The sequence below is a fragment of the Acomys minous genome (assembly GCF_964271855.1).
Source record: "Acomys minous genome assembly, chromosome: 9".
NCBI lineage: Eukaryota > Metazoa > Chordata > Mammalia > Rodentia > Muridae > Acomys > Acomys minous.
This window is the reverse complement of record NC_140490.1, coordinates 84332625-84391599: the sequence shown is the minus strand read 5'-3', so window position 1 is coordinate 84391599 and position 58975 is coordinate 84332625. Positions and strand designations below refer to the sequence as shown.

Sequence of the window (58975 nt, the reverse complement as noted above, 5' to 3'; positions counted from 1 at the left end):
TTGTAAGTCATCCATTAACCCACACTCCTGAAACTGACTGTGTGTCTGGAGGTGTGACAGCCTCAGGTCAGCCTTGCCTCCTGTTCCACCAGTGCCACCCACCTTAGCTTGAGATAGGGTATTTCAAGGGCTGAATGAAGTAGGCTAGGCGGGCTGGGTGGCCAGGCCTAAGGATCTGCCCCCTGCACTTTCCCGGGGCTGGGATTATAAGCACACTCAGCTCTTTATGGAGGTTTTGGAAGCTGTGCTCAGGTCCTGATCCAAGCACACCAAGCACACATCTTCAGAGGACGTGTGTTCGTTCATCTTCATCATTCTGTTTATCTTCCAGACTTCTGTGGCTGCTCTTCCCCTTGTGTGACCCTCATCCTGGGTCTGGTGACTTGACGGACACTTAAGGGACAGAGGGAGGACTTGGTCATGCGGTCCCCAGCAGCACAGGGCCCAGTGCAGCGTCAGCTCAGCTGATGTCTTCCCCTCACTGCGAATTCTGTTTTCTCTTTATTTTTATTGGTTTACTGATCAAGGTTTCAGGAGGCCCAGGCTCTCCAGAGAAATAGGATGACAGAAAAATGTGCCACCACCTGAGGATTCAGGATTTGAGATCACAAATGCAGCTTGCTTTAGGCACTCAAAACCCTTAAAGTCGGGAAATATAAGAAATAAAAAGAGAGCCTGGTCCTTATTGTACTGCAAGAGGCTGAAGTGTCCCCTGGTAAGGAGGGGTCTGCGATGCTGGGCAAAGGGCATCATTTCTGAAAGGTTCCTTGGGCACCCGAATCCTGGGTGCCTCATCAGCATGGTCCCCTCAGGCTCCCTGCACAGTTGGGGACAAGTGTAGGGGGGCGGGATGCAGAAGGACTGAGGGCGGCTGGCTGGGCACAGGGAAGTCACAACAGCTCCCGGCCACTGGCTGTCTTGTTGACTTTGGACAGGCCTTCCCGAAACCCAGAGTCTGTCATCCTGGGAGAGGGTACACAGCAGAAGCAGGGTCTAGGGGCTGAATGGCAGCAGGCCCCACCCATGAACTGCTCCAGCCCCGCCCACTCCCATTCCACCTTTCCCATCTAGCTCAGTGGTCAGTACACCAGTCTCAACCCTGCTGTCAAATCAACATGGCTCCCGCCACTCCAGAGCTGCACAGTCCTGGCCCAGCTTGCCTCTGAGGGCCTGCAGGATGGGTGCCACAGCCCATCCTCTCCTACAGTGACTCCAGACCTGCGCACCCTCCAAACTGCCCACACATCTCTGTGGATCGCCCAGATCCTATCCCTCCTCCTCCTCAGCCCGCTTCAGAGCCACGTACACCCCACTTAGGCCATCTCCAGCCACCACATGGACCAGTGATGGAGCCACCACCCCCCCCCACCCACCTTTAGTCCCCTTTGGCCCCACCCACCCACAATCCTGCCTAGCCTCACCCCCCAGAAGCAGGCAGCCTAGGCCTTCGCCCCATTCTTCCCTGTTGCCCCGGTGCTGTGTACTCCTTAACTTCTTCAGTCTGGCCCAACTCCAAAGACACCTTGGTCCTGGCCCTTCCGGCCCCTTCCTGCCCACCACACACCCCACAGCTCTGCTCACACTTGTTCCATCTGTACGTCCTCCTCATCCTCCTGTGGCAGCTGCAGGTATGGGTTGTCCCCAGCCGGCTGGAACTTGTAGCCGGTGAGCACGAAGAAGGCCAGCGTGGAACTTTCCACCAAGAGCTGGGGGCCAGGGCACGGGGTCAGGTGGGACTCCCTGGCCACCAACACTCCTGCCCCACAGGCTACTGGGAACCCTGCCCGCTCACCTGACACAGCCACTGCCATTGGAAGGGCACCGCCACTCGAAGCAGGATGGCGATGACGCGCGTGAAATATATATAGCAGATGACCTGGGGGCACGGGGTGGGGGGGGGGTATAGGCACAGGGACAGAGGACGGGTCAAGGCTGGGGGTCAGGGGCAGAGGGCAGCGGGCAGGGACTCAGGCGTGAGGGAAGCTGCACTCCTACCATGATGTAGTAATGTCGAAACAGCTTCAGCTTGGCCAGGTTCACAGCCACTGTGGGTGGGCACAGAGTGGGGTCAGGGGGTTCCTTAAATGTGGCAGGAGGGGAGGGCAATGGTGACGAGGACAGGGCCTGGGAGGGCGGTTCCAGGGCAATAGGGGGAAAAGTAGCAAGAGCAATTGAAGTGTGTGTGTGTGTGTGTGTGTGTGTGTGTGTGTGTGTGTGTGTGCGCGCGCGCGCGCGCAGGGGCGGAGTGGGGATGACTGAGGGGACAGAGGAGGAAGACAAGAACACAGTCATGTAGACACTGGGCCCTGGCCCCTGAGGTCAGAGAGAAAGCGGGGCGGGGACAGAGTTGAGGAGGGGGTCCTCACCCTTCCCATCAGTGCCAGATGCATCCTGCAGATGTCGGATGGACCTGGAACAGGTGGAGGGATGTGGGAAAACATCATCACTGGCCCCGCCCCAGGGCACAGGAGTCTCCGGTAATTAGATGAAAACACAATTAAGAAGATTTTGGATTCAGTCATCAGAGAACCAATTTAAGTTATTTTTGCAAAAATTTTGAGGAAAGCCATAGGACACTCATCACGTTGTTCTAATGACTAGTGGCAGGGCTCCTGATGAGGCCAAAACAGGTCACTTCAACCCAATAAGGCACTGTGGGGATAAAGCCAATAGGACTAAGTCCAAAGCAGAGCTCAGGAAGGACCTCGCGGACAACACAAGCCAGCTTAGTAGATAAAGGGGACATAGGTGCCTGCACTCGGGGAGAAATTTAGTTCCTGGTGGCCTGTTCATAGCCTTCTCCGAGACTCCACTGCCACTTCCAGTCACACAAGTCTAAGGGAGCGGCCATGAAGTTTGTAGCCATCCTGCCAAACTAATGCCACGGTTGGCTGGCATGTGCCAGATGAGTTCATGCTCCTGAGGGTCCTATTTGTCACCAATGGCTGCCATTTTTTCTAGGCCATGCTTGGCAAACATGCTTTTTAGCTTTGCTTCTAAAGGGGACAAGGCCTTGGAAGACTCTTTCCAGAGTAAGCTTGTGGTCCTCAGCGTCATCTCCTTCTGAGAAGCACTCAGCAGTCTTCTCCAACATGTCTGCTACGTCCATCAAGTCCTTACAGAAGCTCTGGCATCTTCCACACACGTCTCTGGGTTCATCTCCTTATGTTTTCACAAACAGGGACAGCTCTCTGTCACGGTCCCCAAGGTCAGGAGTCTCTGCAACCACTGCACCACCCACAGTGACAGAGTCACCATGCTCCAGACAGAGCTCCCTCCCCCTCCCCCCCCACCCGGGTTTCTCTGTGTAGCCCTGCCTGTCCTGGACTCACTTTGTAGACCAGGCTGGCCTCGAACTCACATCCATCTGCCTGCCTCTGCCTCCCGAGTGCTGGGATTACAGGCGTGCTAAGCTCAAATCCAGTCAGTGTGTGTCACAGGCTCTCCCTGCTGCCTGTGGATCAAGATGCAGAGCTCTCAGCTCCGTCTCCAGCACCATGGCTGCCTGCACGCTGCCATGCCTCCCACCATGACAAGAACGGACTAACCCTCTGAGCTCTAAGCCAGCCCCAATCAAATGTTGCCCTTTTTAAGAGTTGCCATGGTCATGGTGTCTCTTCGCAGCAAAAGAAGCCCCAGCTAAGACAGTCGGGGAAGGGCAAGCGTTGACCTTGGTTGTGTCCTAGGACAGTGAAGCCACCAGGTGTGAATGGACGGCTGCCAACCGCTCACACAGACGGTCCTGGTTAAACTCATGGGCCACAAAGCAGAACCAAACAGCAGGAATGTGGAAAAGGGGAGATTTGTAGGGAGGAAGGAGGAATGCGGGCCAGAGTGGGATGTGCTAGAGGAGGAGTCCATGCACCTGTGTGCAATTGTGAAAGAACAAACTTAACTAACAAAAAAAAAAAAAAAAAAAGGAAGGGGGTAGTGTGTGTGTGTGTGTGTGTGTGTGTGTGTGTGTGTGTGTGCACGCGCGCGCGCAAGGGAGTGGGGTGTGGAGTTGGGGGGGGATGGGATGAGGGCGGGGGGGGGGGGGGGGGATGAGGTGCATCGCGGGTGACCTCACTGTACTGAGGGTGTGTCTCTGAAGGGTAGTGCAGGAAATTGCCTTCATGGCTGCTATGCAGTGAGTATCTTGACTTCATCTCCTGTTCCTGCCTTCCACAGATCACCAGAACAACGTCCTTTAAGGAGGGAAGGTTCTGGAGCCAGGATGGGGATGAGAATTTCCTTCCTTTTGCATTGCACACCAGTAGAGGGCGTTAGAACACATTATGGATGGTTGTGAACCACCATGTGGTTGCTGGGAATTGAACTCAGGACCTTTGGAAGAACAGGCGGTGCTCTTAACCAATGAGCCATCTCTCCAGCCCAATGGATATGTACTTTTTTAAATCTGTAATCCCAGAGTCCCTGCCAGGAGATGGGAGATGGAGACAGACGAAGCCCTGGAAATTCACAGCCTGGGTGGGTCAGCCTGAGTACACACACACACACACACACACACACACACACACACACACACACACATACACACACACACACACACCACAAGCCGACTACCTCTTACACGTAAAATATGTGTTTAAGAAAGTATTTAACCAAGGACAATGCATGCACTAAACCTAGACACCTTGTTCAGATCTAGCCAATGGACAGCTCATTCTCTATGCCTGTGGGGAGAGACAGGACTGCCTCTGACATGAACTCTGATGCCCCCAATTTGTTCACTTCCCCTTGGTGGGGAGGCCCAGCCACACACAGAGGAAGGGGAAGCAGGCTATTCACATGAGACCTGATAGGCTGTAGTCATATGGTGGAGGAGGTCCTGTTCTGTCAGAGGTCTATGGGAGAGGAATAGGGCAAAAAAGGGAGGGAGGGTGGGAATGGGAAGATACAAATGAGGGGATAAAAATTGAGAAGTAATTAGAATTAATAATAATAATAATAATAATAATAATAATAATAATAATAATAACAGCAACAACAATAATAAAAGAAATCATTTAACACTGGGCAATGGTGACTCACACTTTTAATCCCAGCACTCTTAAGGCAGAGGTAGGCAGATCTCCATGAGTTTGAAGCCAGCCTGTTCTACAGAGTGAGTCCAGGACAGCCAGGGCTACACAGAGAAACCCTGTCTCAAAAAAACCAAAGGAAGCCAGTTGGCATGCGGTGGCACATGCCTTTAGTCCCAGCACTTGGGAGGCAAAGACAGGCTGATCTCTGTGAGTTAAAGGCCATCCTGGTCTACAAAGAGAGTCCAGGGCAGCCAGGGTTCTGTGTAACAGAGAAACCCTGTCTCAAAAAAACAAAGCAAAACAAAAAACAGAGAAAAAAAAAACATATTAGCTGGGCATGATAAACCACACATTTTATTGTCACCTCAACTCTTAGAAAGCTGAGGCGGGACGATCATAAGTTTGAGTCCAGCCTGGTGTTAAAAAAAAAAAAAGATTGAGGTATAATATACATTTGATAAAATACACTAAACATTTAGGAAGTGTACTGTAGCTGAGAATTACCAAACTGCCGCACAGGTCCTGGTGAGTTCCCAGCAATGGGGCTGCGCATGGAAGTCAGACAGCAACTGCCTCTTCGATTGTGCTACTTAAGGTTTTCTTAAGTGTGGTGTCAGGAGGGCAAGTCAACTGACAAGCTTTAAGGAGTTGTGTTAGTCAGGTTCCCACGGCCTTGATGAAATACCGGAGGAGGTCAACTTAAAGAGAGGGAAGGTCCCTCTGCTAGGGCCAGGCCACAGGGGCAGATGCCTTCAGTCCTGATGTGACTTGATGTGCTGGTGTGGGTTGTGGGGGGGCTCCCCTTATCTGAGGATTAGGGGAGGAGGAAGAAAGAGAGAGGGAGAGACTGAGAGAGGGGGAGAAGGGAGGGGGCTTTAATTAGGATGTTAAAGTGAATGAATATTTAAATTGAAAAAAAATTAAAAAGAGGGAAGGTATCTTTTGACTTGGGATTTGAGAGGTCCAGCCCATGGTTTCTGGTTTGGTCCTGGTTCTTTTTAGTCTCATGGGAGGGTGAGACCTCAGGGTTGAAGCCTGTGGTGAGAATTGCTCAATTTAATGACTGTCAGGAAAGGGAGAGAGGTGGTGGTAGAGGGGAGGAGCTGTCAGGAAGGGGAGGGGGAGAGGGAGGGCACAGGGGAGAGGGACAGACAGACCAGAGAGGGGCAGGTGGGGAGGAGTGAGGACAGACAGACACTGGGGACAGACAGTTCACTACAAGGGCTCCCCTCCCTTAATAACCTTTTCTTCCAACTAGTCCCCGCTCCCCCTGCCACCCCCACAGTCCATTAAGCTGTGACTGACAATGGCTGGGTTGGAGAAGCTCTGAGTCTATGGGATCCAGTTGCCTCCCCAGGACCCCACAATGGAATGCAATCAGCACCAAACCTTGACAGGCCCAGGGTGGCCTGGAACAATGCCTCATCCTCCTGCCTCAGTGTCCTGAGATGAGAAATGTGTCACCACCTTCAGGTAGCCCAGCCATTAGAAGAAACATCTTATGTCTGTGTTTGTGTGTGTGGCATACTAGTGCACACATGCCACAGCATGTGCGTGGTCCTCTCCTCCCATCAAGCAGGTCCTGGGGATCGAACTCAGGCTGTCAAGCTTGGTGGCGGCTGTCTTTACCTGCTGAGCTCTCTCGCTGGCCAGGACATTTTCAACATATGAGCTTTTGAGGCCTGATTCTTAAGAAGGGCTGTGAGCCACGCCTGGTGGCACATGCTTTTAGTCCCAGCACTCGGGAGGCAGAGGCAGGTTATGAGTTCAAGGCCAGCCTGGTCTACAAAGCAAGCCCAGCACAGCCAAGGCTATACAGAGAAACCCTGTCTCAGAAAAAAAGGAGGGGGGTTGTGTAGAAGGTTTAGATCAGTCGTTCGCAACCTTCCTAAAACTAGGACCCTTTAACACAGTTCCTCATGTTGAGGTAACCTCAAACTATAAAATTTTTTGGTTACTACTTCATAAATGTAGTTCTACTACTATTAGGAATCATGATGTGAAAATATCTGATATGCAACCTTTGGGAAAGAGTCATTCCACACCCAAAGGGGTAAAGACGCCTAGGTTGAGAATCACTGTCTTAGTTAAAATTCTGGATGCTGTGGCAAAATCCCGGAGAAAGGCAGTGGAAGGCAATAAGGTTTCTGCAGGCTCACAGCTCCAGGGTCCGGGCTCTTTATGGTAGGGAAGGTGGGAAGGCGGGACCACAGCAGCAAGGGAACCAGGAAGGATGGAAGCCCTGAGGTGAATGCAGCTGTTGCCTTTCCACTGCCCACGGGAGGGTGGGGGTTTCTCCACCTCTCCCAACAAGGTGACAGGACCAGCCCAGTTTGTGGTTGGGGGGGGGGGGGCGCAAGAGGCTACAGTGCTTAGGTCTGTGACAAGGAGAGCTCCTTCCAGCAGCACCACCTGCCGGGCATGCCCACCACTTTCCCTTCCTGCCCTCCAGACTTTCTTCAATACAGATGTCTTAGTGTCAGGGTGGTGGTGCAAGCCTTTAATCCCAGCTCTTAAGAGGCAGAAGCAGGTGAATCTCCGAGTCCGAGGCCAGCCTTCTCTACAGAGTGAGTTCCAGGGAACCCAAGGTTACACAGAGAAACCCTTTCTCTAACCTGACTCCCCCAAGTCTTAGTGTATTTGTGTATGCATGTGTTTCCGTGTGTGTGTGTGTGTGTGTGTGTGTGTGTGTGTGTGTGTGTGTGCACATGTACGTGCTTACGTGTATGTGTTCTTGTGCGTGGGTACATAATGTAAGTCTCGTGTCGGGAGAGTCTTTTTCTGGAAGTCCCTATGAAAGACAGAGTCCGAGATCGATGTAAATATAAGAGGCTTTAATTGATCCATCATGATGGGGTCAATCTGCCTTTGGGAAGGAGGAGACCCTGAGCAGCAAAAGCTGTGGGTTGTTATGCCCTTTACAGAAGCAGACTTCAGCAACAGCGATTAGTACAAACGTGATTGGATAATAGGGTGACCTTTAAGTTGATTTGCTGCTAGACCAGAGCTAAGCCAGGGGACCAGGGCCAGATCACAGGAGGGAATTTTTTGTTTGTTCTGGTCACTGTGACCTGTAGCTCTGATTGGTTGGCCCCAGGTGCAAGCTCCTAGGAACAGTTGCTAGTTCTGTGTTTGTGGCTCTCCCTGGAAATTTGGGGGGGGGGGGGTGTCAGGTGCTCAGGCCCTGAACACAAAATTGTGTTGATTTGGTCCCTACAATCCCCCCCCTTCTGATGGGTTTATTGAAGACCCAATCAGGGTCTTTTTGAAAAAAAATTTTTTTTAGTATGGTGTTCAACCTTTTTTTTATATAGTCATTTGTTTTTCATGTCAGAGAATTGTCTTTGGCTTAGCATCTTAGCCTGTATAGTGGGAAAATGGGCAGAGTCACTCTTTTTTGTAACTTTTTCTGTTGACATTAGGGGTGCTGTTATCATTATCGGGGCCTAAAAAGGCTGAAAAGCTAGTCAAAAGTTAATGGGGAGCTTATCAAAAGTATCTGTATAGTGGATCCAGTTGAAGAGACAGGGAGTAGTCATCTCTGTAGGACTGGTTTACATCGGCTTCCAGCAGGTCCAGATTTTAGCAGTTCTGGATGGAGTCTGTGAGCCAGGCGAAAAACCTACTGAGACAAATATAAACTCGGGACTGAAGTAAAAATTCTGTCTATAAGACAGCTGGAGTAAGGTTGTGTCTTTGAAATCCAGTAAAAGCATGAACATTTATTTTATTTTATTTTATTTTATTTTATTTTATTTTGCTTGAACATTTTTTAATTAATGGTAGATCTAACTGCACTCTAGCTGTCAAGCTACCATTAGCTTAGCTACCAGATGTAATCAGAGACCCAAGAAGGATAAGTTGTAGCCTAGATGAATTTATGTATCAATTAAAATGACAGAGATGACTAGTTAAGTCATGTCCCAGTAAATAGACAGTGTCCCAGGTGTCTCTTGTGGCAGCATGGCATGATGGGCAGAGACAGTCTTGCATCAGGCACAGAGGATGAGAGGCTGTTTCTGTGGAAAAAGAACACAGAAGAGATTGACCTCACCTTGTGTTCTGCAACATGAGACAATGACTCTCTGGGTGTCTAGTTTGTCCATAGTTAGGCTGATCCATAGCAGACGTTGGGAGTAGTTTTGTTCTGTGGCCAGAAACCACAATTCAGTTTGTGTCCAAGTCTTCTGAGACCCTGGCAACTACCATTATGATCTGGGAATCTCTGTTTTCATAATAAATTTACACATGTTAAATGTCATATGCAGCAGCTCTCTGATAAGCTTGAGAGCCAGAGTAGCTAAGCTGAATCCTTATTTGTTTTTAGTTGCCTGTTGTAAATAATATGCTGTATACAGATTTGAGCAACCAAAAAGCATTTACTCCACCTACCGAGTGAGACATCATTTTCTTGGAATTGTTTTTTTAACTGTCAGGCAACTGATTCACTGATATAGCTGACCATAAATTGTATCAGTTATTAGTACAACTTTAAATATATTTCTGAACTAATATCCAAGCAAAACTTTTAATCATAGATATTGATAGACTGGCAATCTTGTTGATTCTGTCACATTTTATTATTAAGACTGAACAGCAAAGGCTGTCTTAAAGGACAGAGATTGTTCTTGGTGTTGAGCAGGGCAACTGAATGTGGTTGGCAGCCTTAAGCAGAGAGGCTCGAGTCTCCCATAATTAAACTGGCTCCCAGCCATGTGACTGCCCTTAGCCAAGATGGCGGAGAGGCTATGGCAAGGGGTCTCCCAGCCATTTTATCACTGAATCAACATGGCGGCCAGCCACGTGATATTAGAGGCTGTGGTGGGCAATTAAAAACACAGCCATATTCAGAAAATAAAGGCAAACATATTTTAAGACAGTGACTTTTATCTTTTTTAAAGTGAAAGTAGAACATAATAACCATTTTAGAAGACGAAACTAAATTTAGAAGACGAAACTCAAATTTTAACAGAGTAAATGATTGAATAGCTCTAAAATTAATATTTTTTAACTTAAAAGTATCTTTTAGAATTACCCATTTTTACAGTCTGCAATACAGCAGTCTGTTAACCGGAATTAACCTTTATAACAAGCAGAGAGCTCATTAGGCCCAAGTGGCTCTAAAATTGTTGCCGTATCCATGTGGCTATCTCAAAATGGTGGAATTACATGGCAGGCAACAGATCATTTGGTTTACATGGTTGTTATTTAAAAACATTTGTGTTACAAACATATATACACATATATATGTTCTAAGCAAGCATTTGAACTTAAATTTTAAACATTACATTTAATAAGCAAATTATAAATCTTTAGATAAGAGTTCACAGTATAAGCTTAAGCTATATATCCTGGAGATATAGTTTTAATACATTATTAAAAAATATTGTTTTAAATTTTATTTTTATAAGTCTAGTTTTAAGTACAAGACAATGATTACATAGAAACTTTAATTTAAAAGTACCTTTAGAGACCATTATGTTTATGTCATTTGTTGTTTAGAATGGCTTTAACTTTAACTTAAAAGTTTAAGTTAACCTTTTTGTTACAGATGTTAAAGAATTTTTTGTTAACCATTAGTAAGGTGTGCAGAATATAATAAATTTATACATTGAAAATCAAACATATAGTGGTCATATACATTAATACATCTTAAGATAGGCAGACAAACCACAGTTGGAGGGCCAGGCTTGTGACCAGACTGTAAGCTAGAAAAAAAAAACTTTTACCAAGGCCGAATAGCAGCCACCCAAAAGCCCTGCCACAGCAAGGGGCGCGCGGGGGGGGCGGGGGGGGGGCAGGAGGAGGGCAGGGGGGGTCGCAGGGAGTGGGGGGTGTGGAACAGGGTGTGCCACTGTTGGCTGAGCTCTCACGCGTTTCAATTCAGCAATGGATTAAATAGCCCCTGTGTTAGCGGCAGGGGTCCCCAGGGGGCCTTTTATGTTTGGGACAGGTTTTTTTCTCCAAGACTCAGCAACAGCCAAGTATTCCAGGAAGAAGTGTGGGGGGGGTGGGGGGGGACCAGGCTTAAGTTGTGAGGCTTTAAGCAGGTAGTGGAAAGCATTGGCCAGAATTGCACCTGAAACCTGGATCGTTTCTGGAACTGCGACCGTTACAAGCAAACGGAAATGCAAAAGGACCACACAAACAGAAATAAACTGGTACGGCAAGGCAAGAGAGAAAAACCAAAATTTAGAATGACAGACTGTCCCGAGAGCCAACGGACTTCGTTAGGTTCTGCCAGAAACCAAACTCACCAGACCAGGTCTGGATGTCTGACAAAAGATTTTTAGTCACAAAACTCACACAGAAACAAACAAACAAACAAAAAATAAACAAAAAACAAAAAAAGCACAAATCAGACTTCCTGATGCTCTCAGGTAGCGAGACATTGGCATTTCGCCACACCATGGGAGCAACCTGCCCAGTCTCCCAGACAAACTTGAGGGTGAATGAGGGTCCATTGACAAATTGTGTGCGCTGGCTCTAACTTTTTTTTTGGTGCTTTCTTTTTTATTATTATTATTAATTTATTCTTTTTACATCTCAATGGTTATCCCATCCCTTGTATCCTCCCATTCTTCCCTCCCTCCCATTTTCCCCTTATTCCCCTCCCCTATGACTGTTCCTGAGGGGGACCTCCTCCCCCTGTATATGCTCATAGGGTATCAAGTCTCTTCTTGGTAACCTGCTATCCTTCCTCTGGTTGCACCACCAAACCAAAGAACCCAATTGAGAAATGGGGCTTGGAACTAAACAGAGAATTCTCAACAGAGGAATATCAAATGGCTGAGAAACACTTAAAGAAATGCTCAGCCTCGTTAGTCGTCAGGGAAATGCAAATCTAACTTTTTAACGTGAACTGGAACTAAGTCCAGGGTCTGTTTCATTTTATCAGTCAAAATTTTTACAAGGACCAAACACAGAACAGCATACAAATACATACAGACCCATTCAGTTAGTTACCAAGAGAAAAACTGGGCTAGAAAAACTAGGATAGCGGCCAAGAGATAGCTGCTGGTAGAGTCAGCTGGTGGCTTGGAATCACGTCTAGAGCCAGGTAGCAAACAGAAAGCTGATCTGCTACCAAAACAAGAAAAAGGAAAAAACTGAGAGCTGGCCACCAGGTAAAGTGGCCAGCCAACATGGAAATGCACCCTCTTGCAAGCTGGGTTACCAAGCAAGCTCTAGATAGAGACTCTTGTCTTCCCAACAGGGGACTGAGTGTCTTCCGAGCACCACCCCCCACCCCCCACCCCCCCGCCATGACATCATAGTGCGTCCCCTTGACCACCTCTGGCTGTTCAGGTACTGAGTCACCCAGGGACACCAGCCGGTGGTCAGCAGTGTGGAGTCTTCTTGTAGAACTGGTTTTGGTGGTTTTTTTAGGTTTCAGTTTTCACCCCTGTAAGGCAAGGACTTGGAGAACAGGATTATGTAAAAAAAAAAAAAAATGGGCGGACCCATGACGAAGAGTTCATAATGAGATCTTTTCAGACAACTTTGTACAGAATTTGGTCTGAGCTTCCTGCGGACCCGATGTCAAAAAACAATCCACCTCACAGACATGGTTGTAGGTAAGTCAAAACTTCCTGTGGCTGGCCAGCCGACCCCAAAAGAGGGCCAATCTGCTGAGCAAAAAGTGATTAATTTTTTCTTTTTAACTGACAGGGGTAGGTTATGAGCCTTACTTCTTACTTTAGTTCAATGGTCCGTCACTACAGTCAAGGGAGTAGTCTCTGTCTGTCCCATAGTCTTGAGTCGGTCAAACACAACAGGTAAAATCAGTCCGGTTACAAACACAAACGACAGGGAGAATAAAGTTGCGTGCGACTGCCAGGGGAAGTTGCAAGCGTAGAAGGCAGATACAAAGGGATGGGGGATGACTGGGATTGGAGTACATAATGTGGAATTCACAAAGAATTAATAAAAAGTTTTTTAAAAATTAAGAAAAACAGTGGGCTGTTGACTCCCCCCCAGCCCCTTGCAATGTGGGGACACGAGACCCAGATCTCTCTCCAGAAGATGTCTTAGGCTGCCTGTGGGTGACTAAAGGGGCCTGGGCTGCCTTGGCCTGACCACTGTCATTCCTGACAAGGGGTCCTGGGTAGTCGTTATGGTATCGGGACAACCCACCTCCTTCTTCCTGGGTACCAGGGCCACTGACTGGATCCCAATGGAGTTTTGAGGACGCACTTCTCCTCATTCCCCTATGGAGGGCACAAGGGGACAGCCAGCCTTACCAACATTGCCAGGTGCCACCACTCAACTGCATTTTCAGGGGTGTCCCTCTCACTCTTGCTTTCCTGGTGGTGCCAACCTGTTGGGCCCCGTTACTGGGAAGGGATCTTCTAGCCAAAGTGGGAGCTTCTATTTCCTTTGCTTCCCCCATTCCCCTGACCCCAGGGTCACCAGAAGCGCCCCTCTTCCTTCCTCTGGCCACCCAACCTACTGGACCTCAAGGACACCGTCTTCTCTATCCCCCTTGGCACTGAGTCATAAAATTTTTTTGCTTTCACCTGTGCTGACCCTGACCCCCAACACCCACATGTCTACTTAACTCGCCAGGACTGTCCTACCCCAGGGGTCCCGGGACGACCCACACCTACCTGATGTAGTCTCTTTGCCTCTCCCCAGTCTAAATTTACACAGCACATAGACGACCTTCTCCTCTCTAGTGCGTCCCTACAGATTAGCCAGACTGACACCTCTGCTCTTTGAAATTTCTTATCCAGCTAGAGCTACAGAGTCTCACTATCTATCTTTGTTTGGGTTTCTATAACTGCAAGAAAACACCATGATCAAAAAGCAAGTTGGGGAGAAAAGGGTTTGTTTGGCTTACACTTCCATATTGTAGTTCATTATAGTGAAGGATTCAAGACAGGAACGCAAACAGGGCAGGAACCGGGAGGCAGGAGCTGATGAAGAAACCATGGTGGGTGCTGCTCACTGGCTTGCTTACTGTGGCTTGCCCATCCTGCTATCTTATAAAACCAAGGACCATCTGCCCAGGGAGGGCACCACCTACCATGGGCGGGGCCCTCCCCCATCAATCACTGATTGAGAAAATGCCTTACAGCTGGATCTCATGGTTTCATCAACTGAGGCTCCTTCCTCTCTGAAGACTGTAACTTGGGTCAACTTGACAGGCAAAACCAGCCAATACACCGTCTGAGGGGCAACTGTCCATCCCTTAGACCACCGGCTTGGAACTAAATATGATCCCAACCCACAAAGCCATTAAGTTGGATAGAAAACCCTAATCCAATCCCTCCTGGTCCCCTCTACCACAGAGGAGATTTTCTCATTCCTAGGCATAGCTTGCTTCTTACGTTCCTGGATCCCCTCCTTATGGGGCACTGCTGGGTGAGGCTGAATTCCTCCCCACGCCCAGTTAGCCAGTTCGCCATTCTAATGTGCTTGGAAAAGGGGTTGGGACCCTTTTGATCCCAGTGGGCCCCTAAATCCCAACTGGTAAGAGGTGTCACAGACCTGCCCCTGCTCTGACCTGGGGGAGGGGTAGAGGCAGGCGGGTATCTGTGAGTTCGAGGCCATCCTGGTCTATAAAGTAAGTCCAGGGCAGCCAAGTCTCAAAAAACAAACAAACAAACACAAAAACCAGCCTGTTGAACTGTCACCAGGACCTCACCTTGACTGGGTAAAACTCCTACCTCTGGCCCTTCTCAGGCTAAGGGCTCACCCCAAGTGACCTCTTTCCATCTTGCCATTTGAGCTCCTGTCTGCATGGTTGGTTCTGACCCTGTCTTTCACCCAAACCCTTGTCTTTCCCTGATCACCTACTCACCTCCTTACTCTGCCATCTCTGCTCCCTCCTATGGAACTTTACTGACCACTACCTACCCCAGCCGCACACTAACTCCTGTCCATTCCCAATCAGCACCGGGGATCAGGTCCTTCTCTCCCCTGCAGACCAATGTCCCTCACCCCTTTATCCCAAATGGCAGCGCCCCTCCAAAGTAATTCTTGTAACCCACACAGCTGCTAAGCTTGAGGGTCTCCCTACTGGATTCACCCATCCCACCTCAAGCCCTTTACTCCACCTCAAGATCCCTGCCTCCAGATCAGCCCCAACAGGGCCTGCTGCCTGAAGCTTCAGAGGACGCTGAGATCAACCACGTTGTCTCCAGTTCCTGAAGAATGACGCTTCACTTCGGCAGCCATGATGGACTCTACTGGATTGGACATGGCCTTTCCTCCTCACCCTCTTGTCTGTGTCTGTCCAGAGTAACTCTTACATGTGGAGGCTCAAGGTTCAGGAAACGCTCACTCGTAACAAACAGGCCTTCCAAATATGGTTAGGAAATTGATCATCGTAGGCTATTAGGAGCCAAGGACAACTCTCCTCACCTCTCTATCCATCCCTCCTTCTTCATTCATTGACCTCTTTGACAACTTCCTCTATGAGCAGGCCTAAGACTTCTGTAAAGAGAGGACAGAGACACATGGAGGACGCCCACACTGCTCTTAGCAATGCCACCTGTCACATGTCCTTCCTCATTCTGATTCCCTCCACTAGGGACAAAATGAGCCCTTTACCTCCACATGATGGAGCCATGGGGTCCCAGCTGGGAAATGGGTGTTGCTGAATAGCTCCACCATTTCCTCAACACCTGGTACCTTTAAAGCATGAGTAAAACCAAGAGAAAATATTTCCTGAATTACTCAACACCTGGAGATAGGGGAGGTAGAGGAGTTGATTCAACATTCCTCCCAAGTCATAACCTCTTTAACGTCTCCTCTCCTGAGTACACACATCCATCACTTTATCTCCTGCCTCAGGTTCTGACAAAAGCCTAGATGTTCATGACATCACCTAACCTGGCTACTTTAGGGATGCTGGATGCTGTGGCTCCTGGTACCAGCTCACAACTGTGCTTACAGCCTTGAGCAGAATCTTGGCAATATCCTTACCTCACAATTGAGCAACTGCCCCATGTCCTCTCTCCAGAACTCCCTACCTTTTATCTTATTGCCCTTTTGGCATGGCAAACTGTTTTAAGGCATCTGGGACATATTTTGTAAATTAGTTAAGTTTCTGAGATTGTAACAAAACCTTAGTTCTTGACAGCTCACCTCCTCCCAGTGCCTACCACCCAGAACACCTCAATTCTTCGTGGTACTCAGGTCGGCCTTCACCCACCTGCTAGCTGGTCAGGAATTTCCTCACTAGTGCTTCTCTTCTTCACCTTGGGAGTGCTCCATGGCACACAGCCCCTGCTGGTTCTCCTTGTGGACTCAACAGCTGCCCCACATTATAAAATGGCAGGTCAAATCTTGCCTCTTCTGGCTGTTGCAGCAATGAGTGTGGCGGTCGCCACCAGGACAGTGGGACTAACCACTTCCCTGACCTTGTATTATCAGTTTTTCTCCCAGTCCATCCAGGAGTTCCAGCAGTGTCCCAAACTATACTCACCCTCCATGGATGAATTGACTCCTTGGCCAAAGTAGTGCTCCACAACCAACAGCTGCAAACGGTGGCCATTGCCTTGTTCTCCCAGAGGAATGCTGTTTCTGTGTCAATCAGCTGGGTACAGTACAAATCAAAACCCAACTTTAGACTTCTAAACATGGAAGGAGCAACTCAATGCTTTTAGCCCCTTGGCCTCTGAGAACCCCATATGGAAGTGGATGCTTTCCTTCCTGAACCCCCTTCTCGTTTTTATGGTCTTACTATTTGTACCCTGCTTTTATCAATTTCTTCTCTACGTTTCTCCAACAACAAATTTTTAAAATATTATTTATTTATTTATTTATTTATTATGTATACAGTACTCTGCCTGCATGTACACCTGCAGGCCAGAAGAGGGCATCGGATCCCATCATAGATGGTTTTGAGCCACCATGTGGTTGCTGGGAATTGAACTCATGACCTCTGGAAGAGTGGTTGGTGCTCTTAACTGCTGAGCCATCTCTCCAGCCCCTCCAACAACAAATGTTTTAAAACCCCAAATCAAACAATTAATCAGTTACTGTTAGTGGACTAGCAACCCCTAGTGCTGGAGACTCATGACTACTAAATATGTTCCGACAACGAGGATCAAGTGCCCTGAAAATATTGATGCACCAGACAACAGGAAGTGGTCTAAAGAGCAGTGTCCCTATTCCTGACTCATCAGTTACTACTAAAGATTTCTTCGCCTTTTATAATAAATAAGGGGGAGGAATGTTGGAAAACCCACTTCCCAGCCCACCTTCCTTAACCTAGGGACAGCAGCTATGTCATCACCAGCTGCCAAAACCCGCATTTTCTTCCTATGCACATGTGCTCTACCCCTTTAGAAGAAGCCAGTGCCTTCAATGCCTGCCTTCCACTCTCCTCTCTCAGAGGCAGCCTCTGCATTCCCTGTCCCTCCCCCCAACAAATCTCTTGCATGAGGCCTGCTGCATGGTGTGATTTTTGTGGTTTCCTTGACTCCAGTTCTCCAAGGTACCCTCCCTTCTGCTGGTAAACCCTGACACTGCTGTCCTGGAGCTTACTGTATACACCAGGCTGGCCCTGAACTCAGAGGTCCACCTGCCTCTGGGCTGGGATTAAAGGCCTGAGCCACCAGGGTTTTCTGGACAATCATTGATTTACTAGGCAGGTGGCCACTAGGCCCCAGAGATTTCCCTGTCTCTACCTCCTCAATGCTAGGATTACAGACACACACTCCCATTTCCCCTGTGGATGCTGGGAATTGAACCTGGGTCCTTGTTGCTTGTGTGGCAAGTGCTCTATGGAGTAAGCATCTCTCAGCCCCAGGGGACCAGGCTTCTGAGACAAGTGCAGGGGAGGGAGTCCTGAGAGACATCTGCAGGTGTCCTGTGAAGAACATGCCTGGCTGAGGACAGTGTGGCTGTCACTTGGTCACTCTGTCACTCGTGGCCCCTGACTCCACAGCTCAGGAAGAAAACACTGAGTGACTTCCTTCAAGAACAAAACTCTTAGTCTCTCCCCCCTAACCCTCTACCTTTCTCTTTCACACACACCATGATGCTGGACCGAACCCTGAGCTTCTCTAGGCAACTGTTTTTCTTAATAGCTGGGCACCCAGCTCTCAAGGAGTGCTCTCTGCCTCTGTCTTTACCTGTCTGCAGGGTGCAGTAACAGATGTTTATCACTCCAATTCTGGGGAGGCTGGGGAGGCAGAGACAAGAGGGTCCCTGGGGTTCACTGGCTAGACAGCCTGGCCTAATGCATGACCCATGAGTTTAGTGAGAGATTCTGCCTCATAAAATAATAATAATAATAATAATAATAATAATAATAATAATAATAATAATAATGTGAGAAGAGGGTTCCCAGCACTTGGGAAGCCAAGACAGGTGGATCTCTGTGAGTTCCTGGCCAGCTGGGTCTACAGAGTGAGACCCTGTCTCAAAAAATAAATATAAACAAATAAATAAATAAAGTGGGGGCAATGGAGAAATACCCACGGCATGAACATCTGGCGTCTGCCCACATCTTCAGGCACGTAATATAGTAGCTGTGTGTATTAGAGATTTTACTCACAGCTCTGAGCAAATATCTAAGAGAAGTAGCTGAAGGGAGAAAGTTTCTCCCAGTTGAGGCCTTCAGGGGACTTGGGAGCACAAGGATGTGAGGGTGTGGCCGCTGAGGCCTCTTGGCCCTTGTTGGTGGAGTCTGAGTCATCTCCCTGGAACCAAAACACTACACATGTCACTGCATGAGCCATGAAGGCATAGTGTTGATTAAAAGCATCAACACAGACACAGTGTGATAATGTTAAAATATAATTTAAAAATAAGCAAGCCATCGAGGCAGGTCACAGGCCTGTAATAACACCCCTCAGAGGCTGAGACTGACTGCACAGGGGGACCTGTCTTTAGTACAAGAGCAAAAACAAGCAAACAGCAAAAAACAAATAGCAAACAAACAAACGGGAAGCAAGGAACAAGCAAACAGGCTGGAGAGAGGGCTTTGCGGGTAAGGGCTCTTACGGCTCTTACAGAGGATTTGAGCCTCGTTTCCACTCCAAGGAGTTGGCGCCTTATGACCTCTGCAGCCAACTGCAGTCATATTCACAAACACAGACATGCATGTAATTAAAAAAAAATAAGAAAATAAATAAATAAATAACCAGGCAGCTGGAATACAGTATATTGTTTTAGAAAAAAAAAATGGCAGAGGTAGGCTCTCCTCTAGGGCCTAAGACCTCTCCAGCCACAAGTACTTGGTTGGGTTAGAGCACCAGGCTTGCATTCTCTCCTACTGAGTGGGGCTTAAGTCCAATTAAGCTGCTGGCAGCCTCCAAGATGTAAGTGCCACTACTGCACCCTTGGGTTTTCCTTGTCATGCCTGGCGTTACTGTTGTTCACAGGTGGGTAAGTGTGCTAGCTAGGGTTACCATTGCTGTGATAAGACACCGTGACCAGAGCAATGTGGTGGGGAAAGGCTTTATTTGCCTGCATTTCCACTTCACCATTCATCTTTAAAGGAAGCCAGGGCAGGAATTCAAATGGTGCAGGAACCTGGAGGCAGGAGCTGATGCAGAGGCCATGGAGGGTGCTGCGTGTGCCTTGCTCTTCGTGGCTTGCTCAGGTTTCTTTCTTTCTTTCTTTCCTTCCTTCCTTCTTTCTTTTCTTCTTTCTTTCTTTCTTTTTCCCAGACAGGGTTTCTTTGTGTCGCCCTGGCTGTCCTAGACTCACTTTGTGGACCAGGCTGGCACAGAACTCCAAGGAATCCACCTGCTTCTGCCTCCTGAGGGCTGGGATTAAAGGCCTGCACTAGCACTCCTGGCTCAGCCTGCTTTCTCATAGAACACAGGACCACCACCCCATGGATAGCCCCCCTACAATGGGCTGGACCCTCCCCTTCAATCACTAATGAACAAAATACCCTAGAGGCTTGGGTAAAGCCCAATCTTATGCAGGAATTTTCTCAATTGTGCACAGTGGGGCTGTGGATTGTTTTTCCCTCTTGCTTTGCACAGCATCCTGTGATACTGTGAGAGCCTGTTCTCAGGAGGAACCTTCCAGGTCAGCTTTGTCTTGGGTCCTGTATCTCAGCCTGTGGTGTCTCAGCACTAGTCTTATGTTCAAGTTCTGTGATGCAACCAAGAGCTGCTGAGAAAGCAGCAGGAGCCATTTTGATACTCTAGCTCAGTTAGGAATCTGTTTACTGTAAACAGTAAATGTTTCTGCTTCTTGGAAGTGAGGTGGGCCCTGCCCCATAACTATAGCTTGTTTTATAACAGATGTCTGAGGCAGTCATCCATATCTGCTGATCTCTCACTTCTGTAACCACACTTGCTTGTAAAATCCCCCACCCAAGGGCTTTGTCCTTTACAGGGAGCTTGAAAAAAAATGGCTCAGGGCTGCTCTCCTGAACCCCACCTTAGGGAGAGACAGCTGCTGATTTGGTTCTGGTGTAAACCAAATACATCTCTTTCTGATTTGGTCATAGCTCTCGGTCCGTGGTCTTTTCCTCCTGTCTGTGGGATTAACACCATGGCCTATTGTGTTTGGGGGAGACTCTTGGGCTTCCCTGAAAAACAACTTGAAGAGATGTTTCTCATGCCTGGTACTGGGGACTTTGTTAAATAATGTATGGCTCTTGGGGGGCACCAATACTCCAAGTCACATGACTCCATTTAAGGCACCTATACATACATGTATGCATTATATACGTGTTCAAAGTAAGCATATCATGCTATGCTTCCCTGTGGCTTTTCCAAGCATCCTTAGTTATTTATTGTCCCTCCCTCCTTCCCCCTCTGATTTGCACTTCTTCTCCACTCCCTGGTTAAATCCGCCAACTTCGCAATCCCCCCTTCACAGCAGTGTCTTAGCCTTCCCCACCTCTGCAGCCCCTTCTTCTCCACCATGCTCCCTCTATTCTTTCCTGGTTCCTGTGTTTACTCAGGTTTCATACTCGATCTGATGATTGGGAGCCAGGAACAACAGCAGCTGCTGCAGCAACAACAACAACAACCGGCTGTTTGTCTTTCTGGGCCTGAGATAGGTCAACACTTAGTATATTTTCTATTTCCACCCATTTTCCTGCAAAGCTCATAATTTCATTTTTCTTTATAGCTGAGCAGTTATTTCACAGTGTTTACGTACCACATTTTCTTATCCATCCATTGGCTGAAGGACATTAGGTTGTTTCCATTTCCCTACTGTTGTGAATAGAGCAGCGACGCACAGGAACGAGGGTCCCTGGAGTAGGATGACGAGTCCTTTGGGCAAATGCCAAGGAGTGGTACAGTTGAGCCAAATGGAAGATTCATTTTTAGCTTTGGGAGAATTCTCCGCACTGATTATAGACTGACGGCACAGTTTGCAGTGGCAGCAACACTGGGTGACGGCTCCCTTTCCCTGCATCCTCTCCAGCACTTGTTGTCTGTTGTTTTCTTGATCCTGGCCATTCTGACTGAGGTAAGAGGACATCTCACAATTGTTCTGTTTCATAATCATTTTTTTTAGCTTTTTTTTTCAAGATACTTAGTTTTTAAAATGGGTCACAACATAAGCTTTTGAACCATTCTGCCAGTGTGCTTTTTTTTTTTTTTAGCTTTTTTTCAAGATACTTAGTTTTCAAAATGGGTCACATCATAAGCTTTTGACCCAGTCTGTCAGTCAGTGTGCAAGCTACAAATGCTTGCTCAGCAGCTGAGGGGCACTTGTTAGTATCATGTCTGAAAAATGATTAAAAATCCATATCAAACAAATGCTCAAAGTTTCCATAGAAACACAGGTAAGTATGACACCCATCTCCTAACCTTCCATACTGCATGGGTACCAACCCTACTCTAACAAAGACATTCCAAGACTAGCAGTAACTGAGTTAAATGGGACTCCCAAATCCCTTACTTCAAGCTAACCCTGCAGGTAAAAGCTACAAAAATGACATCTCCACAGTGATACCAGCAGACGCACAAGCTGCTGGGTGATGGTCCATCCTGCTCTCCTGGGCACAAGACATGGGCAGAGTGCCAACATCCTGCTCCTCCACTTCCGGCAGGAAGCTGTGGCTCTGGATCTGCTTCACGAGTTGCCACATTGGCTGTGACTTTACATAGTAGATGGTGTGTGCACCCGGGTTCTCAAAGAGCCACGTGCATCACCCACATGCATCTCAGGCAGGTTACGGCGCTCGACCACCTGATCGAGGCCATTGCTTGTTGGTCCCCAGATGTTAGCTTGGGTCTCTTCTGCAGCAGGGCCTTCACATGTGGCATGGTCATAAAGAAAGCAGTTAAATGACCCCTTTGCTCCATCATTCACATATTGCACACAGGTTTGCCCACTTGGCTCATCTTCGTCATCGCAGCCAGTCTGCTCCTTCCATGTGGTGTTCTTGGCAATGACATTGACTGCAAGCCTGAAGGCTGACGTGACACAGTGTCTGCATGGCTCCGCTATGATTCTCGCCCCGGGGTCTGATGGGAAGGGCTTGTCCAGAACAGGGTTGATTACACTGGTGATCTCCTCAAATTTAAGTTTCGAATGCTCAGATCCAGGAAACCCACCACCAATACCAAGCCAATACACGCTGAACGACTCCTGCTCCCATGTCAAAGACACAGCGGGCATCCCACACGGCCTGCACCAACGTCTCAGGATCGGTACACCCACTCCCCACAAGGAAGCTGACACCAAGGACATTAATAATTAGCTCTTCTGCCCATTCCAAGAGGAGCCTGCTGGTTCTGAGTGTGGCACCAAGCAACACTGAGGTGACAAACTTCTTTGAAACCATTGGTGGCAATCTGCAGAAGCAGCTTTGCCTTTGCATGTGCTCTGGTGACCATCATCAACTCAGTTTCACTGCCAAAAGTCATCATCTGGCCTCTGTTACTGGTGGCATACTTGATTCAAGACACTCGTTCACAACGATTGGCATAGATAGTCCTCTCTGGAGGCTCCAAGCCCTGCATCAACTGTATTTCAGTCTTGCTTGCACAGTCAAATCCTGTCCCAGGGGTGGCCAGGTGGCCACTATGGCTCTGCTGTCTTTACACTTGAATACATAAAAGAGAGGGACACAAAGAACTTTTTAGCCATGTTAGATGGGTTTTGAGAATGTCTCCAAGGTGTGCGACATGAGAAACATCATTATAGTCAGAGGAAGAAACTCCATTTATTTTCTGGTCCGGGATGTCCTCGGCAGTAAGTCCTCTGCAGCAGACATGGCAGTCAGATTCTTCCTTCTTGTTCATGGGTCTTGATGTGCCTGAAGAAAACCTGGAGATGAAATGAAAATATTGCCAGCCCCTCATAAGGCAAGTTATCCAGGAACACTGAACACTGTCTCCTAGGGGCTATGGAAGCCTTCTACAGGTTCTCATAGCCCTTGAGCAGGCACCGTAGGCTGGCCCCATGGAGGCTCTGCTGCCATGCTGAGGAACAACCTGGTCAGCTGCCTCACGGAGCCCTGCCTAAGGTGGCACCAAGCTTCTGGCTGAGGCCATCCTGGAGGCGACAAGGACTGACCTTGAGCTGTTTCTTATCCATGTTTATTTCTCTTTTTGAGAACTCTGTTCAGATCTATAAGCCATTTGCTTTCTCAACTCTGATTTTTGAGGTTTAAAAAATATATTCAGGATACTAATCCTGTATCAGATGCACAACCAGCGAAGAGTCTGTTCTGCTCTCTGGATTCCTCTTTATCTGTTGGTTGTTTCCTCAGCTGTGCATGGGAGCCCTTAGTCCTGTGGGCTTCCACCTAATAGTTGTTGGCCTCACTGCCGTGTGATTGGCGTCCTGTTCAGAAAGCCCTATCCTACATCTATGCCTTGCAGGGTGCTGCCTGTGTGTTTTAAATATTTATCCTTATGTACGAGAGCTACAGACAAATGTCGCTCTCACCCCTCCTCAGAGAAATTCCTCTTTGCAGCAGACAGAGACCTTCATAGAAATCCACAGCTGGTCAAAATTCAGAAAGTTAAACTGTCGTGAGATGCCCCGGGCCAACTGACATTGCAGAAGGGGCAGGAAGCTGGTTCCTTCTGAGACTGCATCAGCATCTTGGGGACATAGTGACTTGTCTGCTGGTAAGCGGGGCTTGGGGGACCCAAGGGTACTCTCCTGTGTCTTTCTTTTTCTGGCTGTGTATGTGTGGTAGGCAGAGAGCCCAACTAAATCCCAGAGCTTCTCCTGTCAGCCTGTCACTCTGCCCTTCAGTCCTCTGATCTCTACACTGGGATCTGATGAGTGTGTGGAGCTGGGCCACGTCTCTGGGATTCACCTACATGGCTGTTGTTAGGGGCCCAAACCCTTGGCCCCCATCACTGGCCTCACAGGAATCCTGGTTCACTCTCACATGCTCACTTTCTGTTCTTTCAGATAAGCCATGGGTGTGTCTGCCTGTGTGACACACCTGGTCACTTGTGTAAACAGTATGCTCCCACAGTCTTTGCCTTTGTTTTCTTTTGAAGTTTCTTTAAAAATTACATTTATGTTATTTAGCATGTGGACGTGAGCAGGTATGCATGTGCCGCAGCATGTATGTATACACACAAACATACACACATATATACACAGATACACACACACACAAACATATACACATACACAAACACACACACATACACAAACACACACAGGCAGTACACACACACACACACACTACACACACTTTTTGAGACAGGGACTCATGTAGCCTAAACTGGCTTTGAACTCGCTACGTAACTGGGGATGACCTTGAACTCCTGATCCTCCTGCCTCACCTCCCAAGAGCTGAGTGACAGGTGTGCACTACCACGCCTGATTCACTCGGTGCTGGGGATGAGATGCAGGGTCTCCTGCACGCAGGCAAGTGTCTCCCCTCCTAACCCTAGCCCCATTTTTAAGTCTTGACACTGCGCTAGGAAGCTTAAGCACCCTGTGCTCCAGTGTCCTCTTTGGTATTCAAGCAGCTTTGTTCTTCTGTGCCTCAGTTTCCCCCTGCAAGATGGGAATGGGCTGAGTTGACACAGATGAGCAGCATGTTATGACAGTGAACCCACAGAGAAGGGACAAGAATAAGGTGACACAGAAAGGGTGGACACCGTGCTAACTGTACTGACCAGTTCTCTCTCTCTCTCTCTCTCTCTCTCTCTCTCTCTCTCTCTCTCTCTCTCTCTCTCTCTCTCTCTCTCCCCGACCCTCCCTCCCAGTGGCCAACGCCAGCTTGATAGGCATGGGTGGACCTCTGCTATGGGAGACACGACTTGGCCTGGCCTTCCTGAGAGGCCTGACCTATCATGATGGGGCCCTGGTGACCACAGAGGCCGGCTACTACTACTACGTGTGCTCCAAAGTGCAGCTGAGCAGCGTGGGCTGCCCTCCGGGGCTGGCCAGTGGCCTCCCCATCACCCATGGGCTGTACAAGCGCACATCACACTACCTCAAGGAGCTAGAACTGCTGGTGAGCCGGCGGTCACCCTGCAGCAAGGCCAACAGCTCCCGAGTCTGGTGGGACAGCAGCTTCCTGGGCGGCGTGGTCCATCTGGAGGCCGGGGAGGAGGTGGTGGTCCGTGTGCCTGGGAACCACCTGGTCAGACCCCGAGATGGCACCAGGTCCTATTTCGGAGCATTCATGGTCTGAAGACTGCAATGACAATGGGTTACATGGAGCGTCCTCTCCAAGACGGACCTCAAACCAGCAAGCAGAGCTCTTGAAGTCTCCCTTTAAGGCATCCCGAACTCTGCAGGTGGAGTGCTCCGGGTGGTGTGGACTGCTGACCTGCCCAGGAGTGCTGGGTCAGCCCATTTGCCTGATATTCAGGAAGGAAGAATAAAGCTGGGGTATTTATATTTCTGATGCAGACCTGGGGATTTGGGGTTTCTGGACTTTGGGCTAAAGGCAAGACATGTCCCTGGGGTATCAGGGAGACTTTTATCGTCAGGACCATGTTTGGAGCACACGGAGCTCCAGACTCACTGTCACACACTGGCCCCTCCCACCATCTGCTGCATTGGTTTCCAGCCACCAAAGCACCTCCTTGGCTGTGTCAGGCCCAGTGTAAGCTGCTGGGCACACCCATCCTTCGGGGACACCTTGATGGGACCTCAGTACTGAGCCCAATGCATGGCTGCGACAGACATTCCAGAAATGGTTGGTGAGAGAAAGGGAGGGAGCAAAAGAGGGAAAGAAGACGGAAAAAGGGAATGCAGAAGAGAAGGGGAAAAACAAGACAGAAAGAATGAGGAAATAAAGAGGGGAGAAGAGAGGCGACACCCTCAGGGGTGCTTTATAGAACCCACTTAGGACAGATTACGCCAGACCAGTTGGGTGCCTGGAGCTGATGGGATTGTGGGAAGACACAAAGGGGGACCAGATGGGCTGGGGTCATGACTCAGTAGGTAAGGAGTTTGGGGTGCTATCATGAGGATCCAAGTTTGAATCCTCAGAACCCGTGTAAAGACACAGACGTGGTATTGGGCACCTGCAATCCCATCAACAGGGAAGGGGAGACAGGAGGACCCCTGGGGTTCTCTGGCCAGGCCAGCTAGGTGATCAGGAACCCCAGGCTCAGGGTGACACCTTGCCTCTAAGAAGGTAGGCAGCTCCTGAATATGACATCGGAGGCTGTTCTCTGGACCCTACATGCAGGACACATGCAGAATAAATAAAATGAGGAATTTTAAATAATAATATTTGAGAGGCACTTTATATTTTCTAATTATTTGCCCTCTTATGTTTGTTTGTTTGTTCAGACACAGGGTCTCAAGTAACCGAAGCTGGGTTTGAACTATATATTTCATATATTTTAAGGTGTAGTCTCAAGAAATCCTCCTGCCTCCGTTTCCCCAGCATCTAGAACTACAGCTGTGTGTGTTGCGCCAGTTGAACATCTGCAGAGTGGAAGCTAAGCCCTGGGAAGAACGTGTTACCCCACACCTTCTAGATGCAGCGGCCACACCTGAGAGGGACAGGGCTGCCTTCCTCTGCTCAGGAGTCACAGACAGTCCAGGCTGACTTCCCACTTCCTATCCTTGCAAGGTTGGTGGGAGGCAGAAAAGCCCCAAATGTGCAGCCTCACCCCTAACCGGAGTTTCCTTTGTGCTTATCACAGCCTGTTTCCGTGGCTTTGATGAGACCAAGGTGTGGGGACAGTTCATTTATATAAAGCCGCCAGCAGCCAGCAGTTTCCATCTTAAGAAAATATATATATATATATAATTCTAGAAGATTTTTCTCAGCCTTGAGGAGAGCAGAGGAAGAGGAGGTGGGTGAAGAAGGGAGGTGAGAAATCTGCTAAGAGAGAAGGTAAAAGCATGAGGAGGAGGGACAGGACCAGAGAGCAGAGGACAGAGAAGGATGGGGCCAAGGGGCTCCCCGGGAGGCTGATCCTTGAGACTTAGGTATTGGTGGTGGCTTCAGATATAGCCCAGAGGCAGGAAGCGCCTGGCCAAGCTACTGGCCTCCTTCCGTGTTTCTGAGAAGGTTATCTAACGTGTTTCCTTTCACCCCTGGGGCTCTACCACCCACTGCTATCTGAGACCCCATCCTCCCCCTAGGCAGTCACCCTTGCCTCTTACCAAGACAAAAAAAAAATCATGACAAAGCAATATCATGGGATGGCGCTACGGTCTTCCTGCCAAACACTGCTCGAATGAGAGATATGGTTGCAGAGAAATCTGATGGTCCTTACTCTCTGGAGTTGATGTTCAGAGTTCAAATCCCTGCTCTGCCACTTGCCTTCTGAGTGACTTCTAGCACTCTCCTTAGTTAGCATCTCTGGGCCTCAGTCTCCCCATGTACATAGCTGGGGCTGCAGTGAGCTCTTCTATCCTTAGAAGCTATATTTTTTTTGTAAATATGGTTGCTGCTGTGCTGCGTATGTGTCTCCCTAAAAGTGGTGATTTGGTGCCAGGTGTGGGGCACCTACCTTCAAATGGTTGGTCAGAGGTGTTCAAGAAATCTCCAAAACAATACAAGCTACTGCCGTTGCCCTCTGTTGCCCACCGGAACTTGATAACATCCTGTTAAGTTGTCTTACCCAGCTGTGAGCCCTGTGAACCGCAGTAAGAACTGGCTTGCTAGATATGCCCATTGGTGCCATAGTGGTGTCAATGTTACGGCAGCAACTAACTATTTTCTGGTTGGAGAAAACTCACAGCTGGCATTGTAAACCTAGCCAAGAACCCATGTTTTTCGAGCACTCAAAGGCCCCAAGGGTGAACCCACTACTCTTATTTTTGCTAAATGGACATAGTGTGCAACTGCCCTTTAAAGGAATACCTTGATATCCAAAGCTCCATACAGCTCTGAGACCTCATCAGAGAAGCTTCTCCGTGCAGGGGACAACACTTAATACTGGAACACAGCAGGCCACAGTGCAAAGGAGACTGAAGGCAATCTGGTCCCAAAGTCGGGGACCATCATGAATTAGGGAACAGAAAGACTGTAAGAGCCCGATCAGGCAGGACGGAGCAAACCAGTGTCCTCTGGACATGGCAGGACCCCAGCCCCCGTGACCGCACAGCAGCTATGGTTGCTGCACAGGGTCAGGCCAGTCCGCGTTGCAGCATGGGGGGAGGGGCCATGGGACCCCAGGCCTAACTGAGGGGCTGGACACTGATGGCTTCTGGGGGAGGAAGGGGCAGCTTTCTTCAAGGGCGTAGCTCCTAGCAATCCACAATGCTTCAGTGGACAGCCCTCGCCCACGCTGTGTTTGAATGAGAGTGGCCCGGACAGGCTCATATGTCTGAATGCTTGGTCCCCAGTTAGCGGAACTATTTGGCAAGGACTAGGACGTGCAGCCATGTTGTAGAAACTGTGTGGCTGGGGATGGGCCTCGAGGCTTCAGAAGCAAGCCCAGTGCCTCGTTCTCCTCTGCCTGCTGCTCAGGATGTAGCTCTCAGCTCCTGCTCCAGCACCACGCCAGTCAGCTTCCCCGTGTGGATTACAGACTCACGCTCTGAAGCTGTAAGTCAGCCCCATGTTAATGCTTCCTTTTGTAAGAGCCGCTGTGGTCCTGGTGTCTCGTCACAGCAATAGAACAGTGACGGGGACACTTACTCAGGCACTGCTCATCGGACTCAGTGAGTTATAAGAAGGAAAAAGTGCATCGAAGTGGGAGGGTGGAGGATGGGGCGGCACTGTCCCCTGGGCTGGCGTCGGGGACTGTATAAAAGGGAGCCGATCTGCAGACATTCATCACACTCATCACTGCTTCCCACTGCAGCATTCCCAGCAGCTTCGAGCCCCTGCTGCTGTGGCCTCCCCACCACAGTGGACCACACTCTTGAGCCATGGACTGGAATAAACCCTCCTTTCTTGAGTTGCTCTTGTTAAGGCATGTTACCATAGTCACAGGAAAGGAACTAAGACACTGAGGGAAGGTGGAGATTGTGAGGAGCTGACTTAGCAGTGACTGTCCTTTTTGGGAAAGGCATTGCTTAGGCCTCTAGGCACAGCTGTCTCCCCATCTCACCAAGTGTCTCCCACAGACAGGTTGACTGTGAGCTGGCTCCCATCCTCACATCGGGATAGCAAATTGCCAATCAAAGCTCACAGGGGCCAATACAACCACCCACACCGTTCCCTTCCTCAGTGGCTGCTTCCTAAGGAGTGCAAAATGCAGCTGGTGTGCCTGCAGCATACATGGGAGTGCAGAGAGGCTTCCTGTTCTTTTCTCATTCCAATTCCAACTCTCTGTATTTGAAGATTTGGCAGCACCAGCATTGTGGAGCTCCGTCCTCTGGCACACCATGGCTACTACCCTCATGAAGTCTTGGCAGCTTTGATTATCAACAGACCAGCACAAGACTAAAGCATGAAATTTCCATCACTTGAGGAAGGGGCTCACAGGGCCCACCCTCCCTGAGGATCGGTAACTAGGTAACCGTTGCCGGGACAGGTCCTTTCCTCGGTGATGTGGCTGTCCATAACTTAAACATGTTTCCTTAAGCAGCCCCAGTTAATTTGGTGGTTCTCTGAGCCGCTTTTGGCTGCCATCTCTTCCTTGATTCTGTCATTGCTCTTTGTGGGTTGAGTAGGTGTCTGTTCATATCTCCTCTGAAAAGTTTACTCAACAACTAGGATGCTGGGGGTGGCTACCCAGCTGGGGACCGTCCCTTCAAACATGCTCTTTCCCCTGGACTGTCCAAGTTCCCGAGCTATAAAGGATGAATGAATCAATGAGTTGCCTGGCCCATAAGTGCAGGTGTCCAGATGCAGTTGTCCAGGTGCAGGTGTCCAGGTGCAGGTGTCCAAGTGCAGGTGTCCAGGTGCAGGTGTCCAAGTGCAGGTGTCCAGGTGCAGGTGTCCAAGTGCAGGTGTCCAAGTGCAGGTGTCCAGGTGCAGTTGTCCAAGTGCAGGTATCCAGGTGCAGGTGTCCAAGTGCAGGTGTCCAGGTGCAGGTGTCCAAGTGCAGGTGTCCAAGTGCAGGTGTCCAAGTGCAGTTGTCCAAGTGCAGGTGTCCAGGTGCAGGTGTCCAGGTGCAGGTGTCCAAGTGCAAGTGTTCAGGTGCACATGTCCACACATGCTCCAGCTGTCAATCATTCTGGCATCTGTCACTTATTGGCAATTGAGCAATCTCTATCTATACTGGGCCTTGCTGGGGAAATTTATTGTTGTTGTTGTTCAAGCTGGGGGTACAGGAAGCTCTGTGAAGCTGCCCAGAGACACCACTGAGTCACTTCCTGGTGGGGAAGCTACGGACTCTCAGAAGCCTTATGGGAATCTAAGACACTTCCATATTTGAGTTGCCTAAAAACTCCTCTGACAGGATTTACGCATTCCCAGGGCTCTCTCCAAAAATCAAAAGGTAAGTGACTTTGTCCTGGTACAAACTAAACTGTGTGCAGCACCACCTCCAAATGCATGTGCTAAAGTCCTGGCATACACCCAGATGTTTTTGCTCTGATTTTATTTATTTATTTGTTTGTTTGTTTATTTGTTTATTTGTTTATTTATTGGCTGTTTTTTCAAGACAGGGTCTCTCTGTGTTGCCTTAGCTGCCCTGGACTCACCTTGTAGACCAGGCTGGCCTCGAACTCACATTGATCCACTTGCCTCTGCCTCTCAAGTGCTGGGAATTTCTGTTGCTGTAGTAAACACCCTAACTAAAGGCTTACACTACCAGATCATAGTCTATCACTGAGGGAAGTTGAGGCAGAAACTCAAGGCAGGACCCTGGATGGAAGCCTAGTTTGTGTAATCCATTTGTCGCAGAAACCATTAAACTGCAATATTCATTTCACAGATAACTGGTAAAATCTAGGCCAGATATGGTGATGTGCACTTGTCATCTCAGCACTCATAAAGGGACTGTCACCAGCCTGGACTACGTAGTGAGGCACTGTCTCAGACATTGCCTAATAAATAAAATGTAGGTTCTTGTGGGGCTGAGGTTTTCTCAGCTCCAGGGTGAGCTAGCTCATTCTGTGGTGGGTATGCTATGCATCACAGTGTGTGGAACAACATCTCTGGTCTCCACCCACTCCTGTGACAACCACAGACACTCCAGATGTCACCAAAAGTCTCCTGGAGGAACCACTGAGTGGCATGACAAGGACTGGAAATTTCCTTCTCTGTGGAAGAGGCTGGAGGCTGAAGGTGGCTTCCTTATGATGCTTAGGTTCCTTGCTTGGTCTTCCATGAGCCACCAAGAGGTTACATCATCACTCTCTCAGGGGCATGATTTATTACCCAGTAAATGTTCATGGGCGCTTATAAGCTGATTTATTTATATTGGCATAGACATTGATAATACCTCTGTGGGTGTTCTGTGTATGTGTGTGTGTGTGACTCAGACAAAGATTTCCTCTGCTGGAATCATTCCAGACTATTCTATCGTGACTGACTTATTTCAGTCTGCAAAACATGCAGCACAGTGGTCTCCACTGTCTCCATCTCCTCCTCCATCTCCTCCTCCATTTCCTCCTCCATCTCCTCCTCCATTTCCTCCTCCATCTCCTCCTCCATTTCCTCCTCCATTTCCTCCTCCATCTCCTCCTCCATTTCCTCCTCCATCTCCCCCTCCTCCATTTCCTCCTCCTCCATCTCTTCCTCCTCCATCTCCACCTCCATCTCCTCCTCCATCTCTTCCCCTGTCTCCTCCTCTGTCTCCTCCTCCATTTCTTCCTCCATCTCCTCTTCCTCCATCTCTTCCTCCTCCATTTCCTCCTCAATTTCCTCCTCCATCTCCTCCTCCATCTCTTCCCCTGTCTCCTCCTCTGTCTCCTCCTCCATTCTTCCTCCTTCCCCTCCTCCATTTCCTCCTCTATTTCCTCCCCCATTTCCTCTCCATTTTCTCCTCTATCTCCTCTTTCTCCATTTCTTTCCCATCTCCTCTTCCATCTCCTGCTCCATCTCTGCCTCCGTCTCCTCCTCCATTTCCTCCTCTACCTCCTCCTCCATCTCTTCATCTCCTATACCCACACTCAGCTTTACTTGGTTTTGGAGATTCAAACTAAGCTCTGCACACTTGTTTGGAAAGTGCTTTTACCACCTGAGCCTTGCACCAGCCCATGTCACCTCCTATTAATACAGTCTAATAGTGTTTATGGTCACCTGCTCAAGACCAACCTGCATGGTCAGGGACTTGCTCATTAGCCCCCACCCTATCAGTTTCCTCCAGGATACCCTGAATAGCCACACCCACCCACAGGGAGCACTAATTGAGCTCGGTACACTATCAGCATGAAGCTGAGTCGAGGCTGTGTTGGGGATTCCAGAAAGAGTTGTAAGGAAGAAGTAGAGATTGAATGTGATAATAATGCTTTGTACACCTGTGGAAAATTCTCAAATAAATTAAAAATATTATATTTGTAAATGAATAAATACAATTAAAATTTAGTAATGAAAAAATTATGTGTGTACGTTTTATTTAAAATAGCAAAACACATCTTTGGGGGGAGGAGACAAAGTCTCACTGAGTAACCTTGGCTGCCCTGGAACTCACTATGTAGATCAGGCTGACCTCAGACTCACCGAGATCTGCCTGTCTCTGTCTTGCCAGGGCTAGGATTGCCAGTGTGTGCTACCACACTATATATATATAAATTGTAAAGCAGCCAGTTGGTAGCGGTGCACGCCTTTAATTCTAGCACTCAGGAGGCAGAGGCAGTTGGATATCTGTGAGTTTATGGTCAGCCTGGTCTACATAGAGAGTTCCAGGACAGCCAGTGCTCCATAGTGATACCCTGTCTCAAAAATGAAATAAAATTATTTTTAAAAATTTAAATCTTTTTACAGTTACTGTACTTTCTTTTTGAAATGGGAGGGCAAATTTTAATATTTTATTTAGGAACCTTTATGACACATTCAAAATGTCATTGCTGAGTATAAATCAATAAAAAGTTACTCAGGTTTTTTTTAATTTTATTCCTCAAAATAATTTACATCCAATTGTATATGGAATGGGTGGGTGGGCATATGTGAAGATCAGGGGGCAGCAACTTGCAGGAGTCAGTTCTCTCCTTCCACCGCGTGGGTGCGAAGAATTGAACTCAAGTCAAAGGGCTCGGCAGCAAGCACCTGTGCCCACTGAGCCATCTCCCTGACCTCTTCTCTCCTCTTCCTATGAAGTATTCTGATTCTGTAGTGTACTGAGGTGTGTGCGCCCATGCACACACGTATGATTATGGAGGTAAAATAGGTCAGAAGAGCCTGGAACTCCCTATGCAGCCAACGATGACCTTGAACCCCTGACCCTTCTGCCCCGAGTGCTGGGATGTGATATGAGCTGGGGACGGAACTGAAGGCCCTGAGCATGTGTGGCCAGCTGTGCTCATCCCAGGACATTTCCCAGATCCTTCTCTCTTTGCTGTTTTGCTTGGATTCCTGCCCCTCACTCGAATTTCTTTCTTTCTTCTTCTACATAGTTAAGAAATAATGCTATCTACTCCTATTTTTTAAATCCTTTAGAAATTGTAACTTGTGTATTTAATCTCTCATAATCGGCTTCATCCCATGTGAGCCCCAAACCTCCTCACGAGGCGGCTAGAGCCCCTGTCGCCCCCTGCAGGTCATTCTGCACATAGCAGTCTCGGGGACTGAACATTACAAGCAGGATTCAGAACAGCAGAGGGCGGTTTCCATGGGGTGGACTCTTCCACGCACCCAAAACCCTTCACCCTTCTGAAGTTTCTCAGTCCTCTCCTCCCCCGCGTGGGATGCACAGTTCCTAATTCTGACACCACAGATGGGTTTACTTTGGGCTCTTTGGGGTTTTGTTTTTGTTTTTTTGTTTTTAGATTTCTGTTGTTGTTGTGGTTTTAATTTTTTAATTTCTTTTGGAAACACCATTCGCGGGTGCTGTATATACATTAGTCCCTCCGTCTTCTCCCCCTCCACCTCCTCCCGCATCCCGCACTCGCTCTCAATTTCATGACCCCAGACAGAAAGACAGAGCTGTGCGCACGCGCACGCGCCCACGCACGCACGCACGCACGCACGCACGCATGCAGGCACCAGTTGAGCCCATCCATCTGGTGTTACTCATGCATCTAGGGATGACTACTTAGGACTGGATAACCGGTTCATTCCTGCAGAAGACCGATTCTCCTTCTCTCAGCTTCCCTTACTTTCCTGTAGCTCTTCCTTAGGTATGGAGACAGGTCGAACTCCCTGCATCCAGCCTGGTGTGTCAGCTGGCCTAGTCACAGTTCAGATCTTGTTAAGTGACTGTGGTGTGGAGGTGGCATGCATGCAGCTTCCTCGTCACATGTCAAACACAGCAGCAGGCCACCTGGCCGTCCAGCTCTCACAACCTCCCAGCCCCTTCGGCAATGTCAGTTGGCCCTGGGCATACCACAACAGCTTAACTCTGTATTTTGACCAGCTGTGGATTTCTAAGAAGGTCTCTGTCTGCTGCAAAGAGGAATTTCTCTGAGGAGGAGTGAGAGCAACATTTATCTGTAGCTCTTGTACATAAGGATAAATATTTAGAACACACAGGCAGCGCCCAGCAAGGCATAGATGTAGGAAAGGGCTTTCTGAACAGGACGCCAATCACACGGCAGTCAGATCAACAACTAATTGGTGGAAGCCCACAGGACTGAGAGCTCCCCTGCACAGCTGAGGAAACAACCAACAGATAAAGAGGAATCCAGAGAGCAGAATAGACTCTTCACTGGCTGTGCATCTGATACAGGATTAGTATGCTGAATATGTTTTTAAAACCTCAAAAATCAGAGTCGAGAAAACAAATGGCCTATAGATCTGAACAGAGTTCTCAAAAAGATAAATAAACATGGATAAGAAATAGCTCAGGGTCAGTCCCTGTAGCCTCCGGGATGCCCTCAGCCAGAAGCTTGGTGCCACCTCAGGCAGGGCTCAGTGAGGCAGCTGACCAGGTTGTTCCTCAGCATGGCAGCAGAGTCTCCATGGGGCCAGTCGATGGCGCCTGCCCATGGGCTGTGAGAACCTGTGAGAAGGCTTCCACAGCTCCTAGGAGACAGTGTTCAGTGTTCCTGGATAACTTGCCTTGTGAGGGGCTAGCAATATTTTCATTTCATCTCTAGGTTTTCTTCAGGCACATCAAGACCCATGAACAAGAAGGAAGAATCTGACTGCCATGTCTGCGGCAGAGGACTTACTGCCGAGGACATCCCGGACCAGAAAATAAATGGAGTTTCTTCCTCTGACTATAAGGATGTTTCTCAAGTCGCAGACCTTGGAGACATTCTCAAAACCCATCTAAGATGACTAAAAAGTTCTTCTTCATGTCCCTCCCTTTTATGTAGTCAAGTGTAAAGACAGCAGGGCCATAGTGGCCACCTGGCCACCCCTGGGACAGGATTTGACTGTGCAAGCAAGACTGAAATACAGTTGGTGCAGGGCTTGGGGCCTCCAGAGAGGACTATCTATGCCAATCGTTGTGAACGAGTGTCTTGAATCAAGTATGCCACCAGTAACAGAGGCCAGACAATGACTTTTGACAGTGAAACTGAGTTGATGACGGTCACCAAAGGACATGTAAAGGCAAAGCTGCTTCTGCAGATTGCCACCAATGGTTTCAAAGAAGTTTGTCACCTCAGTGTTGCTTGGTGCCACACTCAGAACCAGCAGGCTCCTCTTGGAATGGGCAGAAGAGCTAATTATTAATGTCCTTGGTGTCAGCTTCCTTGTGGGGAGTGGCTGTACCGATCCTGAGAAGTTCGTGCAGGCCATGTGGGATGCCCGCTGTGTCTTTGACATGAGAACTGGAGTCGTTCAGCATGTATTGACTTGATATTGGTGGTGGGTTTCCTGGATCTGAGCATCGAAACTTAAATTTGAGGAGATCACCAGTGTAATTAACCCTGTTCTGGACAAGCCCTTCCCATCAGACCCCGGGGCGAGAATCATAGCGGAGCCATGCAGACACTGTGTCCTGTCAGCTTTCAGGCTTGCAGTCAATGTCATTGCCAAGAACACCACATGGAAGGAGCAGACTGGCTGCGATGACGAAGATGAGCCAAGTGGGCAAACCTGTGTGCAATATGTGAATGATGGAGCAAAGGGGTCATTTAACTGCTTTCTTTATGACCATGCACATGTGAAGGCCCTGCTGCAGAAGAGACCCAAGCTAGCATCTGGGGACCAACAAGCAATGGCCTCGATCGGGTGGTCGAGCGTCATAACCTGCCTGAGATGCATGTGGGTGATGCACGTGGCTCTTTGAGAACCCGGGTGCACACACCGTTGTTGCTGCTTCTACTTTCAGTGGGTTCCAGAGACCGACCATCTACCATGTAAAGTCACAGCCAATGTGAAGCAGAGCCAGAGCCACAGCTTCCTGCCGGAAGTGGAGGAGCAGGATGTTGGCACTCTGCCCGAGTCTTGTGCCCAGGAGAGCAGGATGGACTATCACCCAGCAGCTTGTGCGTCTGCTGGTATCACTGTGGAGATGCCATTTTTGTAGCTCTTACCTGCAGGGTTAGCTTGAAGTAAAGGATTTGGGAGTCCCATTTAACTCAGTTACTGCTAGTCTGGAAATGTCTTTGTTAGAGTAGGGTTGGCACCCATGCGGTATGGAAGGTAGGAGATGGGCGTCATACTTACCTGTGTTTCTATGGAGACTTGGAACATTTGTTTGATATGATTTATATTCACTTTTCAGACAGGATACTAACTAGTGCCCTTCAGCTGCTGAGCAAGCATTTGTAGCTTGCACACTGGCAGAATGGTTCAAAAGCTTATGTTGTGACCCATTTTGAAAACTAAGTATCTTGAAAAAAAAGCTAAAAAAATAAAATGATGAAACAGAACAATTGTGAGATGTCTTCTTACTTCAGTCAGAATGGCCAGGATCAAGAAAACAACAGACAACAAGTGCTGGAGAGGACGCAGGGAAAGGGAGCCCTCCCCCAGGGTTGCTGCCACCGCAAACTGTGCCGTCAGTCTATAATCAGTGTGGAGAATTCTCCCAAAGCTAAAAATGAATCTTCCATATAGCTCAACTGTACCACTCCTTGGCATTTGCCCAAAGAACTGGTCATCCTACTCCAGGGATCCTCGCTCAGCCGTGTGCGTCGCTGCTCTATTCACAACAGTAGGGAAATGGAAACAACCTAATGTCCTTCAGCCAATGGATGGATAAGAAAATGTGGTACGTAAACACTGTGAAATAACTGCTCAGCTATAAAGAAAAATGAAATTATGAGCTTTGCAGGAAAATGGGTGGAAATAGAAAATATACTAAATGTTGACCTATCTTAGGCCCAGAAAGACAAACAGCCGGTTGTTGTTGTTGCTGCTGCTGCTGATGTTGTTGCTGCTACTGCTGTTGTTGTTGTTCCTGGCTCCCAATCATCAGATCGAGTATGAAACCTGAGTAAACACAGGAACCAGGAAAGAATAGAGGGAGCATGGTGGAGAAGAAGGGGCTGCAGAGGTGGCGAAGGCTAAGACACTGCTGTGATGGGGGGATTGCAAAGTTTGTGGATTTAACCAGGATGTGGAGAAGAAGTGCAAATCAGAGGGGGAAGGAGGGAGGGGCCATAAATAACTAAGGATGCTTGGAAAAGCCACAGGGAAGCATAGCATGAGATGCTTACTTTAAACTTGTATATAATGCATACATGTATGTATAGGTGCCTTAATGGACTCATGTGACTTGGAGTATTGGTGTCCCCCAAGAGCCATACATTATTTAACAAAGTCCCCAGTACCAGGCATGAGAAACCTGGTCTACAAAGCAAGTCAAGAATAGCCAAGGCTACACAGAAAAACCCTGTCTTGAAGAAAGATAGAAAGAAGGAAAGAAAGAAAGAAAGAAAGAAAGAAAGAAAGAAAGAAAGAAAGAAAGAAAGAGAGAAAGAAACCTGAGCAAGCCATGAGGAGCAAGGCACACGCAGCACCCTCCATGGCCTCTGCATCAGCTCCTGCCTCCAGGTTCCTGCACCATTTGAATTCCTGCCCTGGCTTCCTTTAAAGATGAATGGTGAAGTGGAAATGCAGTCAAATAAAGCCTTTCCCCACCACATTGCTCTGGTCACAGTGTCCTATCACAGCAATGGTAACCCTAGCTAGCACACTTACCCACCTGTGGACAACAGCAACATCCAGCAGGTCAAGACACACCCAAGGGTGCAGTGGTGGCACTTACATCTTGGAGGCTGCCAGCAGCTTAATTGGACTTAAGCCCCACTCAGTAGGAGAGAATGCAAGCCTGGTGCTCTAACCCAGCCAAGTACTTGTGGCTGGAGAGGTCTTAGGTCCTAGAGGAGAGCCTACCTCTGCCATTTTTTCTAAAACAATATACTGTATTCCAGTTGTCTGGTTATTTATTTATTTTCTGATTTTTTTTAAAATTACATGCATGTCTGTGTTTGTGAATATGACTGCAGTTGGCTGCAGAGGCCATAAGGTGCCGATTCCTTGGAGTGGAAACCAGGCTCAAATCCTCTGCAAGAGAGAAAGAGCCCTTACCCGCAAAGCCCACTCTCCAGCCTGTTTGCTTGTTCCTTGCTTCCTGTTTGTTTGTTGTTTGTTGTTTGTTTATTTTTGCTCTTGTACTAAAGACAGGTCCCCCTGTGCAGTCAGTCTCAGCCTCTGAGGGGTGTTATTACAGGCTTGGACCCGGCCTTGATGGCTTGCTTATTTTATTTTATATAATTATATTTTAATATATCACACTGTGTCTATGTTGATGCTTTTAATCAACACTATGCCTTCATGGCTCATGCAGCGACATGAGTAGTGCTTTAAGTGCCAGGGAGATGACTCAGGCTCCACCCACAAGGGCCACACCCTCACACCCTTGTGCCTCCAAGTCCCCTGAAAGCCTGAGCTGGGGGAAACCTTCCCCCTTCAGCTACTTTTCTCACATATTTGTTCAGAGCTGTGAGTAAAATCTCTAATATACACAGCTACCATATTACGTGCACTCGTGCCTGAAGATGTGGGCAGAAGCCAGAAGTTCATGCCGTGGGCATTTCTCCATTGCTCCCACTTTACTTACTTACTTATTTATTTATATTTATTTTTTGAGACAAGGTCTCACTTTGTAGACCCAGCTGGCCAGGAACTCACAGAGATCAACCTGTCTTGGATTCCCAAGTACTGGGAACCCTCTTCTCACCTTATTTCTTTATTCCTTTTTTTTTTTTCTCCAGGCAGAATGTCTTACTAAACTCATGGCTCATGCATTAGGCCAGCCTGTCCAGCCAGTTAACCCCAGGGACCCTCTTGTTTCTGTCCCTCCAGAATTGGAGTGATAAACATCTGTTACTGCACCCTGCTTTTCACCGGGTGCCAGGATCTCATGCAGTACAACAGCAGCTAACCAACCAAGCTAACTCTCTAGCCTTGCTGCCATTATTATGTGCTGTCAATATATGAAGTCTGCTTCCCCTGGCCATGTCCAAAGATACAATGTGTCTATGTGTGTGTGGTGTGGTGTGTGTGTGTGTGTGTGTGTGTGTGTGTGTGTGTGTGTGTGTGTGTGTGTGTGTAGGGCTCCGGCAGGTCCAAACATGAAAAACGTGGCTGACTTCTAGAACCCCACCTTAGGGGGAAGCGGCCGGAGCACACAAGTAAAAAAGCTTGCTTTAGTTAACTGTTTGCCTTAATTAATTAGGCTATAGTGATTTGGGTCAGTGGTCTTTCTCCTCCCATCTTTAGGATTAACACCACCAAGGTCCAACAATCAAAACAACTTATTTGGCTATATTTACCAACAGGGCAATCAGGACTGACCAACACATATAGCACAGACTTCCCCGTTAGGCCCTTTAAAAAATGGCTTCTGCAGAGACCTCTGGCGCTCTTTCTGCTGATTTGGCCACCCAGCCTCTTGCTCTCTTGCTTAACAAAGGATCTCTTTGTGCTTGGTGTTTGGGGGTGGTGTGTGTGCCTAATCCAGGGTCCAGAAGGAGGCACCCCCATAATGCACAGGTCTAGAGAGAGGAGAGAGAGAGAGAGACAGACAGATAGACACAGACACACAGAGAGAAAGGGGAAGACATAAACAGAAAGAGAGACAGGGAGAGGGGCATAGACAGAAAGACAGACACAGACAGAGGCAGAGAGCACTCCTCATGAGATGGATGCTCAGCTAAGAAGAAAACAGTTGCCTAGAGAGGCTCAGGGTTCAGTCCAGCATCATGGTGTGTGTGAAAGAGAAGAGTTGGGGGTAGGGGAAGAGACTAGGAGTTTTGTTCTTGAAGGAAGTCACCCAGTGTTTTCTTTCTGAGCTTCGGAGTCTGGGACTGCGAGTGACAGAGTGACCAAGTGACAGCCACACTGTCCTCAGCCAGGCATGTTCTTCACAGGACACCTGCACATGTCGATCAGGACTCCATCCCATGCACTTGTCTCAGAAGCCTGGTCCCCCGGGGCTGAGAGATGCTCACTCCATAGAGCACTTGCCACACAAGCAACAAGGACCCAGGTTCAATTCCCAGCATCCACAGGGGAAATGGGAGTGTGTGTCTGTAATCCCAGCACTAGGGAGGCAGAGACAGGGAAATCTCTGGGGCCTAGTGGCCACCTGCCTAGTAAATCAATGATTGTCCAGAAAACCCTGGTGGCTCAGGCCTTTAATCCCAGCCCAGAGGCAGGTGGACCTCTGAGTTCAGGGCCAGCCTGGTGTATACAGTGAGCTCCAGGACAGCAGTGTTAGGGTTTACAAACAGAAGGGAGGGTACCTTGGAGAATTGGAGTCAAGGAAACCACAAAAATCACACCATGCAGCAGGCTTCATGCAAGAGATTTGTTGGGGGGAGGGACAGGGAATGCAGAGGCTGCCTCTGAGAGAGGAGAGTGGAAGGCAGGCATTGAAGGCACTGGCTTCTTATAAAGGGGTAGAGCACATGTGCATAGGAGGAAAATGCGGGTTTTGGCAGCTGGTGATGACATAGCTGCTGTCCCTAGGTTAAGGAAGGTGGGCTGGGAAGTGGGTTTTCCAACATTCCTCCCCCTTATTTATTATAAAAGGCAAAGAAATCTTTAGTAGTAACTGATGAGTCAGGAATAGGGACACTGCTCTTTAGGCCACTTCCTGTTGTCTGGAGCATCAATATTTTCAGGGCACTTGATCCTCGTTGTCAGAACATATTCAGTAGTCATGAGTCTCCAGCTCTAGCGGTTGCTAGTCCAGTCACAATAACTGATAAATTGTTTGATTCGGGGTTTTAAAACATTTGTTGTTGGAGGGGCTGGAGAGATGACTCAACAGTTAAGAGCACCAACCACTCTTCCAGAGGTCATGAGTTCAATTCCCAGCAATCACATGGTGGCTCACAACCATCATTGATGGGATCCGATGCCCTCTTCTGGCCTGCAGGTGTACATGCAGGCAGAGCACTGTATACATAATAAATAAATAAATAAAAATTTTAAAAATTTGTTGCTGGAGAAAAGTAGAGAAGAAATTGATAAATTCAGGGTACAATTAGTAAAAGCAGAAACACGAGAAGAGGGAGTGTCTGGAAAGGAAGTATCCACTTCCATATGGGGGTCTCAGAGGCCAAGGGGCTGGAGGCATCGAGTTGCTCCTTACATGTTTAGAGGTCTAAAGTTGGGTTTTGGTTTGTACTGTACCCGGCTGATTGACATAGAAGCAGCATTCCTCTGGAAGAACAAGGCAATGGCCACCGTTTGCCGCTGTTGGTTGTGGAGCACTACTTTGGCCAAGGAGTCAATTCATCCATGGAGGGTGAGTATAGTTTGGGACACTGCTGGAACTCCTGGATGGACTGGGAAGAAAACTGATGATACAAGGTCAGGGAAGTGGTTAGTCCCACTGTCCTGGTGGCGACCGCCACACTCATTGCTGCAACAGCCAGAAGGGGCAAGATTTGACCCGCCATTTTATAATGTGGGGCAGATGTTGAGGCCACAAGGAGAACCAGCAGGGGCTGTGCGCCATGGAGCACTCCCAAGGTGAAGAAGAGAAGCACTAGTGAGGAAACTCCTGACCAGCTAGCAGGTAGGTGAAGGCCGACTTGAGTACCACGAAGAATTGAGGTGTTCTGGGTGGTAGGCACTGCGGAGGAGGTGAGCTGTCAAGAACTAAGGTTTTGTTACAATATCAGAAATTTAACTAATTTACAAAATATGTCCCGGATGCCTTAAAACCATTTGCAGTGCCAAAAGGGCAATAAGATAAAAGCTAGGGAGTTCTGGAAAGAGGACGTGGGGCAGTTGCTCAATTGTGAGGTAAGGATATTGCCAAGGTTCTGCTCAAGGCTGTAAGCACAGTTGTGAGCTGGTACCAGGAGCCACAGCATCCAGCATCCCCAAAGTAGCCAGGTTAGGTGATATCATGAACATCTAGGCTTTTGTCAGAACCTGAGGCAGGAGGTAGAATGACGGATGTGCGTACTCAGGAGAGGAGATGTTAAAGAGGTTATGACTTGGGAGGAATGTTGAATCAACTCCTCTAACTCCCCTATCTCCAGACATTGAGTATTTCAGGAAATATTTTCTCTTGGTTTTACTCATGCTTTAAAGGTACCAGGTGTTGAGGAAATGGTGGAGCTATTCAGCAACACCCATTTCCCAGCTGGGACCCCATGGCTCCATCATGTGGAGGTAAAGGGCTCATTTTGTCCCTAGTGGAGGGAATCAGAATGAGGAAGGACATGTGACAGGTGGCATCGCTAAGAGCAGTGTGGGCGTCCTCCATGTGTCTCTGTCCTCTCTTTACAGAAGTCTTAGGCCTGCTCATAGAGGAAGTTGTCAAAGAGGTCAATGAATGAAGAAGGAGGGATGGATAGAGAGGTGAGGAGAGTTGTCCTTGGCTCCTAATAGCCTACGATGATCAATTTCCTAACCATATTTGGAAGGCCTGTTTGTTACAAGTGAGCATTTACTGAACCTTGAGCCTCCACATGTAAGAGTTACTCTGGACAGACACAGACAAGAGGGTGAGGAGGAAAGGCCATGTCCAATCCAGTAGAGTCCATCATGGCTGCCGAAGTGAAGCGTCATTCTTCAGGAACTGGAGACAACGTGGTTGATCTCAGCGTCCTCTGAAGCTTCAGGCAGCAGGCCCTGTTGGGGCTGATCTGGAGGCAGGGATCTTGAGGTGGAGTAAAGAGCTTGAGGTTGGATGGGTGAATCCAGTAGGGAGACCCTCAAGCTTAGCAGCTGTGTGGGTTACAAGAATTACCTTGGAGGGGCGCTGCCATTTGGGATAAAGGGGTGAGGGACATTGGTCTGCAGGGGAGAGAAGGACCTGATCCCCGGTGTTGATTGGGAATGGACAGGAGTTAGTGTGCGGCTGAGGTAGGTAGTGGTCAGTAAAGTTCCATAGGAGGGAGCAGAGATGGCAGAGTAAGGAGGTGAGTAGGTGATCAGGGAAAGACAAGGGTTTGGGTGAAAGACAGGGTCAGAACCAACCATGCAGACAGGAGCTCAACTGGCAAAATGGAAAGAGGTCACTTGGGGTGAGCCCTTAGCCTGAGAAGGGCCAGAGGTAGGAGTTTTACCCAGTCAAGGTGAGGTCCTGGTGACAGTTCAACAGGCTGGTTTTTGTTTTTGTTTGTTTTTCGAGACTTGGCTGCCCTGGACTCACTTTGTAGACCAGGATGGCCTCGAACTCACATATATCTGCCTGCCTCTACCCCTCCCCCACGTCAGGGCAGGACCAGGTCTGTGACCCCCCTTACCAAGCACATTAGAATGGCCAACTGGACTTCAACCTCACCCAACAATGCCCCATAAGGAGAGGATCCAGGAATGTAAGAAGCAAGCTATGCCTAGGAATCATAAAATCTCCTCTGTGGTAGAGGGGACCAGGAGGGATTGGGAGTTTTTTATCCAAGGTAATGGCTTTGTGGGTTGGGAGCATATTTAGTCCTAAGTAGGTGGCCTAAGGGATGGACAGTTGCCCCTCAGACGGTGTATTGGCTGGTTTTGCCTGTCAAGTTGACCCAAGTTACAGTCTTCAGAGAGGAAGGAGCCTCAGTTGATGAAACCATGAGATCCAGCTGTAAGGCATTTTCTCAATCAGTGAGTGATGGGGGAGGGCCCCGCCCATGGTAGGTGGTGCCATCCTGGGCTGATGGTCCTTGGTTTTATAAGAGAGCAGAATGGGCAAGCTATAGTAAGCAAGCCAGTGAGCAGCACCCACCATGGCTTCTGCATCAGCTCCTGCCTCCCGGTTCCTGCCCTATTTGAGTTCCTGTCTTTATTCTTCAATATAATGAACTGCAATATGGAAGTACAAGCCAAATAAACACTTTTCTCTCCAACTGGATTTTTGATCATCATGATCAAATAGATGATCAGATAGATCAGATAGATAGTGAGACTCTGTAGCCCTGCTGGACAAGAAATTTCGAAGAGCAGAGGTGTCAGTCTGGCTAATCTGTAGGGACGGACTACAGAGGAGAAGGTCATCTATGTGCTGTGTGAGTTTAGACTGGGGAGAGGCAAAGAGACTATATCAGGTAGGTGTGGGTCATCCTGGTACCCCTGGGGTAGGACAGTCCTGGTGAGTTAAGTAGACATGTGGGTGTTGGGGGTCAGGGTCAGCACAGGTGAAAACAAAAAAAATTTATGACTCAGTGCCAAGGGGGATAGAGAAGAAGGTGTCCTTGAGATCCAGTAGGTTGGGTGGCCAGAGGAAGGAAGAGGGGCGCTTCAGGTGACCTTGGGGTCAGGGGAATGGGGGAAGCAAAGGAAATAGAGGCTCCCACTTTGGCTAGAAGATCCCTTCCCAGTAAGGGGACGCAACAGGTTGGCACCACCAGGAAAGCAAGAGTGAGAGGGACACCCCTGAAAATGCAGTTGAGTGGTGGCACCTGGCAATGTTGGTAAGGCTGGCTGTCCCCTTGTGCCCTCCATAGGGGAATGAGAAGTGGGTCCTCAAAACTCCATTGGGATCCAGTCAGTGGCCCTGGTACCCAGGAAGAAGGAGGTGGGTTGCCCTGATACCATAACGACTACCCAGGACCCCCTGTCAGGAATGACAGTGGTCAGGCCAAGGCAGCCCAGGCCCCTTTAGTCACCCACAGACAGCCTAAGACATCTTCTGGAGAGAGATCTGGGTCTCGTGTCCCCACATTGCCGGGGGCTGGGGGGAGTCAACAGCCCACTGTTTCTCATATTTTTTGAAACTTCTTATTAATTGCTTTGTGAATTCCACATCATGTTCTCCAATCCCACTCTTCCCCCCATCCCTTCGTATCTGCCTTCTACGCTTGCAACTTCCCCTGGCAAATTTTTTAAGAAGAACAACAGAAAAATCTTGTCCTGAAGGCTGTAGTGTGTCACAGTGTGTCACATGGTACATCCTTTTGTCTACTCATCTTTACTTGCAAATGTTCATTGAAATGAGTCAATGGTCTGGTTCCAAGGCCTCTAGCTGCTGCTGTACTATCAAGACCAGATCCTCACTGTGACTCCTCTAGGATATCCTGTTGTTTCCCTGTGTTATGGAGACCCTGCAGCCTTGGATCTGCAGGACCCGCCCCTTCACATGCTCCAGAACTTCTTATATGGGGTAGATGTTGGCCAGCTCTCCTGCACCCTCACCAAGAAGGTAAGCTCTTCAGCACTGCCCTGCTAGCTCACTCAGACCCACAGCTGGTGAGGGGCAGGGCCAGCTCTCCTGCACCCTCACCAAGAAGGTAAGCTCTTCAGCACTGCCCTGCTAGCTCACTCAAACCCACAGCTGGTGAGGGGCAGGGCCAGCTCTCCCGTTCTCACATCCTCGGGCCAACTCACTTACACCCACATCACCGGAGCCATCTCTACTGTGCTGCCCAGGTGCGGAGCAGGGCCTACTCTCTTGAGTGCTGCAGGAGGTGAGGATCAGGACCTGCTCTCCTAATCTCATGACCTTAGAGTCAGCTCTCCCATATGCAGGTGACAAGGGGTAAAGGGGGAAGACATATCTTCCCCCGACCAAGCAACCACAGAGCAGACAAGTAATGGGGTCAGTTCACCTATGTACTTTGGGCATGGCCCAGGTGACCTGGTTAGGGCAGGCCCAGGCCCACTGAAGGTCCTGACAACATTTGAAGCAGGGACCCAGAGGTCCTCACGCCATACTGGTCAAGGGAGGCCAGGCAGTCACTGAAGCTGTTAGAACAGCCTTGGCCAGAATTTGGTGGTTTTGTTTATGGGTTTTTTTCATCTCTCCCATGGTCTACCTTAAAGGCCAGTGCTAGGACTTCTGCCTGAAGGGTTAGGGGTACTCCCTCCAAGTGTTTAATCTTGGCTCTCATGTCAGGGGGAACTCTGGGAAAAGGAATAGGTCACAAGGAGTTGTTTGCCCTCTGGGTTTTCAGGGGTCTAGATTGGTATATTGTAAGAGGGTCTTTGTGAGGGTTCTAGGAGACCAGCCAGGAGGCAAGTTGTAAACTGATCTCTAACTAGAATGTCCCCTGGGGCATCGTAGGTCCACCAGGGATCCCACTTGGGGACTGACTGCCTTGGCCTCAACCAGATGCACTGTGTTAGTTGGTGGATTTCATCTGCTGGTGCTCTAGCTTGTTCTTGAAGTCACCTGTGCCCTTTGGGAAGTAAGCTGTTAAAACCACATATGTCATGGAAGGCAAAACTGTAAGATTGGGTGATATGTTGGAATTCTTTAATGAAAACAGGGAAGTTAACGGTATAAGATGGTGGGTTTTGTTTTTACGTGGTTTTTTTTTTTTGAGGGTTTTTGTTTTGTTTTGTTTTGTTTGTTTTTGCTATTTGAGAGTTCATTTAATGAAAGGGGGCATGTACCTTGACCAAGCCATCCACCCTGGCAACTTCCTACAAAGGGAGAATTAGGTAGGACTGGGTTAGGCCACGTGGGGATAGAGGGAGTCCAACGGTGGAGCAGGAGCAGGGATGAGGGGATGAGGGCTGATGGTGGGGTGAAAGTGGGTGCCAGGGTGGGATGGTCAGGGCACCCTGTTGGTAGAGAGGTAGAAGAGGAGACCAAAAGAGCCCAAGGAGGAAAGGAGGTGTGAGTTGAGGCTAGAAAGGCAAGGGAATTGAAACCAGATTCAACTGCAAAGGCAGATAAGTTTATGGGCCATTAGGTCAAGCACTAGGTATAGGGGTCAGAGGTTCTCCGAGAGGCATCCCCAGAGGGGAGCCTGGAGATATGGGTGGTGACGCAGTTCCCATGGGTGAAGCAGAGAAGGAGGTCCAAGCCCTGAAGTCCAAGGAATCACTAGGAGCCAGGGGAAACCAAACAAGGAAGGCACAAGCTGAGCAGTAGGCCATCAGCTCACTGTTTGAGGGCCAGAGCTAAAAAAAAAATTTTTTTTTTAATCCCAAGGAGACATGGAGCCTGCTACCAGGACCTTCAGATGAAGCCAAAAGGTAAAAAAAACCAAGCTTAAAAATGAAGCCTTGCCCAAGGAAAATGGTCAGAGGTGGGGGCTGGTGAAGAAGGTTGCCGATATACTACCTCCACCTCCAAGAGTTCCAGAGAGGTACCAGAAGGGTGCCAGAGGGGTGCCGGACATTCAACAATCACTGACCAAAGGGAAACCTTAACAACTGCCAGTGATGGGTGGGGGTGCGCAGCAATTGGTAAGCTGGAAAGTGAATCTGTTGTAGGTGCACCCGAGATAAAAGATAGGACCTCTGTGTGGCTTAGACCCCCCCACCAAGGGGGGAGCATGCAGGCACCAAGATGTCCTACCAAGTCACAAGTGCCAGTGTTAGGGTTTCACAGTAGAAGAAAGGGTACCATAGCGGACTGGAGCCAAGGAATGCCACAAAGCCACACCATGCAACAGGCCTCATGTAAGAGATTTATTGGGGGGCTGGGGGGACAGTAATACAAAGGCTGACTCTTATTGAGGGTGGAAGAGAAAAGGAGGGCAGACTGTGAAGACCGTGGCTTTTTATTTTTTTAAAAAAGAGGGAAGTAAACCGGGCATGGTAGCACACACCTTTAATCCCAGCACTTGGGAGGCAGAGGCAGGCAGATCACTGTGAGTTTGAGGCTAGCCTGGTCTACAAAGCCCAGGACAACCAGGGCTACACAGGGAAACCCTATCTCGAAAAAACAAAAAAAAGGGGGGGTGCATAGCGTATGTGCATAGAAAGACTCTGAGACTTGTGGTGACAGTGGAAATGTGTGGCCTTGCCAGCTGGCAATATCATGGCTGCTGTCTCTGGGTTGCTGAAGGTAGGCTTGATGTGGGGGGGGGGGGGGGAGTGGTATTTTCCAACAGCCAGGGCTACATAGGGCTACAAGACAAAAAAGCCTGTCTGGTAAACAAAGGTGGAGGGGGAGCACAGGATGGTGCTTAGAAGTGTGACGGCTCCATCCATCACAGGACCCAGGTGCCTAGCCACCTGCAACCCAGCTCCGCGGGATCCCATGTCTTCTCCTAAACTCTCAGACACCTGGAGAGAGAGACAGAGACAGAGACAGAGACAGACAGAGAGACAGACAGACAGAGAGACAGAGACAGACAGAGACTCAGAGAGAGGCAGAGAGACACAGAGACACAGAGAGAGACAGAGACAGACAGAGACAGAGTTTAAAATAAAAACAAAACTGAACCAAGATGAAGAGCAATAGCTGAAGACACCCAACATTTACCTGTAGCTGTGCGTGTTATGTACCAACGCACCCGTAACATAAGACATATGCACGTAAGCACACATGTGTACGCATACACACACATGTACATAGAAACACATGCACACACAAACACACTAACACCCGGGGGGGGGGGTCGGGTTAGAGAAAGGGTTTCTCTGTGTAACCTTGGGTTCCCTGGGACTCACTCTGTAGACAAGGCTGGCCTCGGACTCAGAGATTCACCCGCTTGTGCCTCCCTAGAGCTGGGACTAAAGGCTCGCACCACCACCACAACCAGGACACTAAGACATTTCTAACTGAAGCCAGTGCAGAAGGTGGGAAGGGAAAGTGCCGGGCGTGGCCTGCAGGTGGCGCTGCTGGAAGGAGCTTTTGCAGAAGGCCTGGCTGGGAATGCGGCCTGTGAGACTCTGCCCTGCCTGCTACCAGCCGAGCTCTCTTCTGAGTCAGCTGGAACCAGCTCACCTTGTCACAGACCCCCGCCCCCGCCGCGATAGAGATAGACCCGCCGGTCCTGTCACCTTGTTGGGGGAGGTGGGGAAACGCCTACCCTGCCATGGGCAGTGGAAAGGCAACAGCTGTATTCACCTCAGGGCTTCCATCCTTCCGGGTTCCCTTGCTGCTGTGGTCCCGCCTTCCCACCTTCCCTACCATAAAGGGCCCTGGACTCTGGAGCTGTGAGCCTGCAGAAACCTTCTTGCCTTCCACTGCCTTTCTCCGGGATTTTGCCACAGCATTCAGAATTGTAACTAAGCCAGACTACACCATCTAAGACAGCGATTCTCAACCTAGGCGTCTTTACCCCTTTGGGTGTGGAATGACTCTTTCCCAAAGGTCGCATATCAGATATTTTTACGTCATGATTCATAATAGTAGTAGTAGAATTACATTTATGAAGTAGCAACCAAATAATTTTATAGTTTGAGGTCACCTCAACATGAGGAACTATGTTAAAGGGTCCTAGTTTTAGGAAGGTTGCGAACCACTGCTCTAATCCAAACCAACCCCATAAACCTCTCCTCCTACACAGCCCCTCCTTTTTTTCTGAGACAGGGTTTCTCTGTATAGCCTTGGCTGTGCTGGGCTTGCTTTGTAGACCAGGCTGGCCTTGAACTCATAACCTGCCTCTGCCTCCCGAGTGCTGAGACTAAAAGCATGTGCCACCAGGCGTGGCTCACAGCCCTTCTTAAGAATCAGGCCTCAAAAGCTCATATGTTGAAAATGTCCTGGCCAGCGAGAGAGCTCAGCAGGTAAAAGCAGCCGCCACCAAGCCTGGCAGCCTGAGTTCGATCCCCAGGACCTGCTTGATGGGAGGAGAGGACCACGCACATGCTGTGGCACGTGTGCACTAGTATGCCCCACACACAAACACAGACATAAGATGTTTCTTTTAATGGCTGGGCTACCTGAAGGTGGTGACACATTTCTCATCTCAGGACACTGAGGCAGGAGGATGAGGCATTGTTCCAGGCCACCCTGGGCCTGTCAAGGTTTGGTGCTGATTGCATTCCATTGTGGGGTCCTGGGGAGGCAACTGGATCCCATAGACTCAGAGCTTCTCCAACCCAGCCATTGTCAGTCACAGCTTAATGGACTGTGGGGGTGGCAGGGGGAGCGGGGACTAGTTGGAAGAAAAGGTTATTAAGGGAGGGGCGCCCTTGAAGTGAACTGTCTGTCCCCAGTGTCTGTCTGCCCTTCCTCCTCCCCACCTGCCCCTCTCTGGTCTGTCTGTCCCTCTCCCCTGTGCCCTCCCTCTCCCCCTCCCCTTCCTGACAGCTCCTCCCCTCTACCACCACCTCTCTCCCTTTCCTGACAGTCATTAAATTGAGCAATTCTCACCACAGGCTTCAACCCTGAGGTCTCACCCTCCCATGAGCCTAAAAAGAACCAGGACCAAACCAGAAACCGTGGGCTGGACCTCTCAAATCCCAAGTCAAAAGATACCTTCCCTCTTTTTAATTTTTTTTTCAATTTAAATATTCATTCACTTTAACATCCTAATTATAGCTCCCTCCCTTCTCCCCCTCTCTCTGTCTCTCCCTCTCTCCTTCTTCCTCCTCCCCTACTCCTCAGATAAGGGGAGCCCCCCCCCCACAACCCACACCAGCACATCAAGTCACATCAGGACTGAAGGCATCTGCCCCTGTGGCCTGGCCCTAGCAGAGGGACCTTCCCTCTCTTTAAGTTGACCTCCTCCGGTATTTCATCAAGGCCGTGGGAACCTGACTAACACAACTCCTTAAAGCTTGTCAGTTGACTTGCCCTCCTGACACCACACTTAAGAAAACCTTAAGTAGCACAATCGAAGAGGCAGCTGCTGTCTGACTTCCATGTGCAGCCCCATTGCTGGGAACTCACCAGGACCTGTGCGGCAGTTTGGTAATTCTCAGCTACAGTACACTTCCTAAATGTTTAGTGTATTTTATCAAATGTATATTATACCTCAATCTTTTTTTTTTTTAACACCAGGCTGGACTCAAACTTATGATCGTCCTGCCTCAGCTTTCTAAGAGTTGAGGTGACAATAAAATGTGTGGTCTATCATGCCCAGCTAATACGTTTTTTTTCTTTGTTTTTTGTTTTGCTTTGTTTTTTTTTGAGACAAGGTTTCTCTGTTACACAGAACGCTGGCTGCCCTGGACTCTCTTTGCAGACCAGGATGGCCTTTAACTCACAGAGATCAGCCTGTCTTTGCCTCCCAAGTGCTGGGACTAAAGGCATGTGCCACCGCATGCCAACCGGCTTCTTTTGGTTTTTTTTGAGACAGGGTTTCTCTGTGTAGCCCTGGCTGTCCTGGACTCACTCTGTAGAACAGGCTGGGTTCAAACTCATGGAGATCTGCCTACCTCTGCCTTAAGAGTGCTGGGATTAAAAGTGTGAGCCAGCATTGCCCAGTGTTAAATGATTTCTTTTATTATTGTTGTTGTTGTTATTGCTATTATTATTATTACTAATTTTAATTACATCTCAGTTTTTATCCCCTCATTTGTATCTTCCCATTCCCACCCTCCCTCCCTCTTTTTTGCCCTATTCCTCTCCCATAGACCTCTGACAGAAGAGGACCTCCTCCACCATATGACTACAGCCTATCAGGTCTCATCTAAATAGCCTGCTTCCCCTTCCTCTGTGTGTGGCTGGGCCTCCCCACCAAGGGGAAGTGAACAAATTGGGGGCAGCAGAGTTCATGTCAGAGGCAGTCCTGTCTCTCCCCACAGGGATAGAGAATGAGCTGTCCATTGGCTAGATCTGAACAGGGGGTCTAGGTTTATTGCATGCATTGTCCTTGGTTAAATACTTTCTTAAAAACATACTTTATGTGTAAGATATAGCCGGTTCGTGGTGTCTGTGTCTGTGTGTGTGTGTGTGTGTGTGTGTGTGTGTGTGTGTGTGTATGTGTGTGTACTCAGGCTGGCCCATATGGCCTGTGAATTTCCAGGGCTTCTTCTGTCTCCATCTCCCATATCCTGGCAGGGACTCTGGGATTACAGATAAAAAAGTACATATCCACTTTTACATGTACCCTGGATGTTCACACATCCATCCTGACCCTTGCACATAAGCATCTTACCCACTGAGCTGTCCTCTGGCCTGCGACATGGCATCTTAATAGACATGATGAAATCATTATGATCATCAAACAAATTTACATGTCCTATCTTGTGTTGGTCAGCTTTCCATTGCTGTAACAAACCACAGGAGAAGAGCAATGCAAAAGGAAGGAAATTCTCATCCTCATCCTGGCTCCAGAAGCTTCTCTCCTTAAAGGAGGTTGCTTTGGGGGTCTGTGGAAGGCAGGAACAGGCGATGAAGTCAAGATACTCACTGCATAGGAGCCATGAAGGCAACCTCCTGCACTACCCTTCAGAGACACACCCTCAGTAACTTGAGAGCAGCCAAAGCACACACCTCATCACTAAACCCTCATCCCACTCCCCCAACTCCACACCCCACTCCCTTGCATGCACACACACACACACCTGCTCCCACTTCCTTTCTCTTTGTTAATTAATTGTTTCACACTTTCACACGTGTGTACGGACTCTCGCCCCCCACACACACACACCTTCTCTAGCACATCCGACTCTGGTCCGCATTCTTCCTTCTTCCCTACAAATCCCCTTTTCCACATTCCTGCTGTTTGGTTTTTCTTGTGGCCCATGAGTTTAACCAGGACCGTCTGTGTGAGCGGTTGGCAGCCGTCCATTCACACCTGGTGGCTTCACTGTCCTAGGACACAACCAAGGTCAACGCTTGCCCTTCCCCGACTGTCTTAGCTGGGGCTTCTTTTGCTGCGAAGAGACACCATGACCACGGCAACTCTTAAAAAGGGCAACATTTGATTGGGGCTGGCTTAGAGTTCAGAGGGTTAGTCCGTTCTCGTCATGGTGGGAGGCATGGCAGCGTGCAGGCAGCCATGGTGCTGGAGACGGAGCTGAGAGCTCTGCATCTTGATCCACAGGCAGCAGGGAGAGCCTGTGACACACACTGACTGGATTTGAGCTTAGCACGCCTGTAATCCCAGCACTCGGGAGGCAGAGGCAGGCGATGGATGTGAGTTCGAGGCCAGCCTGGTCTACAAAGTGAGTCCAGGACAGGCAGGGCTACACAGAGAAACCCAGGGGGGGGAGTTCTGTCTGGAGCATGGTGACTCTGTCATTGTGAGTGGTGCAGTGGTTACAGAGCCTCCTGACCTTGGGGACCGTGACAGAGAGCTGTCCCTGTTTGTGAAAACATAAGGAGATGAACCCAGAGACGTGTGTGGAAGATGCCAGAGCTTCTGTAAGGACTTGATGGACGTAGCAGACATGTTGGAGAAGACTGCTGAGTGCTTCTCAGAAGGAGATGACGCTGAGGACCACAAGCTTACTCTGGAAAAAGCCTTCCAAGGCCTTGTCCCCTTTAGAAGCAAAGCTAAAAAGCATGTTTGCCAAGCATGGCCTAGAAAAAATGGCAACCATTGGTGACAAATAGGACCCTCAGGAGCATGAACTCATCTGGCACATGCCAGCCAACCGTGGCATTAGTTTGGCAGGATGGCTACAAACTTCATGGCCGCTCCCTTAGACTTGCGTGACTGGAAGTGGCAGTGGAGTCTCGGAGAAGGCTATGAACAGGCCACTAGAAACTAAATTTCTCCCCGAGTGCAGGCACCTATGTCCCCTTTATCTACTAAGCTGGTTTGTGTTGTCCGTGAGGTCCTTCCTGAGCTCTGCTTTGGACTTAGTCCTATTGGCTTTATCCCCACAGTGTCTTATTGTGTTGAAGTGACCTGTTGTGGCCTCATCAGGAGCCCTGCCACTAGTCATTAGAACAACGTGATGAGTGTCCTATAGCTTTCCTCAAAATGTTTACAAAAATAATTTAAAATGGTTCTCTGATGACTGGACCCAAAATCTTCTTAACTGTGTTTTCATCTAATTACTGGAGTTAGTATTATAGCATCTTGTATCTTGTATTTTATGGGGAAACGAGATGGTAGGGATTTGTTTGGCATTTAGGTACTTAGGTGACGATGCTTCATTTGAGTTGACACATATACAGAGAGGTTAATAAAAAGACATCACATCCCACCTCCAGGACACACTTCCTCCTACAAAGCCACACCTCCTGATTGTGCCACTCCCTATGGACCAAACATTCCAATACTTGAGTCCCTGGGGCCATTGCTACTGCTCTACCGAACAATCAGAAGGCAACAGTTTGTCAGGGATGGGGCACAGGTCCCCACTCCTCCCCCCTCCCCCAATAAACCTCTTACACCAGATCTGTTGCATGGCCTAATTTCTCAGGGGCATACCTTGACACGGTCCAGCCAAAAGTATCCCCTCACTGCACATTTTTACTATAACATTGGTAAGGGGCTTTCCTGGTATCTGGCCACATTGAGATCCACCCACCTGCTATACCTGAAACAGACCCCAGACTCAAACTCAACTCTATATATGTGTTGTGTAACTTGTATTTAACTAACTAACTCTCTCTCTCCCTCTCTCCCCCCCCCCTCTCTCTCTGTGTGTGTGTGTGTGTGTGTGTGTGTGTGTGTGTATAACTTGGATTCAACTCTATATGTATATGTTCATGTGGTTTGGATCCAGCCCTCATTTTAAAAATGATAGTAGATAGATAGATAGATAGATAGATAGATAGATAGATAGATAGGCAGACAGACTAGGAAAACAAATATTTTTAAGTAGCAACCATGTATCTCTCCTTCATCTTGGCTGGTGACCTCACCAGGACGTAAAAGGTCACATGGCTCCCAACTTACCATGTGACTCAGCATCTTAAGATGACCGCATGGTACAAGCAACAATCATAAAATGTCTTAGTCCTAATGAACTCTCTGTTCATTATTGTATGTACTTTAAACTGAGAAAGCAATATCAAGCCTCCCATGTTTTAGACCGGTATGGACTTCTGTTGATGATAGAAATGTAAGGCTGTATTTGCTACAACATCCTGAACATGTGATTCAGCTCGGATTTAGAATATACTGTCCATGATGATGGAAACTTAAGGGCATGAAGATCTTTTCAGATTAACAAACACGAATTTAAGATGTATATCTAACTACTTATGTCTGCTAATTGCTCAAAACTGAGTAGTTAGAAAATGTGCAGAAGTAACTATTTAATTTATTGAGACAGGGTTTCTCTGTGTAACAGCCCTGGCTGTCCCGGACTTGTTTTGTAGACCAGGCTGACCTCAAACTCACAAATATCTGCCTGCCTCCGCCTCCCGAGTGCTGGGATTAAAGGCGTGTGCCATCATGCCCAGTGTTGTTTTTGGTTGGTTGGTTGGTTGGTTGGTTTGGTTTTTCGAGACAGGGTTTCTCTGTGTAGCCTTGGCCGTCCTGGACTCACTTTGTAGACCAGGCTGGCCTCGAACTCACAGCGATCCGCCTACCTCTGCCTCCCGAGTGCTGGGATTAAAGGCGTGCGCCACCGCGCCCGGCTTGTTACCCCATTCTTATCTGCCTCCCATGCCTAGGCACCCCTTTCTCCCGGGTAGCCGTCCTAGTTTCAAGTCTTTTATCATCATCATCATCATCCCATTTCTAATGTAGGGCAAATGTGCAGAGCCACGATTATGACATCTTGATACACCACTCCATGGTGCTGCCTTCCTGCCAACATCCAGCCTAACAACCATAAACAACTTTCATTGTTCAAGGCTCGGGTGTCTGTCCCCATGAATGGGCTTGTGTTTTACCATTTGAAAGCCACAGCATTATAACGTCTGCAGATCAGCGCTCAACATTATCAACATTCAGATCTGTTTCTTTGATACAGCATCATCAAGCGTTCACAGCTGATACCCTTGCAAAGACCACTTGAAGAAAGCAGGTTTGTGGGAACTCACACCCAGTGGCTCCGACTGGGCAGACTGTGTGGGCATCAGGCCAGGGGACAGCAGCCTCCGTGTGGGCATGGGGCCAAACAATGATGTCCTCCGTGTGGGCATGGGGCCAGGGAGTGACAGCCTCCATGTGGGCATGGGGCCAGGAAGTGACAGCCTCAGTGTGGACATGGAAAGGTCCCAATACTTGATCACTGTCCTATTTCTGTTGCTATGAGGTCACAGCATAGGGGAGAAAGGGTTTATTTTAGCTCATGATTCCACATTACTGTCTGTGTTGGCTTAGATGAGAAATGCGCCCCCATAGACTCAAGTTGGAGGAAGGTCCAACCATGTTTTCTTTTTTGGGGGGAGGAGTTTATTAATTTATTCATATTATGTTGGCTCAGTTTATTAACAATTAAACTTTATTATACAACCCAACTAGCATATACAAGAAGAAAAAAAAGGTTAAAGGGACAGAAGATTAAAACCTCCTGGAATCCGTTCGGCAGGACGGGTCCTTAGGTGTCTCAGTCCCACGAGCTGGTCAGGTCCTTTCCTCTCTCTCTGCGCCTTCTCCTTCTCTCCTTCTACCTCTCGTTTTTCTCTCCCCCACCTTCCCAGTCATATGCAAAGGGCAGTCCCTTCTCCCTTCGAGGGTCAATTAGGAAAACAATAGCCACGGTGGGGTTCCTAGGTAGACTTCCTGAATTCCAAGCCCAAGAAGGCTCCAAACAGTCTCTCACAAGGTATTCATGGTGTGCCCCAAGGGTAAAGCCCGCCAAGACTGCTTCCACCTGCGACAAAGCTTAATCTTTCCCACACCTCACCCTTCTCTCTAAAAAATTAAGAACTATATACACATATATACATATATACATATATACATACTCATCAGGAATCAAGAACATAACAAAGTCCTTTTATACTTGTTAACCTAAGGGAAAGTATACCACTATCCTACCAAAGAGAGTCCTTTTCTTTCATGAGAAATTGTAATTATTAATCTACTCAAGCTTCTAGTAACACTGTGGCTATCTAGTCTTCAATCCCATCAGAGACCCAAGAAGGAAAATCTATCTAATAAAGGAAGTGCTGGCAGGCAACTTCCAAGTTGCAGGGTACAGAGAGAGCAGACTGCCTGGATAGTCACCGAATTCTCTCCTTCATTAGGGCAATCAGTCTTCAGCCTTTCGGCCCAAAACATCCAACGAACTGCTTTTTGAAGCAGGAAATCCGACGGTCTGGTCCATCTATTCTCTTTAAAGCTGGACAGTCATACTTTCCAAGTCCTTGAAGAATATTGGTTGCCCCAATTCTTCAGTTTTTTCTATTATCCAATGTCTCTCCGCAGCTGACGTCCCTTCATCATTCACATTAAGAAAATTTAGAGTCAACAAAGCATTATTTAATCGATCCCTGGGTGTCTTTACCCTTCCCTTTTGTTTAATAAGCATTTCTTTTAAGGTACGATTAGCTCTTTCCACAACTGCTTGTCCTGTGGGATTGTGAGGTATACCAGTAACATGTTTTATATTATAATACATAAAGAAGTTTTTCATCTTAAGGGACACATATGCAGGAGCATTGTCAGTCTTAATTTGTGCAGGTATTCCCATAAATGCCATTATTTCTAGTAAATGAGTAATCACACAGTCAGCCCTTTCAGAACTTAAGGCAGTTGCCCATTGAAAACCTGAATAGGTATCAATGGTATGATGCACATATCTCATTTTTCCAAATTCTGCAAAATGAAACACATCCATCTGCCAAATTTCATTCCTTTTGTTACCTCTAGGGTTAATTCCAGCAGGTAATGGTAGTTGACTATATAAGGAACATGTAGGACATTTATTAATTATTTCTCTAGCTTGTTGCCAAGTGATAGAAAATCTTTTCTTCAACCCCTTACCATTGACATGATGTTTTTCGTGAAATTTGGAGGCTTCGAATACATTACCTATCAATAATTTGTCGATCTCTTCATTTCCTTCTGCCAATGGACCTGGTAAACCTGTATGGGATCGAATATGAGTAACATACAAGGGATAATTTCTGCTTCTGATGACCTGTTGCAGTTCTATATATAAAGTAGTCAATTCTGTGTTATCAGGAGTAAATTCAGCAGTTTCTATATGCAAAACAACCTTTTCAGCATATTGAGAGTCAGTAATTATATTAAGAGGTTCAAGAAAATCTAACAAAACCATAAGGATAGCATATAATTCTGATTTTTGAACTGATGTAAATGGGCTTTTAATCACCTTGGTCATTTTCTCAGACTTATAACCAGCCATACCTGATTTATTTGCATCAGTGAAAAAGGTGGGTGCCCCTGAGATTGGTGACCTCTTTACAATACTTGGAAGGATCCAATTAGTTCTTTTTATAAACTGTATACGTTTGCTTTTTGGGTATCTATTGTTAATGTCTCCCAAATAATTACTACAAGCTTTTTGCCAATCTTCATTAATTACCCATAGTGACATAATCTCAGAATCAGTAAGAGGCACTACAATTTCCGCCGGGTCCATCCCTGACAGTTGACGCAACCTTATTCTTCCCTTTGTAATCAATTCAGAAATTTTCTCTATATATGTTTTCAATTTTTTGCTTTGTTTATTTGGCAGGAATATCCATTCTATAATCCGGTCTTCCCTTTGCATGAGAAGCCCAGTAGGAGAATGTTTTGAAGGCAAAATAACCAAA

The 58975-nt window shown here is 48.3% G+C and overlaps 2 protein-coding genes, 1 long non-coding RNA gene and 2 pseudogenes across 5 annotated transcripts; 3 read left to right on the top strand and 2 right to left on the bottom strand.

The window, feature by feature from the left end:
* Window positions 1–488: 488 nt before the first annotated feature.
* LOC311605905 (protein GPR108-like) lies at window positions 489–14268 on the bottom strand (the record flags this gene model as incomplete). Its single annotated transcript, XM_084796742.1, has 6 exons — window positions 489–963; window positions 1582–1706; window positions 1793–1876; window positions 1996–2045; window positions 2367–2411; window positions 14223–14268. 6 exons carry the CDS (start codon window positions 14266–14268, stop codon window positions 891–893), a joined length of 423 nt encoding a protein of 140 aa, XP_084652868.1. The 3' UTR covers window positions 489–890.
* Window positions 3420–4552, top strand: LOC311605236. Its single transcript, XR_014781848.1, has 2 exons — window positions 3420–3954; window positions 4079–4552. It is a non-coding gene; the product is annotated as an uncharacterized lncRNA (long non-coding RNA).
* A 7620-nt stretch (window positions 14269–21888) lies between the features above and the next one.
* On the bottom strand, window positions 21889–23212 carry LOC311605904 (ornithine decarboxylase-like; annotated as a pseudogene). Its single transcript has one exon. The product of its transcript is annotated as an ornithine decarboxylase-like (transcript).
* Window positions 23213–25169: 1957 nt separating this feature from the next.
* LOC311605235 (tumor necrosis factor ligand superfamily member 14-like) lies at window positions 25170–26594 on the top strand. Its single transcript, XM_084795646.1, has one exon. It carries the CDS (start codon window positions 25174–25176, stop codon window positions 25579–25581), a length of 408 nt encoding a protein of 135 aa, XP_084651772.1. The 5' UTR covers window positions 25170–25173; the 3' UTR covers window positions 25582–26594.
* An 8884-nt stretch (window positions 26595–35478) lies between these two features.
* Window positions 35479–36835, top strand: LOC311605233 (ornithine decarboxylase-like; annotated as a pseudogene). The gene has a single exon. The product of its transcript is annotated as an ornithine decarboxylase-like (transcript).
* The last annotated feature ends 22140 nt before the right edge of the window (window positions 36836–58975 follow it).

Coding starts and splice junctions, on each gene's coding strand:
- LOC311605235 (XM_084795646.1), top strand. CDS start 25,174: ATGGGTGGACCTCTGCTATGGGAGACACGACTTGGCCTGGCCTTCCTG.